This window comes from Elaeis guineensis, chromosome 3 (assembly GCF_000442705.2).
Source record: "Elaeis guineensis isolate ETL-2024a chromosome 3, EG11, whole genome shotgun sequence".
NCBI classification, from domain to species: Eukaryota; Viridiplantae; Streptophyta; class Magnoliopsida; order Arecales; family Arecaceae; genus Elaeis; species Elaeis guineensis.
Genome location: NC_025995.2, coordinates 85,211,842 through 85,281,837, shown reverse-complemented (window position 1 = coordinate 85,281,837; position 69,996 = coordinate 85,211,842). Strand labels below are relative to the sequence as shown.

General features: G+C 35.5%; 3 protein-coding genes, 2 non-coding genes and 1 pseudogene across 9 annotated transcripts; 2 read left to right on the top strand and 4 right to left on the bottom strand.

The window, feature by feature from the left end:
• Positions 1-10,183: 10,183 nt before the first annotated feature.
• LOC109505637 (uncharacterized) lies at positions 10,184-11,827 on the bottom strand. Its single transcript, XM_019849210.3, has 3 exons — positions 11,652-11,827; positions 11,444-11,535; positions 10,184-10,437 (listed from the first exon to the last, which is right to left on the bottom strand). Exons 1-2 carry the CDS (start codon positions 11,811-11,813, stop codon positions 11,455-11,457), a joined length of 243 nt encoding a protein of 80 aa, XP_019704769.1. The 5' UTR covers positions 11,814-11,827; the 3' UTR covers positions 10,184-10,437; positions 11,444-11,454.
• A 1,264-nt stretch (positions 11,828-13,091) lies between these two features.
• Positions 13,092-33,674, top strand: LOC105041887 (replication factor C subunit 3-like). Of its 5 annotated transcripts, none has more exons than XM_073253885.1 (9): positions 13,092-13,688; positions 20,243-20,322; positions 20,411-20,570; positions 26,488-26,521; positions 28,404-28,533; positions 28,633-28,696; positions 28,785-28,840; positions 30,552-30,840; positions 30,971-33,669. In XM_073253885.1, the coding sequence occupies exons 1-8, from the start codon at positions 13,219-13,221 to the stop codon at positions 30,560-30,562; spliced, it is 1,005 nt and encodes a 334-aa protein (XP_073109986.1). In that variant the 5' UTR covers positions 13,092-13,218; the 3' UTR covers positions 30,563-30,840; positions 30,971-33,669. The 5 variants fall into 5 exon arrangements, with proteins under 5 accessions (XP_073109986.1, XP_073109987.1, XP_073109989.1 ...); XM_073253889.1 differs by lacking the exon at positions 28,785-28,840 and having other exon boundaries at positions 13,166-13,383; positions 13,472-13,688; positions 30,971-33,674; XM_073253886.1 differs by lacking the exon at positions 28,785-28,840 and having other exon boundaries at positions 13,094-13,688; positions 26,488-26,597; positions 30,713-30,840; positions 30,971-33,671.
• Positions 33,675-35,735: 2,061 nt separating this feature from the next.
• Positions 35,736-35,822, bottom strand: LOC114914064 (small nucleolar RNA snoR116). Its single transcript, XR_003800497.1, has one exon. It is a non-coding gene; the product is annotated as a small nucleolar RNA snoR116 (small nucleolar RNA).
• Positions 35,823-35,910: 88 nt separating this feature from the next.
• Positions 35,911-35,992, bottom strand: LOC114914065 (small nucleolar RNA snoR117). Its single transcript, XR_003800498.1, has one exon. It is a non-coding gene; the product is annotated as a small nucleolar RNA snoR117 (small nucleolar RNA).
• An 8,634-nt stretch (positions 35,993-44,626) lies between these two features.
• On the bottom strand, positions 44,627-69,272 carry LOC105041888 (metal tolerance protein 4). The gene is made up of 7 exons (XM_010918949.4): positions 68,992-69,272; positions 67,428-67,609; positions 67,075-67,273; positions 56,372-56,550; positions 56,110-56,260; positions 49,533-49,666; positions 44,627-45,030 (listed from the first exon to the last, which is right to left on the bottom strand). Exons 1-7 carry the CDS (start codon positions 69,167-69,169, stop codon positions 44,851-44,853), a joined length of 1,203 nt encoding a protein of 400 aa, XP_010917251.1. The 5' UTR covers positions 69,170-69,272; the 3' UTR covers positions 44,627-44,850.
• LOC140856094 (uncharacterized) lies at positions 61,334-62,612 on the top strand (annotated as a pseudogene).
• Positions 69,273-69,996: the final 724 nt, after the last annotated feature.

Genomic DNA, 69,996 nt, shown 5'->3' with positions numbered 1-69,996 from the left:
AGTGCAATCTGTAAAGATGAAGCGAAGACTGCCTTGTAGCACATGATATATATATTTTTATATTTTTTCATATTTGTAGGACATATAGATTTATGGATTTATAGTATCACACATATTTTACTTAATACATTTTGGCATGCCAAAGTAGATTATTTAAGCAAAAAAAAATTAACAAAAAAATTATGATCCTAATAATTTAACAAAAAAAATTTTAAAAAAAATACTTGAATTGATCCAATGGTCGATCGGCTAGATCCTGCGGTCGGCCGCATTGACACACTTTGTGAGCTGGCTTGACCGATCGGCTCAATGTACAGCAGTTGATTGAAATCATCGGACGGTTGATCACATGCAACAAAAAATTGCATTCTTGATCGATCGACCTGAGCTACTTGGCTTGACCGTTGGGCTCGATGGGCGATGTTCGATCGAAATTCTCAGACGGTCGACCGCAATGGCACGGCTTGCGTGCCACAGTGGTCGAATGGCCTGAGGTTTCAGGCTCAACTGATCGGCTTGATGGGCCTCAATCGATCGGTTTCCTCAGGTGGTCGATCAGCCTGACCAATTTTTAATATATTTTTCAAATTATAAAATTTTTTACTCAATTTTTTTATAATTATTGATGGAACACTAATACATTCTTGGTTTAGGGTATTCTTGGATACTAATTATTGATTAACCACTTTGTTGCCAAAATCATATCTTAAATTTCACATTATTTTGATTAGAATACAAGATTTTTCATCTAAAACGACAGGAACAAAAAAAAGCTACATATGCTTACATCAAATCGAAGTACATTTATCTAAAAATAAATAAAAAAGATGACAGATCTTCGTGTAAAGCCTCACATACTGCCATCAATTACTAAAGTTTAATCATCCAGAGCAGGATCCTATGGTGGTGGCGGAAATTGATGATAAAAATACTGTACGAACTGATCAAATCGTCCAAATTTCTCATCCAGTCAGACACTCATCTATGCAAATCCCTCATCCAGTCGGGCATCCATATGTGCAAATCTCGCTAACAGATATTTCCAATGCATCTATGCGAGTAGACAATGCATGCTGATCGGATGACTGCTGATTGGACTGTGTAGCATGTGTAGGTTGCTCTCTATCAGTAGGCTGACCATCTCTTTCACCGTCATATTCTTCTAGACGTACGCATCCATACCCCATCATGAAATGTATACCCCATACGTCTAAGAGATGCATGATTGTAAATGTCACTATGTTTAACCTTGATAACTTCATCATCAGCCGTGATACGAACATCAAATGCCTCAAATATAGCAGTCAGAATAGCTCCATATGGCAAGATGATTTTTGAACTTTGAAAATATTCATTCATATAAAATATCATTAAATAGGGTAAATTAACCCTATCACCTGAAAGAACCATTCTGAGGAGATAAACATCTAAACACGATACATGTTCTATATGACCTCCTCTGGGCAGAAAATTAAACATAAAAATGTGATGGATTAATCTAGTTTCGAGTGGTAATATATTTGCATCAGGTTTAGCAGTCGCACTTATATTGTTCTCAAAAATAGTTCTAACACAGGAAGCATAGTCTAACACTGGATGATTCCTGAAAAATCTATCACCATCTGATGGAATATCCAAAATTTGATCTAAAACTTCACAATCAAATTCGATTACTTATCCTTTAATATACGATAAAATAGAACAAGACTTACTATTAAAATTAAAATTACTATAAAAATAATGAATCAGAGTAGGATATGTTAACTTATTGAGCATAATCATAGATAGCCAACCCATCATTTCAAACAAAAATCTAATACGAAAATCACTAAAACTATTTAAATCGACTATTCTACCTTCTATAACTTTTCTTTTGAGAAAAATTTGATTGTAATTTTCCAGTACACTCACTATTTAGAGAAAAGATCTTTTTATACCTATGAGATGGTTGCTTTTCTTTCTCTATTCAAACCCTCTTTCTTTTCAACAAAATTCTACCTTTTTTTTTTTGAAGCCATAATCGATTGGGGGATCAGAATTTATGGACTAAATGTACCAATACAAGAAAATTTTTGAAAAAATCTCAATGGAGAGTAGGAAAGGCTTGGGGTGGATTTAAAAAGAATGAAATCATTGATTCAACTCACGATTTTTCGAATTCGTGGGTTGAACTCACGAATTTCTGCAACGATCACAATGATAAAAGTTTCAAACAAAAATTGTAAGTTTAACTCACAAATTCAATAATATCTGGCTTCAACCCACAAATTTTTGATTCAAATTTGAAAAAATTCATTGACGATTTCGTGAGCCGAACCCACGAATTCTTGAATTCATGGGTTGAACTCACGAATCCATTTAGATTAATTCATGACTCTAACTCATGAATTCAAATATCAAAATTTGTGCAAAAATCCATGTGGACTCAGAATTCGTGGGTTCAACCCACAAATTTATCCATTTGAGCTCAAATTCGTGGGTTGAACTCACGAATTTATCCAACGTGCTCTCCCAACAATAGTTTCGAAAATAGTTTGTGAACAACAGTATTTTGAAAATATTTTATTAAAAATATATTATTTTAAAAAAAATTCCATAAAACCAGCATATTTATGGATATATTGGGCACACCCCCCACCTCCCCAACCTTTCATTTGCTTGATTGCTTATCCATATCTATCTATATTCCAAAAGGTTGATAATATCATATAAGGGTATATTGATATTTATCTGGCAAAATGCTGTCTTAAAATATTTTTTCTGAAATATTCCTATGTAATTTAGCATATAGCTGACAAGTTGATTACATTTCCTGAGAAAATGCACGTTAAAAATCAATATGCTATGCTCTTTGTCATTAGATTTGATAGATATAGAAACATGCTTGATTTTTTATCTATTTGGCATTGAGTTTGTTAAATATTCCCCATTCAATCTTATACAGGTACGCATGTATTGTGTAGAGCAGTATGTTTATGATGCATTTTTTGGTTTCTCTTCATGTAAGGAAAATCTGGGACTAGTGATAGAGATGATTCTCAGTAGCATATAGTACAGATTAAGGTTTAAAGTATCAGTAACAATGCCGGTACAGATACCTTATCTATATAATACAGACCAGGTCTCATACCGTGCTATACTAATTTACGGTATACTTCCAGATGCCAGCACATTAAAAATGAGGGTGCTACATAACAGTATGGCACCAGTATAAGAGAAATACATGTATTGTTACCTTATTGATATATTCTATTTTATCCAGCAGAAAGTATTAAACCTTGGTGCAAATAATATATCTCATCAGTGAGCATGTTATCATCTATAATTGCAATATTATCATTTTACGTAGCTTACTCGATTTACACGTGCTTGGGTACCTTAACCAAGAACCCAATTCTATGTTATATGCCATTGGCCAAATAAAACTGACATCAGAAGTCATTCCATTGTCCTTTTACAGTTTTACATGTCCAAGGCCATAACAAAACAAGGGAGAAACATTATATATATATATATAAGTTGAGCTATTATAGAAATATCGGCGGCATTGACATGAGGGCAGAGTGGCCTGAATGGTTGTTATAGCCCCCACCAAAATCCAAAAAAAAAAAAAAAAAAAAAAAAAAAAAAAATCGGGAAGAAGACTCCTGATAGGAGTCTTCTTCTCTGGCGAGACCCAGGCGAGATCGGAATCCTAGGACCCCTCGGAGTCCTAAGGTCCCCTATAAGAAGACCTTCTCCTTCCTAGAAACCCAACATCGGCCCTTTTCCCCTCTTTTCCTCTCCGATTTTTTCGAAGTAGAGCCACGATTTCTTGCCTTGTTCTCACCGTGACTGCTCTCCGACGAGGTCACCGGAGATCAAGGTAAGTTTTCCTCCTTTTCCTCTCTTCCTTCCCCTTCCTTCCGTGCTCTTGTGCGCGGCTGCCGGCGACGAGAGTCGCCGATTTCCGGTCAGAGAAAGAGACCTCTGTTTTGATCTCTTTTCCGTGAATTTTTCGGCACCGACGATCGCAACTGATCGCCGGCCATGCTCCTCCGTGACCGGGGGAGTGGCCCCCCTCTGCCGCCGGCCTCCGCCGCGGCGGCCGTGGCCCGAACGGTCGGTCAAGGCCGGAGGATCACCGTCCCCTGTTCGGCCTGGAAGGAACCAAGAAAAAGAAGAAAAAGAGAAAAAGAAAAGAAAAGAAAAAAATAAAAATAAAAATAAATAAATAAATAAATATATAAATAAATAAATAAATAATAATAATAATAAAATGATGAGAGAGAAAGTTTCTCTCTCTTCTTTCAGTCTGAACCCTGACTTTCTTTCTCTGGAATTGAACTTTCTCTCTTTAGAATTTTCTCTCTCTAGATTGTTTCTCTCTCTTGATGGATTTCTCTCTCTAAAGTTATTTCTCTAGGATTAGCGTAGTGGAAGGCTTCATCTGATGATTTTGATCGAGTTTAGGGAAGAGTCTGATTTTAAGTGGGATTTTGATTTGGGATCTGTTTAGATTGAATTTTGAATTAAAATTAATGTAAAAATATAATTTTGAATAATAGGCACAGAAGAATCTCCTAGAAGTTAGTCGATCTGTTCATTCAGTGCTCCATGAAAGGTAAGTAATGAATCATCTTCTCGAGATATTCCATATTTATTCTGAAAATAAATAATTATTCTCTGAAATTATGCATGATTTATGAAATTATGTTTTGAAAGAAAAGTGCTTTTGAAATGTTATGGTACGTCGATTTATGCACATGTTCAGTGAAAAATTATGATATATTATGATACTAAGTGTATTGATACAGATCGGATTTATGCTCTCAACCTAACTATGTTTCAGTGGGCTCCGCCAATGGGGATTATACGTTGGTACTCAGTGGACCCTGCCAGTGGAGGTTGTGCATTGGTATTTGTGGACCCTACCAGTGGGGGTTGTGCGCTGGTATTCTGTGGACCCCACCAATGGGGATTAAACGTTGGTCATAGTCGAGGCTGTTGAGTTACGAGTGTTTTGAATTCGAATCGAATTTATGATTATATTATATGTGAATATTTGAAAATATTGAATTTGTATTAAATCAGCATGAAATATTTTTTATGTTTATTTACAGCATTATTCTTGAAAATTATATAATATCTGAAATATCTGGTAGAGATACTTATTACTTACTGGGCTGTCTAGCTCATTACCTTTCTTTCTATTTTTCAGATTCAGATAATTAATTTCGAACGTGGGACGAAATATTGGGACAGAGCTTTTAGAAGCGAGATTAGCATTGTCAACTTCATTGAACTTAGACCTATTGTTTTATTGTTAGCAAAAATTTTATTGGATGTAAGACATTTGATTTAATTATTTGAATTACAGTTGAATAATAATTATTTGAATTTATTCTGCTGTGATGCATTGATATCGTAATGAGATGCCTTGCATGCTTATGGAGAGAGTTCTTCATGAGTATACGGCGGTTGCCGCGACCCTCGATTCACAATCTCGGGTCGGGGGCGTGACAATTAATATGGTATCAGAGCATAAGTGGATAAATTATGACACATAGAATTTGACATAGTATGAGTGTAGGTGGGTAAACATTAGGAATATTGGGACGTTAAAGTATGAGCATCATAATAAACCCATCCTAACAAATAGATAAATGAATCTAATAAGGTTTTACTACTACAAGGTTATCATGCCTCTCCGTAGAATGACAAGAACTACTCAAGAAATTGCAAGAGAGACATCACAACCACGGGATGGTAGCACTCCCCATCTGACCAGTGGCACCCCTCAGGAGGAGAGAGTCGTAGATCCTAATGGGAGTGTCTCGAGAGCACGTCAAGAACCAGATATGGCTCAGTTAATGCAGACTCTAATCAGGATGGTACAAGCGCAACAGCAAATACAGCAGCAAATGTTTGAACAACAGCAGATACAACGAGATACACAACAACATCAGCATCCACCACCACAACATGGAGAGCAACCAGTACAACGGAACAACATTTCAGAATTTAAAAAGCTTGCTCCTCCAACTTTCAAGGGGACTACTGAACCTTTGGAGGCTGACAACTGGATAATGGAGATGGAGAAGGCCTTCGCTGTCCAAGAGTGTCTTGATGAAGAAAAGATTCGATATACAGCTTATTTACTACAAGGAGAAGCATACAACTGGTGTCAGCGACTACAGCGCAAGCATGAACAAGACGGCGAAATACTTACCTCGGAAAGATTTCGGATTGCATTCTATGATCAGTATTTTCCCCGGAGTATAAGGATCCAGAAGGAGCAAGAGTTTATTTATTTGAAGCAAAATGGTATGAGTGTGACTGAATATGAAGCAAAATTTACAGAGTTAGCAAAATTTGCCCCGAGATTAGTGGATGGTGAGCAAGAACGTGTTCATAAGTTTGAGATGGGACTGAGAACTGAGATTCGAAAACAAGTGGTTCCATATGAATTGACAACTTATGCAGATGTGGTAAACAAAGCACTGATAATTGAAAGAGAAGTCAATGAAGAACGCATGGAAAGAGAACGAAAGCAAAGAAAGAGAGCGAAAGCAAAGAAAGAGAGGAAAATCAAATGACACACAAGGGCAGAATAATAAAAACATCAAAAGATTAGCTAAGGGAGCAATAGATAATAAGACTCAACAGATTGATGGTGAGCAGTGCTCCAGATGTGGCAAAAATCATGCAGACAAGAATTGCTATTGGAATACAGGTGCTTGTTTCAAATGTGGTCAGATGGATCATAAAATTGCTAGCTGCCTGCTAAATACTGAAAATCAAGTTGGCCAAAAAACTTATGAAGGACAACATAAGGGTGGTGGACAGATTTCTAAAACTCAGGGAAGAGTTTATGCGCTTACTCAACAGAATGCACAGGCTTCCAATACAATGGTGACAGGTATGAAAAATTTCGAGGACGAAATTTCTTTTTAGAGGTGAAGAATGTTATAGCCCAAAACCCAATTCAGCCCACCAAAGCCCAAAAAAAAAAAAAAAAAACAGAGAAAAATCGGAAAGAAGACTCCCGATAGGAGTCTTCTTCTCCGACGAGACCCAGGCGAGATCGGAATCCTAGGACCCCTCGGAGTCCTAGGGTCCCCTATAAGAAGACCTCCTCCTTCCTAGAAACCCAACATCGGCCCTTTTCCCCTCTTTTCCTCTCCGATTTTTCCGAAGTAGAGCCACGATTCCTTGCCTTGTTCTTGCCGTGACTGCTCTCCGACGAGGTCACCGGAGGTCAAGGTAAGTTTCCCTCCTTTTCCTCTCTTCCTTCCCCTTCCTTCCGTGCTCTTGTGCGCGGCTGCCGGCGACGAGAGTCGTCGATTTCCGGTCGGAGAAAGGGACCTCTGTTTTGGTCTCTTTCCCGTGAATTCTTCGGCATCAGCGATCGCAACTGATCGCCGGCCATGCTCCTCCGTGACCAGGGGAGTGGCCCCCCTCTGTCGCCGGCCTCCACCGCGGCGGCCATGGCCCGAACGGCCGGTCAAGGCCGGAGGACCGCCGTCCCCTGTTCGGCCGGGAAGGAACCAAGAAAAAGAAGAAAAAGAGAAAAAGAAAAAAAAAAGAAAAGAAAAAAAAATAAAAATAAATAAATAAATAAATAAATATATATATATATAAATATAAATAAATAAATAAATAAATAAATAAGAAAATAATAATAATAAAAAAATGATGAGAGAGAAAGTTTCTCTCTCTTCTTTCAGTCTGAACCTTGACTTTCTCTCTCTGGAATTGGACTTTCTATCTCTACTTTCTCTCTTTAAAATTTTCTCTCTCTAGATTGTTTCTCTCTCTTGATGGATTTCTCTCTCTCTAAAGTTATTCCTCTAGGATTAGCGTAGTGGAAGGCTTCGTCTGATGATTTTGATCGAGTTTAGGGAAGAGTCTGATTTTAAGTGAGGTTTTGATTTGGGATCTATTTAGATTGAATTTTGAATTAAAATTAATATAAAAATATAATTTTGGATAATAGGCACAGAAGAATCTCTTAGAAGTTAGTCGATCTGTTCATTCAGTGCTCCGAGAAAGGTAAGTAATGAATCATCTTCTCGAGATATTCCATATTTATTCTGAAAATAAATAATTATTCTCTGAAATTATGCATGATTTATGAAATTATGTTTTGAAAGAAAAGTGCTTTTGAAATGTTATGGTACGTCGATTTATGCACATGTTCAGTGAAAAATTATGATATATTATGATACTAAGTGTATTGATACAGATCGGATTTATGCTCTCAGCCTAACTATATTTCAGTGGGCCCCGCCAATGGAGATTATACGTTGGTACTCAGTGGATCCTGCCAGTGGGAGTTGTGCGCTGGTATTTGTGGACCCTGCCAGTGAAGGTTGTGCGCTGGTATTTTGTAGACCCCGCCAGTGGGGGTTAAACGTTGGTCATAGTCGAGACTGTTGAATTACGAGTGTTTTGAATTCGAATCGGATTTATGATTATATTATATGTGAATATTTAAAAATATTGAATTTGTATTAAATCAGCATGAAATATATTTTTATATTTATTTGCAGTATTATTCTTGAAAATTATATAATATCTGAAATATCTGGTAGAGATATTTGTTACTTACTGGGCTGTCTAGCTCATTACCTTTCTTTTTATTTTTCAGATTCAGATAATTAATTTCGAGCGTGGGACGAAATATTGGGACAGAGCTTTTAGAAGCGAGATTAGCATTGTTAACTTCATTGAACTTAGACCTATTGTTTTATTGTTAGCAAAAATTTTATTGGATGTGAGACATTTGATTTAATTACTTGAATTACAGTTGAATAATAATTATTTGAATTTATTCCGCTGTGATGCATTTATATCGTGATGAGATGCCTTGCATGCTTATGGAGAGAGTTCTTCATGAGTATGCGGCGGTTGCTGCGACCCTCGATTCACAATCTCGGGTCGGGGGCGTGACAATGGTGGTGTCAGAATAAAATTAACCCATGATTGCAACACATTGAGGCAACTTTGGATGAAGCATGAGATATATTGATAAGGCATAGGAAGCACGGATGAAAAAAAAATGAACATGAAACAAAAGAAATGAAGAGAAAAAGAATTGTAAGAACAGACAGATTGGCAGAAGAATCCCATCTTCTTGGTTGTGCATGTTGTTGTGTTCCTTTTTTTATGCACAAGGCTTCTTGCGCTACATGATGAAGACATCTTGGAACGTTCTGGGATCTAGGTAGCAGAAGCTAAAGGAGCTTGTATGTGGATAACCAAGCACACGAGCTTCTGGCGGAAGTGTAAAATAGAGGTTGAGGAAAAAGCATAGGCAAATGCTTGTCTAACATAGGCAGAAAGTGGTTCAGTTATACCTTTTTCCTTGAAGCAAACTTGGAGACCATGTGTCTGAAAGGGAAAACATATCTGGAATTAAACTGCCAGAATAAAACCAACATGACTCTTCATGAACATTTCAGGCCCCTTCATTTACTTGATGGCATATCCATAGCTTTCTATATTTTAAAAGTTGATAATATCACATAACAGTGTCTGTATTTACATTTATCTGGCAAAATGCTGACTTAAATATTTTATTCTGAAATATTCCTCTTCGTTGACTAGTTGGTTACCTTTTCTAAGCAAATGCTTGTTAAAAATTAATGTGATACTGTAGCAAAGAAAAGAAAAAATTAATGTGCTATGCACTTTTTCATTTTAGAGTTGAGAGATATGGGCACATCCTTGATGCTTTTCTTTTATATACTTGCTTTGATATTTATTAAATATTGTTCCCCATTCAGTCTCATATAGGGAACATAGCTTTGTTTCATCTGCACAATACTCAACCAGATTTTCCTCTGTTTGCCTATCCCCTTTCAGGCTTTCTACAAAATGCAGTCCACTAGCTCATCAAGGTTGCTAAGAGCTTTCATGCAATACCTGTGGTGATCCCAACTAATGTAATCAAATATAAAACCCTAAACACCTAAGCAGCCATTTAAATGACTATGCAGAGTTTAACCGCTTAGCAACCAACTAAACATTATATGAAAGTGTAAGCATACACTAAAAAGCCGAAGTGGTCATTTAGTCTTATAAGCCATTATAGTAATAATCCAGCAGTTGATTCAAACACTTAGTATGTGCTCCATTTACTTTGTATGACTATTAAGTTGATGATTTAAAATGTAAAATATGCAAGCTTCCATGCATCTTCACCAGACATCCATGATATGCCTTGATTTTATATAATACTGCTTTATTTCATAGTCCACAATATATAATCTATTAAATGTAAGTAGAAATGTGGTCTTCTGCCTTACCAACACTAAACACCAGCCTTGTTCTATATGATACATAACATATACAAATTGTCTCAATGCTCGAAGTAGTCTATAGAGAGAGTTCAACAACCATCCAACCATTCTGGCAACTATACTTCGAAATTTTGATGAAAAAGCTAGAACCCTGTAACAAGTTAATAATCCTTTCAATTAAATACACACAAGATTGTCAAAATTATGAGAAAAAAATCCATCTTTCATATGTCATAAAATTCCTCATAAGAGTTCTAGCTATATGCAAGCTGCATATTTAGGCAGCTTAATATCAATTCTCTTGTTCAATAAAATTGTATTTTATTTTGTCAATGGTCAGACTATCAAAACTTTGATCAAGAAAAAAGAAAAAAAGAAACTGATTTTCAAAATTAGAGGAAAACATAAGCAATCACTGTGTTCAGATATTGAGTGAAGTTAATCTTCCATAAAGTTGATGACAAGTGAAGGTTGTGTTTCTTTTTTGAGAGCTAGGATAGTAAGAAGCCTGCTCAAAATTGAGTACATGATTCGAACCCAGGTGACTGGTATCAACGCTCAGTGACTTTACTGACTGAAGTAATTAGCACCCTCAGGTGAAGGTTGTGTTTCAGTTCACCATTCTTTTATTTAATCCAACTTTTCAAAGTTGCAAATGGTTCAATTGTTTAAATAGGAAATTGAGAATGAGATCATACACAAAGCAGGTGAAAATTTTGTTATCTTTGGTTTTCTTCTCACAACATAGGTTTCCATTTCTGTTTCTACAAGATTTTTGCGGTCTACATTGCATAAAAACACACCTTACATGTCCCATTTAACTATATTTTGCCAAAGCTGAAAAGGCTTGAATTACAGAACTACCAGCCCTCACATTGCATCGGTAAAATCTTCTATCCACAAACCAAGCAAGATCTTATGCGCAGTTTTGAATAAGACACAATGAATAATATCAGAAAAAAATAAAAAGAAGAAAAACAACTCATAACATGAGATTAATCAGAACGAAGTCTAGAAAAATTTTATGAATTTTTTGAGCAAATAGAAAATGTGAAGAATTTTGAAGCCCGCAGTACGACTATCAAATCTAAAATTTAGACTACTCAATCGTTCACTCCACAATTATTACAGAAATAACTAAACTGACAGAGAATTACCAGCAGGCCAATCAGAACTGGGAGTTGGTGCGTGGAAACGGGGGAAGACGAAGCACGGCTTGCTCGGTCTCGATGGGGTCCGACCTCAGTATCTATGCCCCCCCACCCCAAAAAAAAAAGAAATCACACACATATTAGATCAAAGTAAGAGATAAAATCAGATCAAGACAGAAGGAAGAGAGTGGAGAGAGAATGTTTTTAGACGGACGGGGTCGCGAAGGAGTGGCTTGGTGTCATCTTTCGCGGGCCTAAATGGGGGCTTCTGCTTCGTGTTTCGCCCGGCAGCAGCGGTGCCTTCGCCTCCGGCCGCGTCGCCTTCTCCAGCCTTCCTGACTTCCATTGGGGTCCCACCGCCGAAGCCTTTCTGCATTACTATGAAGAGAATGGAGCAGCTGCGCGCTGCGCAGGGGGATTTTAAGGGGATTTCCAGATCACTTCACCTGGTGAAAACCGAGTTGACTCATTGACTCACCGATCCCTGAGTCGGAAAGATTAAATCTGCGTGACCGGTTTTAGGCCGCTTCCATGGAAGTCAAGATTTGGTTTCATGAACCTTGGTTGTCAGTTTGGGGTATGGATCCGAGCTTGTCGCTGAAACTTGGGTCTGAGTGCATGCATCACAATATGTTGAGACCTGAATAAAAGTAAAATCTGATCCAATCGAAACAAAGACTGAGGCTTGAGATTGTCAATTTGATAGTCCTAATTGTTGTCATTAAAGTTAATAAAGCTCTATGGTGTGAATATCAAAATTTAGTCACTTGCATCTGGTTAATTTTAATTGTAAGGTTGGGGTATAGCAGCATACACCAAAGTACGTCTCTGGTTGAATTAGTGCTCGAACCGAGCATTGGTCTAATCATATAACAACTCTTGCTTGTGTTCATGAATTTAGGCTATTGGATCTTATATAGACAGATTTTTCATGGACTAAATTACGTCAACTCATGATTATTGTTAGATTTTGAGTGGGATCATTTGAAGTTTTTATACAAGAAAGAACTATGTTGCTCTAAGGACTCAAGCATACTTGTTTTAGATTATCAGATGATAGTTGCTAAATTTTTTATTTGTTTAATATGATATAACTCTAAGAAAGAAATATGTTGTTGTAAGGATTCAATAATACTTGCTTTAGATTATCAGATGATAGTTGCTAAATTTTTTATTTATTTAATGTGGTATAACTAATAGATTTTTCCTATTTAATCATGCATTATGAATTAGGAGTATGATCAAGCTCATCTTGAAATTATTTTGGAACACGAAATTAGATATAAGAATTGATTTATTTAGTAAGCTTGATGTAAGCTTCAAGCTTGAATAAAGGATAGTTAGAGCTTGAGTTAAAGTTTACCATGATTATATTCATTTATTAAAGTTTAACATGATTACAATAATTTAAACAACCATTATAACATTTTATTAAATATGTGCTTCCATGCTTGGATATGTTACGCATCCAATCTGGGAACTTGTCGTATGATATTAGATATATTTCTAAAGGTCTAGTTTAGCACTAGAAGCAGATTTTAGCTGGGCTCTCTTTTATAAATTACGACTTATAGTTCCCGAGTTGACTCACCCGAGTTACATTGGCACCGTGAAGGTCTCGGTCCAATGAACCCCCGGTGAGCGTATCCACGGCCCTTGAGTACCCTAACACTGGAAGGGGTTTTGGCGCCATAGACGCGACTAGTGGGAGCACTACACGAAATCAGAGAAATAGAGCGCTAGCGAGGGAGAGAAGGGCTTCAGCGAACCCCGAGCTTCCGATGGCGGAGGCGGCCGCTCCCATGGAGATTGACTGCGACACCCCGCCGGCGAGGCCCAACAAGGGTGCCCCCTCGGCCCCGACGGCAAGTCCGCCCCCTGGGTTGAGAAGTACCGCCCCCGATCTCTCTCCGACGTTGCAGCCCACCATGATATCGTCGACACCAGTAACCCCGTTGCGTTCCTTCTGCTTCTTTCTTGGTTCCGTTTTGTGGTTAATGGATTTTTTTTTTTTTTTTTTGCTTTTACTGCAAGTTGATCGGCTGACGAACGAGAACAGGCTGCCCCATTTGCTTCTATATGGGCCGCCGGGGAGCGGGAAGACGTCGACGATCTTGGCCGTGGCAAGGAAGTTGTATGGCGAGCAGTATCATAACATGATTTTGGTGCTCAATGCATCTGACGATAGGGGAATTGATGTTGTTCGACAGCAGATCCAGGATTTTGCTAGTCCACGGAGCCCCTCCTTTGGGTATAAAGAAATTGTATTAATTCCTATGCATTCTTGTGTTAGGATTCTTTAAAAGCAATTGATTCTTCTTGGATAATTTTGTTTTGTTCATGTTAAAGTTTCATCTATTATTTCTAATAGTTAAAATGTGCACAGTGATGGGAATTATTTGAGCGTTCTTGTGGGTTCTTGTGGTCCGTATGCTTGAAGATAGACATGCACTGCTTCAAAATTGATATATGGAGACCGACAAGCATTGAGAGACCTGACAGAAAAAAATGTAGTAGTTGATGAGAAAGCTACGATGAATTAAACATTTTTGGATAAGGGGGTGGATATTAAGTATCCTTTAAGCAACTTGGGATATTTACTTAGCTAAGTGATGGATGAAGTCCTCTTTCTATTTTTGACTTGGCACTTTTATGGTTTTGATAGGAGAAAAGTTTGATATGCAGCAGAATGTGGACATAATGGTCATGTATTAGTATGGTGCATTCTGTGGTATGTGCTTGTATCTACTCACTGATTTGCTGATATGGGGTGGCACTGCATGGTATAAACCATTCTGCAAGACTGTACATACTGTAGTATAATTGGCGTTAAACCTTGGATAAGTGAAGATTTTTGTTGTACAATTGAAGTTAAGACGGAATGGAGTTTGTGTCAGGGTTCTTAATCTTAGGAGAGAAATCTCAGGTAAAAGTGAATTTATGTGAAATTGTGAATAGATTTTGGATTTTTAGGTGCATAAATGAGTAACATTACTAGGTATGGGGAGGTGGAGATTGTGCCTAAATTAAGATCTTCTTTGGATTTATCTTGTATTATACTTGAAGCTCAAATCTGTGTATTTGTTTGCGCGAACATGTGCCTAGAGCCACTTGTCTTTGTGTGTCGTTTTCACATATCTTAACCATCAAGCCTTGTTACCTCTATTGGGGACAACTCTATGGACCAATGTGATTTATCAATGCCTGAAAACTTTCCTTATGGTGGTTTCAACTGATAGCATTTTTTGTGATTTCCCACTGAAATTATCCACAAAATTCTGGACGCAGCATTTGGATCGATACGTTAGACCTAATAAAGAAGGGAAACAAATCTCTACACAATTTATCATTTCGAGAAGCTTCTGATAATAAGAATTAAGGGATCTCTACGTGATGCCCCAATTGGGTAGAGTCATGTCCATATTTATCTTCTCTTTCTTAAGGTTCTTGACATTATTACACTCTTAAATAAATATAGCTAGTTCAAGCATGCATGGACATCTTAAACTAAGTGCCTTAATGTAATTAGAGAATGCAAGGGAAGCATAAGTCAGACTTCTGTTTTTAGACAGCTGAAACTGAATGTATAAAAAAATGAAAAAAAAAATTATCTCATCAACATATCATATAAAAAAATGATAAAGATTTATTAAAAATGCTCAGCAAGAAAGGGCCATCATTTTCATTTTTAGGGACAGGAAAATCTCATATATCAGTTCATTATGCATATAATTTTAGTTAGGAATTCTATGTAAGGTTAAAAAAACAATACAAATGATCTTGAACTACAATATTTGACTATACATATATGCATTACAATAAAGGAGGAGGATTTTCAATGCAAGATATAGCAACATCTCTCTCTTTGAAAGGAAGAGACAAAAATTGGATTGCATGTCTCAGTAAGCATCTTGATGGTTGGAAGCAAAGCATCATCCGTCCATCACATTGATCATATATGACATGTATAAATGATTCATTTAACTGAAGCAAAGAAGTGGAGATTCAGTTGCAAAAAGTTTTAAATAGTAAACACTCGGTATCTTGCGAGTCTAGCTCTAATATATCTCTGAACATTAAAACTGATATCTATCATATGTTTCGATGAGAAAATATGAAACTTCATAGGATGGAAATCCTATACAAGAATTCTCTTAATCATTTCACCTTAAGTATTGAAAGCAAGGTTTTGAAAACTGGTATCGGTGACTGTTTCGATCACCAGTCGGTTCCAGTACCGTACCAACACACGATACGGCGGGCATATCGGCTGAACCGGCATGCCATTTTTTTTTGTTTTTTTCTTTTTTTTGGGAGGGGAGTGTCCACTCAAGTTTTTATGGATTATTTAATATTTTAAAGTCCAAATTGATATTTAGTAGTATTTATTAGCTTGTCATATATCCTCCTTCTTATCTTTCCTTAGCATAGTATCAATCCTTTATTGCTTGGAATCTTGCTAGAAAATGTATGTGTATGCAAATTGTGGATAGTGGCTCCTGTTGGAATCTCTCTAAAAGATTTTTTCTACTACCAAATGCTTCCAATATGGATGCAAGACAGTTGGTGCTTCTACTAGCGGGCTCTCTAATCGAGTATGTCCTCCTAAACTTGCAGTGCTTTCTAAGCCTGACCCGTCCTCATAAGTTGACGGTTCAAATCGAGCTCTATGCCTGGCTATCTCCTCTAGCTACCACTGATCATCTAAGCTCATCTGAATAGCAGTCTCAATCTGTACTTGCTCATCATCTGGAACAGATCCTTTCTCTGACTCTCTGGAGTGATGAAAAGGTGGCTCTGCTACTTGACGGTCCACTTCTGCCTTCTTCATCAAATTTTTTTCCTTTGTTGCTTTAAAATCAGTAAAGTATTTCTTCATTAACTGAAGGACCTCTTATGGATGCTTACAGCACATAGCTACATCTGGATAGCTGCCAGCTATATGTTGCTTCAATCGTGTAACTCCTTCATTGAATTCTATGCTACATCATTTACGTCTCCAATGATGTCGATTTGAGAGCATCTTCCCATGCTCTCAATTAATGTCACGTTCTGAATCCTTTTTCTTCCTTAGTGGATCCATTCTTGAAAATTGATAAGCACATCACTTCAATGATTACGTAAAAATGATATATTTTGTTTACCTAATTTTTTTATATTTTTAAATTATTTATTTATTATTTATTATTTTTTAAAATAAAATACATTAAAAATTTAAAAAATTATGAAAAAATAATTGATTTTAGATCCATATAAAATCTTACCATGGATACTACATATAATTTTTTTAGATAGGGGACATGCATGAAATACTTTTTTTTTTCAAATTTAGGCCTAGGCTACTATGCGCAAGATGCATTGAAACATTGATAAATAGGCATCAAATTTATGTCAAAAGTAGCTTGCAAGTCCCTAAACAATAATTTGATTTTATAGTTATTTTTTAAATAATTTTTTATTTTAAAATATATTTTTAATTTAAAAAATTATATACTTAACAAAAATTAATGATTTTAGTGTCATTATGTAAATCATCCATAAATGTATAACATATATTAAAATCATGTCAAAAAAAAAAATTGACATGATTTTTCCTTGTTTTTTCATTTGTCCTGAATTTTTCAAAAAAAAGAGAGAAAGAGAGGAAAGAGAGATAGGAAGGAGAAACATACCTTAAAAGGCTTTAATCCACATATTCCTAGAGTCTTCCTGCCGCTCTCAGTGTTAGGGAGTGAGAAAGAGAGAGAGAGAGATTGAGAAACAGAGAAGAAGTCGAAATGAAGCCGAATCGGATGGTTCGGCTCGGTAAAGCTACATACCATCTGGTTCAAACCGAAACCATTCAGTTCGGGGCCGAACTGGGCGGTTCCTTTTTTTTTTTTTTTGTCGGCTGTCGAAAAGCGGGGCTGAATCGATCCAGTTCTGCGTCGATCCGGCTCGATACGCCCTGAACCGAACGGTTTGGTCCGGTTTTCAAAACCATGATTGGAAGACTGATAAAGAACTTTTTTACCTTCTTTAGTTATGTTAAATATTTTTTGCATGAGGCTTGATAAATGTTGGGGCTCAGACAAAAATATTCATTTTACATTGCCCATAACTGGAAATCCTGTACAAGAATTTTTTTAAAAAATTATTTCACCTTAAGTGTCTGAAGAGTGATAAAGAACTTTTTTACCTTCTTTAGTTATGTTAAATATTTTTTGCATGGGGCTTGATATATGTTGGAACTCAGACAATAATATTCATTTTACTTGCCCATAACTGTCAATTACTATTTACTAACAGATCCTTGTGTCCGCATGTGCCAGTCTGTGCTGTTTGGCATCTACTATGCCAGGCTAGACGGGCAAATGGCACAGGTGTGTGTGCAAGTGCCCTGCATGCCGGGGGGAGCTGCCTTGGTCTGCTCATATTGAACCGTGCCAGTTTTGTGCAGTTTACCTTGTCTTGTTACTGTGCTAAACTGCTTCAAAAGCCTTTTTTCTTTTGTTTGTTCTCATTGATCCACAAGGGCAGGATGTGAAGCTTTGTTCTCAGTTGCAAAGACACTGCAGTAACCTTGTTTCCATTTGATGCTATTTTTGCAATATCGAGCAGGATCAACATAGAATCCTTGCTCTGGACTTGGTATAAACAATTTTCAATGCATTTTCTTTTTCTTTTTGGTGTCCACAATTGAACCATGACTATTTGTTTGTCAGGGTCAGTAGAATGATGTATCTGCTCATACTAATATTCAAGATTTTAATTACTTTAAACTGGCTGTGAAATTAGTGATTTTTGTGAAGGAATGACTTTCACACAAAAGTCCCCTCTCCCCACCAAAAAAAAACCCATAATCTGGAAAGCAAAGCAAATGACATCTCTTTGGTCAATTTTCAGAAATATTATGTGTCTGATGTCATTGGTGTCATTGAGGGGTCACTTGGTATTTTGTGACATAATGCATTGATAGTCAAGCATGAATTGTCCAATTCTTATTATGTCATTTTTTAGTAGTTATTGATGTGTATTTTAAGCATCCAATGCCATTTTTTGGTAGCATACTGTTAGGGTGTGATACTATGCCATAATACCTTAGATAACACCTTCTAGTAATTGCCCATCATACACATCTTTATTTTTGATTGTAGGATATTGTTTCTTGATTTTAGTTCTTCCTTTTTCTCCAAAGAACAACATTTTTGAGCATTACAAAGAAGCTGTTGATGGTTTTGATTTTAAAAACCCAAAATGTATATCCTCCCTTGCCCATGCATGCTAAGCATTGGTGCATGAGAACATACCATGCTAAAGCTAGGCAAGACACTGGTATGCAGCATTAATTCCTTGGTTACAGGCAGATGTGATGCGGATGCACTCTACATATAACTTTCCATGTAATAGATCCAACTCTCTCTCTCTCTCTCTCTATCTCTCTCTCTCTCTCAGGTGAAGGTGTTTTCAGGAGCATGTGCTAAGATCACTAGCTACAAAAAGAAAAAGATGTTTACAATATAGTAGATGTTACCAGTATTATGTTCTATTTTTGTTATTGTTCCCTAGCAGCAAGAGGAAATTTTTGAGCTTTCTATGGAAATCTTCACAATGCATTTTGTAAGGTAGGTGCATTACTTTAAATGTAAATTTCATTGTAAGGTTTAAACACAAAAATTTTACTTGCCAACCATGTTAACAACTGAAGCACATCAAGGACATTTGTAGATTGATTTACAGGTCAAATGACAATGCTATGCGATTTTGAAGAAAAGCTAAGAAGGTTAAAGAGAAAATGGTTAGCAGAACTTTGGCAATATGTAACAAATTATGCAGTTAAAGCTGATATCTTGGATTAATTGGTCATCCTAGCTTTGTCATGTATCTGATTCTTGATGAGAAGTATTCTAGGTGTCAATTGGATTTGTTTCCTTTGCATTTGACGATATGTCAACAGTAGAGATGACTGTAGCAGAGTTAATGTTGTTTTGATGGGTTTTGGTGAAATTACAAATGCCAAAGTTTTAAAATGTGTATGTTGGAGGAAGTTGACAAATTAGCAGAGGTTGAAAGAAATAATGGATTAAAAATAAATAACATTTTGGTCATGTCCTTTGATGTCCAAATAGGACCTTGGTAAAGAGAGAAGTTCAGATTTGTGCAGAAATATTAATCAAGAAGATTTGATGGAAAAAAGTCTAATGTCTCACATTGTTGCCAATTTTTATTTCCTTTGCTTATGTGTTTGTAGATAGAAGATGACACCTCTCTAAGAAGATACAGCAAATTAGGATTTACAAGCTAACACTAGATAAACAGAATAGTGTTCCTTGGGAAAGACTGCTTGTCGAAAGTTTATGCTAAGTAATTTTTTCCTCTTGCTGACAAAATATGAACATGGCATGTGGAGGATTCAGTGCCTAGGATAGGAACCATGTGGTTGTGGGAATGAAGATATTTTACCCATCAAATCACATAGCATAAAGGTCATTCAATGGGGGAAATTTTGTCATGATAAGCTTGTAACAGCTGTTGAATCCTGTTATTGCTCATGGGGCATGGTTTCTGAATACCTGGGTATTTAAAAAATAGCATAACATGCATGTATGCATGCAAAATACGACTAACATATATACAATGTACACATTGCTCAATAGCTGGATATTTAGAAGTAGCATGACAAGCATGTATGCAAGCACAAACACCACTAGCATATATACAATGAACACATATCCATGTACACACACATGCAGATGTGTGACTTTATATCATTTGCATACCTGGTGGATGCTGCAATACTTCATTAATTATTAATGTTTCATGCAGTGCAAAGTCTTCTGTGAAATTGGTCCTTCTGGATGAGGCAGATGCTATGACCAAGGATGCACAGTTTGCATTGCGTAGAGGTCTGCCTGTAAAATCATTCACTTTTCTTGTTCATAGGTTTATGTATTCTCACCATCTTTATTCTTGTGATTTTATCTTTTTCTGCAGTGATTGAGAAACATGCAAAGAGCACTAGGTTTGCACTTATCTGTAATCATGTCAACAAAATTATTCCAGCATTACAGTCAAGATGCACCCGGTTTCGGTTTGCTCCACTTGATGCTACTCATATCAGAGAACGCCTTGAATATGTGATAAAGGTTGACGGGTAAGTTTTTCTTTTTCATTTTTGATTTAGTGTAGATGTTTGACATGAAATAAGTTTTGTATGGTGTTACTCCATGCTGCATCTCATTTTGAGGTTCTACCTTGCTTTCATAATTTGGTATTATATATCATTGCACTGTTTCGAATTTCCTTGACCATCTACCACAGGATAATTTACATTCTTTTCACATATAGTAGCTAATCATTTTTTTATGGTTTGATAAGATTCTAATAGTTTATATTCTAATAGATAATTTAGCTTTGTATATTGTCACATTCCTTATTAGATTTTGTTTGCCAACTTTTCAGACAAAAATGCCCTTAGTTTTTTTTTTTATAACAAAATCAACAACTTCTCTGCAATCATATCTTAGCTAAAATGGAAACTCTAGTCAATCAGTAAATGCCTCTCTCTTTCCTCTATTCTTCTTTCTTATCTTGATCGCTTGATTCATTCATCTTTCTTTAACCACAAAGCAATTAAACCATTAATGATCAAGGAATTTTTAAAATTTATTTTTTAATTGTTTAGTGTTACAGTTTGAAGCATTCCATGCCAATATGTTAGCATTTCCCTTTTAAGTTTATTTTTCTCATAATAATCTGTTTTGTATAACATCCCTTCTTATTTAGATAAAATCCCTTGTTAATTTGTATATAATCTAATATATATATATATATATATATATATATATATTAAAATGAAGGCCTCTACATTGGCAAGGCCTCCGTCTGCCACGTGGCTCCAATGCAGAGGCCTCCGCCTGCCACGTCGCAACTCTTGCATTGCCAGCGGTAGAAAACCCCACAACCACAGTGATTGGAGGGGTTTCTTAGGTTCTCACGTGTAGGAGACTGGATGCTTGATGTGGTTAGTGAGGTAGAGGCAATCGACAACGTGGATTTCTTCATGGCGGGGGTAGTGTCAATGATCGAGCAGTGGAGGGAGGGGGCGGCAGTGGTGGAAGAGGGGCTGGGGATGATGATGGCGGAGGCCGGCACAAGGGTGCTGTGTGCGGGGACCTGACTCGACCGTGGAGTTCTGCAACGGCGATGGTGGTGACCTCTTCCCTTTCGACCCCCAACCCCTCCTCTCCTCCGACGACGTCGCTGCCTCCTCCATCGCCACCGGCACCGCCACCGCCACAACCTTCTCCCCCCTCTCCTCCATCGACGCCACCGCCCTTTCCGTGGAGGACTGCATCGTTAACCCTAGCCATCTCCGCCTCTCTCTCGCCCTCGCATGGGCCATGGGGTTGCTCTTGTGATGGAAGGGAAAGGGTGCACCGCCACTAGCGGAGGCAAAGGGCAACATGCAAGTCTCCAACAGCGGGAAGTCGGGGGAGGCCTTCGGGATGAACACGGTAGTGGAATTAAGTTTATGTAAATGGTACTTAGGGACATCTTGCCTGGCCTAGGGACCGAACACATGGTTCCCAAGGAAATAGATTTTGGGTGGAAATGAACAGCTCAGATTACCCCACTTAATTTCTCCAAGTATATATTAAGCTTCTCACTCAAAATAGTGCAAGAAAAAAACCCACTCTGTTTCTTATTCCCTAGTTGGAGGAAGCCATCGAAGGGGAGTAATGGCGAGCGGCGCCATGGAGGATATGGCGGTCGAGCTCTGTAAAGAAATCCAAGAAATACACTACAACAATTGGAAAATGTGTTTTAGTCGAGGATCCTTAGCCTCGACTCGTGGAGTGAGGTTGGAGCAGGATAGGAGTGGATGGTTTTTTTGTGCGTCGAAAGCCACGAAATGTATGAGAACCACATCCGGGTCTGGAAAATTTCTGCCTCCATTGCGTTAAAATTCTCTACAAAATTGGCAATCATATCTGGAACACTTGATTTTATGACATTTGAAAATCTCTCTTTCCCTTCCATCAAAAAAAAAAAAATCTTCTTTCTAGAAAGACCATGAGATATCTGCCATTAATACATGAAATGCTGGCTCAGTATCCTTAGGAATATCAATTTGTTTCCTCCATTCAAACCTGAAGTTTCTAGGAGAGTTGAATGAGGGTACTTTGAATTTTTGTGCATAAGATTTTGATAGACCCAACACCTGACAAATAAGTAATCAATGGATCCATTCATTTCTCCACGCAGTGCATCCTCCTAAATCTTTCCAGGTTTTCTTTTTCAAATTTGCCGTGGATTTAAATGATTTTTAAGGCATAACCAATTTTGATCCTCTGAGGGACTGGCAGCATATATAACGTATTGGAAATTGGACATCTAAGGCCACCTTTATAGCATTAGCGGCATTCCCCATGACTTGGTCAACTCTATTCTGATACAACTTTCTCATGTCATTATATGCCATGGGATGCGATATTTTCTTAAAAAAATATATTTTATGTATCTAATGTTAAAAAATTTATAGATTAAAAACTCAATAAAATATAAAAGACATCAAAGATGATATCAAGTGTTCTAAATGGAGACATAAAGTCAGATTATTTAAGTAGCATGATAGTAAAAGGTAACGTAATCATTTTTTGAAACAATATTTTCAGCATCAGTGGTTTCAGAATGTTCATCATTAAGCAGATCGCAACCACTTATTTGCTTTCCGTGCACATCTCTTTTCTTTATAGTCTTATCAATAAAAGGATTTTCATCTTCATTTGCTTCAATCTACAAAAAAAGGTTTAGTTATCAATTATCAGAATAGGATATACAAAAGTATTCTACTTCAATTTTTACCCATGCATTGCATGGGGTTATAAGCAAGTAGAGTTTTAAAATTTACATTCATATTTTTCCCCTTAGACATGCATTACATATGCCTGGTTTATCTTCTTGTAAAAAGGCTGAAGATATTTAATGGTTTTTGTTTAACATGCAAATAGGTCAATAAGAACTGTGCTTGAACCACTTAAGATATATATTTCTTTTCCTTATATGTTTAATTGGTGTGCAGAATGTGTTTTGAAAATTATTATTAGTCAAGATAAATTTTATATTACATGCTGTAATGGTGCAACATTAAAGCTAAACAATGTGAAGTTTTTTTTTTAAAACAAGTTCCTTGTTGAATTGTCACTTATAACTCCATCAGTTTCTAGACTTATAGTAGTCAGTACATATGTACTAATGCCATTGTTAGGATAGCATTGCTGAACTAACCTATTCATGGTACATAACAATTCAAATTTTGAAAAGGATATTATTATTAGACTCAAGTCTGTTGAGGGGGATGTTTTCATGCATGTCACACCCAAATCCTATTACCTAGCATATCATTCAAATTTTATATACCTCAGAGCTCAGTGCCTGACTTACACACATCTTATTGTGCATGTTATATTTTAATTTAGTCGGTGTATTTCTAATGGAAAAGCCATGGAGGCCAGCATGCATTTTAGACTCTGTGGCTTTCTATGATGTCATATTAAAAAAAAAATAAATGCTTGGAGTCCAGCACCTATTCCAAAGTCACCTGTTCTTTTATGTGCATCTCTGTCCTTTCTTCACACATAAGTCAGTTGGAATTAGTTTTGATGTCTTTTGTCTGAGTTTTCTAGAACTTCCCTAGACAACTTTGTTATTGTTGTATATCTTGTACCATAGGAAGTTAATTTTGATGTCAATGCAACCTGTCTTTTCTAGAAAAAACTCAACTATTAGTTCTTTCTTGTTCTTGTATGTTTGTTTTGGTAGTCTTGATTATTATATAATTAACTATCATGATGACAAATTACCTAGTCAACTCCTGCAAATGATATAAATTAGGCTATCCCAGAATTTCATCCAAGGTCTCTACCTTTGCATGATAAAGTTGGTGGAGGGGCAAATTGACTTGTAAATTTGTCAAAGTTGAATCAAATACTCTTAGAGTTGAATTATCAACTATCTTTTGAACTAGTAAAGTAGATGGATCTATCAAAGTTTCGTAAACAATAAGATATGGTCTGGCATCCTATCAATATTACATGCATTGCAACATGAAATCATGGTGCTACATGAGGAGGCTATCAGTTTCATTTGATATTACAAGATATCTGGGTAAAATTGCATTTAGTAGTAGACATAAACACATAAGCATATTTAACTATTGACTTGTCCCTAGCTCCCATCTCTTCTCACTTGTTAGCTTGCTTACTTGCTGTATACCATGTTTTAAATACTAGGATGCAAGCAGAATGGGTCTAGCATGACCCAGTCCTAAGCAAGTTTTGTTTTTTTCATGTCATGACTTTAGCTAACCAGGTCAGGTCGCGTAGAGTCCATGCAAATATTTTAGACCCATTGGATTAGGTTTTGGATAGTCTAAGCGAATCATGACCTTAACCCAGCCCAATGCATTTGAGTCTGGGTTGGATCAGGTCTAGTTTTGGCTTCAACGAGTGTACATCTAGAAGGAAAACTAGTAATAATATGGATCAAGGTTTACAATCTTGGTATCGGATCTTATATCGATATCATGCTGTTACAGCATCGGTATGCTCCATATAGGGTCACTTCAGCATATGGAGGCTTGGTACGTGCCCTCCCCCCCCCCCCCCCCCCCCCCCCCACCAGTTGGCAAACCTTGTGGATAATAATTTGAGATGAATAAAAAAAAGGGAATTGGTGCAAAATATGACCGTCAATGTTCTCTACTAAAACCAATTCAACCTTAATTGAGCCTTGCACCTAAAATAAGTACCCATAGTACCCAACCTCCTAGGATCTTGGCTTGAGTTGGCTTGGGCTAAGCTAGATTTAGTTAGGTCATCAAATGTTTGACCCATTTTAGATCTGATTGGTCCACATCTTGGATAGGGTAGGAAAATATGTGAACCAGATGCAACCTGCTTATTCAAAGGGTCATATTTTAGGCTTAGATTGGGCATATGTTTTGGAATTATCGGTGGTTCTGGGTGTTTGGGAATCTTGGGTGGTGCTGGGCCCACCCAGGTCGAGATTGTGTTGGGTCATGAACCCATTTGCAGCCCTAATGCTAGCTTAAATCACTTTACCCGGCTCTAAGGGTCAGGCATCTGTTTATGGGTCTGTGTTCTTTTAATGCTGCTGCTAAATTTTTTCTTTTTTTTTGTGTGGAATTTTATAGTTGAATTTCTTTTCTCTTTCTTATATAGGTTATCCCATTTCAAAAGATATTTTTGGTATTCTGTTACTTTGACCCTTCTACCTAGTTTTATTATTGCCTTTTCCCAACCTATGTTTTTTTATAAAAAATTCTGTCGTTGGGATTGGAATGCTTCAAAGTGATTGAAACACCAACATGAGTCTTCAGTAAGCACCTGCTTTAGTGGATTTAGGTATCTGAAATTGATGATTGCAAAGTAAAGAGTGACATGATAATGAAGACAAAAGTTCAATGAAATATTCTGGAAAAATAACTTTCTCTGGAATCTACGAACATAGAGTCTATTTTAGCAAATCTTTGGTTAAAATTCAGGTTTATGTACAAAAGTCTTCTTTGAAGCTCTAATTTCATCTTTGTGTAAGGGATGCTTTCAACAAGTACAGCAGACAGCTTCCCAAAATTTGCCACTATTTTGTAAAGTCTGTTCGTTCCTCATTCTTTTCTTTTCTTTTTTTATTTGATTTTGTTGGTCAAGTCTAAAAGTAGAACAGCACTTCTTGATTGTAAGGATTCAAGTGATGTCCCATGAGACATCGGGATCGGATATCTTCCCATGTGTCGGGACAAGACTATCCTGCCATTGTCCTAGCATCCCGATCAGCACATCTTGGAACATCTCTTGTCTCAAGTTACAAGACGGGGTGGGATAGCAGCATGTCCTGTTCTATGGGAAAACTAGGACAGTCCTGTCCCACTGGATTTAAAATCTTGGTTGATTGTACTAAGTAGTAATAATTTTCAGTTGCTAACATGCTACCAATGTATTAATTGCAGCTGGTTATTGAATTAGTAACTTATGATCTTCTCATTCCAGGCTTGATGTGGCTGAGAGTGGCTTAACTGCCTTGGTACGGCTGAGCAACGGTGACATGAGAAAGGCTCTGAAGTCTGAACATATTGCAGATTATTTTCCCTTAGTTCCAAGTATTAAAAATGCTCTTGTCTTAGTCAGATAGGTTATCTTCTAATGGCTGACTTGGCATTTTATACTTGAAATCTTACTAATTTTCCTTGAATAACAAAGTCGATACAATTCAAATTTTCTTGTACCAAGTCAGCTTATCAACATTTTCTTGTTTATTTGACTAGGCTGACTAATATTTGCATGTTATATCAGCAAATGGTGTATAACAGTCCTAGCAAACTGCTGACAGTCTTAGACCAGAAAGAATCCTTATTGACCAAGATTATTCTAATTAATATCCCAAATGGATGTTAATTGGTCTTCACCAACCTTACTTGTAGAGCATGTCTTATTCTTCATTGAAATCAATTAGCTAATCAGGTGCATTCAGCAATGTTTTTCCCAGAAAAATGTGACATACATCTAGCATTTTAGCCAGAGTGTCAGAATTGGTGAAGGGACTTCTGCTGAAGTAGGGACCAATGAATTTGCATCAAATTAAAAGTGTCAAATAATCACATAAAAAACTTGAAATAGAAAATTATTGAGAACATTGAAGGAAATGAAAATATCCTTAATGGTTTCTACTTTCTACAACTTCAACAAGAAAGGGGAAAGAGGTCTCCACACCAATATGCCCCCTACAGAGAGGAAGCCAAAAAGAGGCAGAGTGCTGGGATTCAATGGTTTCAAGAGGTGCAAAATACACATCACATTTATGTAAAAGTTGAAGACAAGAAAGTTGCATTCCCATAATCTAATCATTGGCATTATCTTAAGTAAAAAGACGTACTTCAGGGATGGTGAGTTTTTCATGTTTTACCAACACAAAATTGGGAACAGACGTACATCAAAAAAAATCATAGGCTCCTCATTGGATCGGGAACAAAAGGAAACTTTCTTTGAAGTCTAATAAGGGAATTTAATTTCTAGAGAGTAAGAGGCCAGGGCCCTTGTCACCCTCCTTTCCTACTAGTTTGTCCTTATTACCGTATGGAACTATCCTTGTCCTGTCAAGAAAAAAAATTAGTTCATGGATCTTCAAATAATTAAAGTCAGGCTTAGAAATTAAATAATTTTTGTTCTTTAGAATTTTATGTCACATACTTCAGTTTATCAGCTAACCAGACTATGATATGTGAATTCAAGAACTATGGACATGGGTTTTTTTACCTCTTCCCAGTAAGTGCTAAAATGATTTTTAGTAGTAAATATATAAGGCATCCATGTTGTACGAAAAAATTGACAAAAATTTTTATGCAAAACATGATCTCCAATCATTTGGATCAAACATTAAAACATGTCCATCAATATTCCAATTTGTTTCCAAGCTTAACATGTTTTCATCCATTACAAGTGCTGAAATGGTTTTCATCTTTTACACCTCTATGTGACATTTTATAAGATGGTCATGTATCAAATGAATTACTTTGTACACTATATTATGAAAAAGTATTATATGAATTATAGAGCTCTGCTCATGGGAATGCGTATGTCACTACCAGTTTGCTTGCATGTTTTCTCCACCCAAATGGACCCATGATGCAAAAAGAAAAGCTTAAAAGTCTTGACTACTGATCTACTGAATTTCCAAATCTCCAGATAAGCATTGCATCGCGAGATGATTAAGTTTATTCTTGTATATGATGAAAAAGTTCCTGGGACTACAAGTAACTCATATTTTATTTGGTCACCTTTCGATTAAGTATTTATATTTGTTGTTGGATTGGCTTTCACTTTTCTTTCTGATGTGTTTGTCTTTTTTACATCAGTATTCCTTTTTCTGAATTTGACAATGAGGTAGTTTATCCCTTTAATGTGGACAGTCAACACATATGGCTTCTCAACATGTGACAGAAGAAGCTGTCTACCTCTGCACTGGAAACCCAATGTCCAAAGATATTGAGCAGATAGCCTATTGGCTACTTAATGAATCATTTGCAGCCAGTTTCAGATGTATCCTACCTCATGCACTGCTACTTTTTGATGCATAAGATTAATTTGAGTGGTGAACCTATTGTTCTGTACAAGAATTGCAACCTTAGCTTTGTTTAGATATATCTGATATTAAAATGAGGAAAGGACTGGCCTTGGTTGATATTGTGAGGGAGGTTACAACGTAAGTTACTCATGATTTTCACCTTACCTTTTCTTTGTTGTGTTAGCTAAATCATGTTTGATAAATGGTGCTCCGGTTTGTTTTCAAGATCCAAATGCCATCAGATGTCCGAGTTAAGCGAATCAATGATTTGGCTGATATTGAGTATGTACCTCCTTTATCTGAGTTAAGCTTATCAGTTTTGTGGCTAATATTATGTAATTCCTACAATTGTGGATTTTTCATCTTCTGGTCATAAGGTGTGAGTTCTTAAGTGGTCTCAATCCAGTCAGAGGTCTAGCATTAGCCGTTTTTTTTTTCAATTAGGATTTGTACCCTGTACTGACCAGTATAGTTGATGGATCAGATTGGACCCAATACTTAATCCAGATAGTGACTTAATCCGATTTTTTTTGATTGAGTCTTTTTTAAATGAGTTGGCTCATGTTACATCCAGTGTATGAGATCCATGCTCAACCAGTTTTCATTATGTCTATGTTTCAGACCAAAATTCCCTGGAAAAATGTATTTGGTTAAATGATGATGTTACCAAAAAAAAAAAAGAAGAATTTTTATTGGAAAAGGCCAGAAAAAAAGAAGCTGCCAAGTTTCTATAGGTGATAGCAATCTGCATGTGGACCATGGATTAGTTGAACCTGTGAAATGCCCAAGCACCTGCCTATATGCATAAATTGGATCTTGATGATCAGGCAAGTTGAAAGAATTAGTATGGACTTCCCTGATTACCCCCCAAAAAGGACTGAATATGCTCTAGAAGTCTAGATACAGTTCTCTTATATCCTCATATTTGTTTAATAATTTTTTGAAGTTGGATGTAATATGGTGTAGCAGTATCAACAATGAGGGAACACTGAGCTAGTTCTTTTTAACCTGATGACCATATGTTATTTCAGCTTACCCTTTCTAAACTGTAACAAGGACCATTAAGCAAATATCTCTGCAACTAAACTGTAAAATCACATATAAGATCCAGAGATAGTAAGCACATTTAGTTCAAGAAGCTGAATACAGAGATAAATGCAGAGGTCTAATTATATTTCATCTAAAGACAATTTAGTAAATCTCTACTGCGAATTCCAATCAACAAGACAAGGGAGGACATCTCTGTATATAGATTGAAAGTATACAAGATAGATGCATGAACCCATACTTCATTTTGTTTTTATTTTTTAAATTTCATCTAATGCTCATCTTTTCCTATTACTGCTGCGTTCCTTTTTACTGATATTTCTTTTAATAACCATGTTCCCCGGTAGTGTCTACATATAAAACTTCTTGAGATATCCCTAGTAAAACTTGTATTGCAGTAAATAGTTACCATTGGTTGCTTTATATCAGTTTCAACAAAAGGTCACAACATTTCCCAGATAACCAGTATGTATGAAATTTGTGGATAAGAAGTAACTGTGAAATCTGAAGCCAAATATGTGTGTTGGTATATTTCAAATTACCGGCGGGCTTTATGGATTGAAAGAACTAATGTTTGAACAGGTTTATTGGGCAATCTTGTCAATTAAGTTTTGCCGTCAGCCTATTCCTGCTTGTCCTGCCAATTCCTTAGGCCATACAAGGATGGTCACAACTTATAGTGCAGTAATTAAGTGCTCAAGGCTTCAAGCCTTTCAGTTTGGCTTGTCATGGGTTATGTGTACCGTATCTACCATCACAACCAATAGAAAGGGAATATCTCTGCTTCTGGGACCATAGAATCTGAAGTTTCATGTTGTGCACTTTTTATGGGTTTCAGAAACTTCATTTAGCTCGAGACTATACACTTTCTTATTCCTTTAGCTGATTTGACAAGCTTTGTGGCTATTGTCTGTTGTTTAAATCTTTCTACTATGTTTGTTTGCAGGTATAGGTTGAGTCTTGCATGCAATGATAAATTACAGCTTGGATCACTTATCTCTATGCTCACAAGTGCTCGTTCTGCTCTGGTTGCTGCTGCCCAGTGAACTTGCATTCTGATGTTGGTTTTGTTTCCTTGAACATCTTTTGTCACATGGTATGCTATAGTTGAAGGCATGATGACCCTCAGTCCCTCCTACCGACTACGTTGGGCTGAGCGAGTGTGATCAATATAGTTTGTGTGCAAAGGCTGACTGATAATGCAAGGCAATGTAGTTTTTAGCTAGACTGCAAATGTAAGCTATTTTATATGTGGTTCACCTAAATAGAACACAATCATTTGGTGTAACTTGTACTTTATTTAAAACATTTTTTTTCTTGCACTGTTGAAGATTAATATAATTACCCTTTTTTTGGCATGGGCAGGCATATTACACAGGTAGATTTAAGAAAACAAGAAATCCATTATGTCTCATATCTGCTAACCTACCCCAGAGAGGTGGAGCTGCATCACTGCTTCGAGGCCATGTTAGGGTAACAATACAATGTCTGAGTTTGACTGAGTTGGCCTTGCAAATCTACTGCTAAGGCTTGGTTTTTTTTTTTGTGGGGCTGGGGGGAGGGGGGTACAATACTTTGCTTAATTTAATTCTCAAGTAGTGATGAGAAGAATGTAGAATTTATTGAATACCTATTTAGTTTTTTGTTAATACAAAAAGTGGTCGAGAAAAGTCATAACAGAATGTATGAAAAGTTATAACAGAATTTATCGAGTACCTCATAATACTTTTTACAATGTTCTTTCTGTCTCTTTTTGCTGCTAGTAGGAGTCATTGCTTGGAAGTCATTGAAAAATTTGTATCTGTTTAATCCAATAGAGTCTCAATATTTATATGAATACAGGTTATAGTTATCCTAATTTATTTTAGCTCAAAATATCTTAGTTTCTCTTAATAAGGCCATAATCTTGGGTGTATGTTAACAGTTAAGAAAATATGACCTAAGATAACTTAGGTTGAACTCATGAAAATAAATTATCTTAATCTTGCAATGAATTTATTTTTCATCAGAGATGAAAGAAGTTATAGAACAGTCTCAAGAGGAATAAGCCTTCATGGACTACAGATGTAAGCATGTTGTGCATGTTCAACTGCACTTGTGGTAGTATATTCTGAATTAAAAAAAGTGTCAAGTCGTATTTTGCTTTGAGGCTTTTCTTTGTAAATGATGGGAGATTCTTCAAGTACTATGATGTTGTATTATAGAGAAGGTTAGGAGCATAAAATGACTGTTGCAAATATAAGTTTTGCGGTGAACTTTTTGTTGCTGCAGGAGTGTGGGTTAGGAATTTAACCAAAAAAGTAGAAGTGCTGGAGAACTTGATAGGTACGTGGATGTGTAATGTAACGTCAATAAGGCCCTAAGGTTTGTATTGAAGGATTGGGAAGGAGGTGAGAAAGGCATATGGTTATCTGCATGAATTCGATGGGAGAGAGCATTTACAACTAATGTGGCTTTCAATAAATACTAATCATATGGAAGCAACCGTCAATTCTATATTCTTGGATTACGGCAGTTAGATTGCAGTTATGTTTATAAGTGCTTTTGCTTTTCTCTCTATGCATGTCGTAGTTTAAACACTGTACTTTGGAAATTTCTGTCGTTGCAATTAGCTATTTTCCATGCAAAGGTTGCAAATGTAAATCAGAAAATCCTAATAATATTATTAGTACTTCCAAATAATATACTAAATATGATCAGTATTTGTATGCTTGAGGTTCATTGCTTAGTGTTAAATCAAGGCATCAGGGCTGTTTTTATGCATGTCAGTTCAAAGACATCAGTTGTCTGCTCGTGTTTGTCAATGCATGTCTAGAACGTGAAAGCTAATAGATTCACAAAATCTTTTGATCAAGATGCCTCATCAATTTATATTGTAGAACCTATAATTTTTAGATGTCCACCTTAAATGTTCAAATTTTTGATCAAGGTGCCTGAAGGTGATGTTTTGATATTTGAGACACTACTTAAGTAATTTACTTATCGGAGCATGTTGCATATTTCAGAGGGATATCCATCTGGTGGATTAATATGCTTAGGTATTATTGTATTAACTTCGGGCACTTTTTTTAATGAGTACCCTGTTGCAAAACAAAGTTCCTATTTACTTGTCACCTTGCATCATGTCACTTGTTTAATATTAACCTAGACTCGTTCGGAACTTAAATATTCTAGATATACATGATGATGTCATAGCAGAAACATTACTGAAACTTGGAAGTCAGACGATAGAACCAGTTAATGCTTCCACTCCTATACCCGAGCTTTACCACCATTTACCACCATCTATTAGCAATTGGTAACACATGCTTCTTTTCATTTTTCTATGATTTAAATCCAGATTTTCAAAAGTTATCAAACAACATTAAGATGAGTTTGCAGTCATCAACATGGCTTTTCCTGTTTCAGAGTTCCATACAGATTGTTGCTGAACGAGGAATAAACTTGCAAGCTGTTATTGAAAGCATACATTTATTCAGGAAATGGTATGCACTGCCTTTTTTTCACTCTTAGAATTTTAATGGAAACTTTTGAAGAAATGTTACCATTCTGCTTTTAGTGGAAGTGGAAGCTTTTGAGTTTTTCTTTTTAAAAAAAAAAAATCTTATGTGTTTCTATAAGCATTACATGGATGTATGCCATAGATTATTAGTAATAAACTATATGGTTGGAAATATTCTGAAGAGATAACTTAAGTGATTGCAACTTTTACTGCTTTTATTTGTAACTCACTGCCTCATTGCAATCATGTCAGACCATGCTGCACCTACAGGTAGGAATTTGAACTTGGCCTAAAGATGATGTCTAAAGGTAGGAATTTGAACTTGGCCTAAAGATGATGTCTAACCATTCTTGTGGCTTGTATTTGAGGATTGAATTCCAAAAAACAGAACGTCTCTTCATCAGGCAGAGTACAATAAACAGATACCTACTACATAAATCTTAAAGTAAATAAGAAATAACATTTTTAAATTCATAAAATCCTATAAATTAATTTATAACAAGATTTGAAACAATTCAATTTCCATGTCACCCACCCAAATATTTTCGATCTTGTCATCTTTTATCCAATCTAATCAAACCCCAAGACTATTTGGATTAAGCCCTAAGAAAAGATTAACATTTTAAATACGGATAAAGTATACTGAGGTGATCCAAAACAAATGATATTACATATAACATAACGAAAAAATTAATAAAAAATATTTAATTAAGTTTAAAATTAAAAATAACTGACAACTTAAATTTCAAATAAAAAATTTTTTTTATTAAAAATATGATTTAAAAACAACTACTCAAATAAGATAAAATGACTCAATTACTCTTATAATTATAAAGTAATACTATATTATTATAAAATAATACTATACTATTATAAAAATAATATTACACTATTATAAAGTTATACTACATTATTATAAAGTAATATTGCATTATTGTAAAGTAATATTATAATAAAAAAATACTACGTATAATATTATTTGTAAAAAAATACTACATCAATATAATATAATAAAGCAGTACTGTATTATTATAAAAAAATACTACACAAATATAATGTAATATTATTTTATTATAAAATAATACTATACTAATATAATACAATAAAGTAATATCGTATTATTATAAAAGAATAGTATATTAATATAATATAATATTATCTTATTATAAAAAAATATTATATTATGATAATATAATACTACAGTATTTAAAAAAATAAAATATAAAGATAATTTCAATCAAAATGAATAATTATTTTTAACTTATATTTGAAATAAATAGATATTTTTACATAAAATTTATTTGAGAAGCTACTTTTAAGTTGAAAATAAAACTGAAAATTTATCTCTAACTTTTTATAACATAATTTTTTCTAATTTAAAATTATCATTTTCAACAATAAATTTAATGCAACTGGCCTTTTTCTTTTTATTGTCAATCATAATATATGTGTAACTTAATCAAATATGAAATTGGCCCATAGCAAAAAAAAATATGTTTGTCATATGAACAAATAACTAATCAAAGAAATATGAACTTGTCTTAATTATTCATGAAAAAGAAAAGGATGGGTTGTTGAACAAACAACAAACTAAAGCCAATCCTATCCTATCCCGAATTCCGGATGGAATTAGATTAGACTTTAAATTTTTTTCACTCCATTTAAATTTGAATTTATCAAAGATCAAAACTGCAACGAGCTAAATTAAAGATAAATTAGATGTATGGTGTGCCAACCCCACAAATCCAAGCAAATAGAAACTGTTATTTCTTGCTGGAAGGGAGTCTACAAACGGGCAAACGGTTCTGATCACGAAGGAACAACAAAGCCAGCTCAAACAACACTGATCAAATGCTAATTTCGTCTCCAAAAAGGAAAATAAAAACGAGTGCTAATTTAAGTTACACAGAACACACCGAATCAAAATCAATCAAAATCATAACGGAGTGAAAGGCCAATATCTAGTTGTGTGATCAATCGAAAAGAAACCTCGACTCATAAAAAATAAATGAGTTCTTAACTAACAATTTTTATATACTCCAAACAAGAAAAAAATTATTACAACTAATAAAAGAAAAATAATGCTTGGATGCTGAAGAACAATCTTCTAGATCTAAAACAATACCTGCTTATCACTTGTTAAAAAACACAACCATTCTACTTCAAAAATCAAATAACTTTTATTGAGATAACCAATTCTTTGCTAACGATTTTTATAAATACCAAACAAGAAAAAATATTTTAAAAAATAAAAAAAAGGAATTACTGCGTTCTAAATCTAAAATAATAGTCACTTCTCACTTGTAAGAAACAATTATCCTAATTCAAAAAACAATAACTTTTACTGAAATCTTAAAGAAATAAAAAAAAAAGTGTCCGGACATCTGAATGCAGATGCCACATAGAGAGATAGCAAATGCCAGAATCTCAGCCCGGACTCGATCTCGGCAACGTACAGCGCTGAAGACGCTATGGAAAATAAGCGCATCAGAGACTCTAATTTATTGCCTTGCTTCCTTATTCCCTAATATTTTCTTTGGAAAAAAATATTACATCTAAAACAAAAATTAAAAGCCGACAATTCTAACTAAAATAATAAGATCATAAAATTGTAACAAATAAGGGAAATAGCTCAGAGACTGAATAGAAGTTATCAACAAAGCTTTTCTTAATTCTTCAGCGTTTGATGGTATCTTTGCATGCTCATCACTGCTAATACAAATATAAACCAAAATATATGATAAAAAACCTGAAAAGAAAAGAAAAAAAAAATGGAAGTTAAAAGGAGTAGAGAGAAGACAAGGGGCCTCAGAATCTAGAGGTAGAGATTTGCATCAGAGAGACAGATCTCAGATGGTACGGACAATGATCTCAAATCACTGGCCCAGAAGAAGAAGATAGATCTCTAAGGCCATTTTTTCTGACAAAAAGAAAGAAGAAAAGAAAAGAACTGGGCTTTGGAGAACTGTAGGCGCAGCGAGAGGAGAAAGGAAACGATGGAGATACTGCGGTTGCGGTTCGGGAGGAGGTCTTGCGGAGTTTATATAAAGAGATTGGGAGGAGAGAAGAAACCCTAATTGGGCTTCGGAGTTGACATATTCGCCCTCGATATCGTGGACGTCCAATAAAAGGTGGTCCGTGGCTCACGGATAGAGTTGTCAATTGATGCAAGCACCTAGGTTCGACATGAGCTTGGCTTGGTTCAGAATTTTTTAGCCAAATTATAATCTGGTTTGAAGGCTTGAAAATGTTAATCTACCATAAAATTTTTTTTTCAGAAAAAAATTGATTCAATATAGGTTGAGGATGATGTTAATAGGGTTCTGTTATAATTAATTTTTGGATCAAATCAAGGGTTGATCATTAGTTCGATTATTAGCTTCTAATGGATCACTGTTAAAATTTTGAATTGAGCTTTATTCAAGTTTGAATCAGTTTTACAAATTACTCAAATTTTTAGCTCTGTTTGGGTCTAAACTTGATTGAATAACAAACAATCTAACCATGATCTGAATTTTGAGGGTCATCTAACTCCATCAAGCTCAACATATTATTCGCCGGCTTCCAAAACTCATTTGATTTGTGGGTTTTGAAAACTTGTTGGCTCGATCATGTAGCACTAGCAAGAGATCTACGCTATGCGGTGGGTTTTAATAAAAGATGTGCGGTTTTAGTTGGAGGAAAAAAATATAATTTCAATTAAAAAATATAGAATATATAATTTCATGAAGAAAATTAGAAAGAAACAAGTTTTCTTCCACTTTTTTTCTCCTAAGTTGTGCTGCTAATCAAGAAATAGATGTGGCATTAGTATTTTGAAAAAATGTTGCAACATTGTTGCAAAATGCAGCAAGAAATATTTAAAAAGTAAATTAGTTAGATGATATTAGATTATCTGGTGCAAACTTTTTTCTCAGGAGGCGGTGTTGCCGGTTCTCTATAAAAGAGAAGAATTTTTTTATATTACCTGATGTTCATTCTTCTCACTCTATTTTGCCTAAATGTTTGGAAGGTTTCGTTACACTTCCTAACTAATAGAATATAAAGTATATACAAAGCAAAGAGAAAAAATTAAAAATTTCAATAATTAAATATTATAGCTATAACAAGTACCGATATGAAAAAAATGATATATAAAGCAAGCTTTAAAATCAATAAGTATCACAGCCATAATTATATGACTATGTATTTGCTTGATATCTGAAATAGAATGGCACACACAATATCGTAGTTTCAGTCCCCACAATAATCTGAAAAAAAATTCAGTAGTTCATATTAAGATATATTCAACCAATATCCTTTTCGATCAGATAAATAAACAATTATAAGCATAAGACATTAGAAAAATGATTACCGCAGACATTTTACCTTGGATATGATTCACAAAAATTAATAACTTTTCAAGGATGCCCATGTACCAAAGAAGTTGTACATAGTTCATATCAATTATCTGAATATGTGCTCATATTACGAATGCTATATATTTAACTAAAAATTATAATTAAATTATATAAGTAGTTACTTACAATATCTATTTCCAAGTATCTTTCGAACATCAATGACAGAGATGTTTGTAAATGAAGGGTTTTTTTTTGTTTGGTTGCATTTCTTGTTGTCTTAAAATATATCCTAATTATGGCTGATGTGGCACAAATGGAAAGAGGAAACTCAAAAGCATGCACACCATAGAATATTTGATAAAAAACATGTACTTTATATTATACTCCATTTTTTGTTTTACATCATTATATAAGTATACTGTTATATATTATTACAGCCCCAAAAGGTATGCCACAGTATTACAAAATCAGGCCAATAAAATTCAAAGATGGACTAATACATTTAGGACCATACAATACAACGGCACAATAAATACTAAATGGAGTTTTTTCCAATAGATAACCAAGCATCCGGATGATATATTCTTTTATACCTAGCGATCTCTTCCTGCAAGGCATTGTAGTTGGATTCAAGTCGCCCATACCTCTCCATCACTAAATTGTAATAGCATTGAAAATTTCTATGTTGTGCCTACAAGTCATCATGAGCAGCATTGATAATCTCATACAAATATTTATAATATTTTTTATCCAAATAATTTATATCTTCAACTTTAAAATGAAAATGATTATTCAGTGTGGTTATAGCAAACTAGCAGTTATTTCTTTAGACTTGATCTATATACTTATTGTTCATCCTCATATCCTGTTGTACCTGAGAGGCTCGTTCCTTGTTCCTACTTCCACTCAAAAGTAATGTCAACATAGGCCTTGAATAAATGGTCACCTCATAATTCTAAGCCATATATAGATGGTATGAGGCTTAATTTTGTGATGATCTCTGTAACAAATTTTTGGAAGATATTTTTATTAAATCCATGTCTGTAATTACAAAGAATATTAAAATTAGTAATTCGTAAGAAAATATTAAAAAAATTTTGCATGATCAAAATTTTTTTATCTGCTAAAAAAATATATGTGTAATATTTTTAATATTACATAAAATAGCGATTGTGTGCTTGAATTATAAACATTCATCAAATAATTGAAAAATATCTTTTTTAATTGATATTCCCTAATCTGAATACATGCTCGAAAGAATAGAAGGTTAAATAATAGATAAAAGAGCTATAGTTCTTTTACTTCATAAGCACCACGATTAGTTAATTTAGAAAATATTTTTTTATAAAAAAATATAAATAAGAGGGCTAAAAAATGATTGATCCATAATTTTTATCACAATTTTACGTTCATTAAAAAAAATTTGGAACAAAAGAAATAAAATTTTTATACCTTATGCGAGAAATCAAACAACAAAAAATTTAAAAAGGGAGAAAAAAATCATTTAAACAAAAGAAAAGAACAATGCAAATTCAATTATTGAAATGTAAGAAACCAAATCATATACATTTCTTTTTTTAAAAAAAATTGAGTAAAAAAGAAATGTTTAAAGAGAAAAAATCAGAAATATAGTTAGTTCACTTATAAAAAAATTATAGGACTATTTGTATAGAGATACCTAAAAAAAAAAATTTACTGCCGCTCCCATAAAATTTCTACGCACCCTATTAATTTAAAAACAGCTTTCCTATATAATTTTTATTAGGATGTTCTCATATATTTATTTTTTTTCTTCCCATGCATCAGAAACCCATAAAACTGTTAAGGTGCCTATTTTTTTTGTTTTAACCCTAACACTTTCTCCCCTACCCACGGCCACCGTCGCTTCCAAAACCCTCTTCTACTTCTCCACTTTCCCTGACCACCACTGCCGGCCTTTCTTTGCCAGATTTTCTCTACCAACGGCTGTTCCATTGTCAGGGAGGATGAAGGAGAGGATGGTACAGGTCGTCTTGTATTTTTTCAATCTTTTTTAATCAAATTTTCTCTATTAGAGGCTGTTCCATGCTTGGAGAAGATGAATTAGAGAGCGGTAGGTCATGTTGCATTTTTTTTGGTCCCAACGCCGGTTTTGAATTTCTTTTTCCTTTCCGCCTTTCGTGTTCGAAGATGATGCAATAGAGGATAGTGTCCCCGAAGTCGACCTTACGGCGAGCGGTGAAGGTGCCCTACACCTTTTTTTTGACCCATCTCGATGTTCTCATCTCCGAGCAAACCAAGATAAATCTCATTTCTAAGATCTATTATTTCTAACCATCTTTGGATTTTGTTACTTATAAATTTTTCTTTTCTTTTTTTTTCCCTCTTTATTCCAAATCCAAACCCTATTCCTCTCTTCGTTTCTCCACTACTTCTATTTTTTTTTTCTATTCTCTTCTTCAAACATTCTCTGCCGCCCTATCCTAACCCTAATCCCTTGTTATTTTTTCTTTTCTGTTATTTTCCTCTTCATTCGATCCAAACCGTATTCCTCCCTTCCTATTTTTGACTATTTATTTCTATATTTTTTTTTTTTTTGGGTTCTCTTCTCCGATCTAGCCTTCTGTACATCCCTACCCTAACTCTAACCCTAACCCTAACCCTAACTCGAGCACCAACCCTAACCCAACCCCTAACCCTAATCCTAACCCTAACCCTTAGTAGAACGTAAACCTAAACCTAACTCTAACCAGTCTCCTAAGCTTAATCCTAACCCTAGTCAGATAGCTAACCTTAACCAAGTCCTTGATCGTAATCCCAACCCTAACTGGATCTATGGCCCTAACCCTAACCCTAACAGGACTTCAATAACCCACAGACCAAATTATCCAAAACTTGATTTATCACACCGCTAACCCGACAACCCGATTCTGGACGGTTCAGATCCGCTAACTTATTGACCAATAATCCATGACTCATTTGGCTCGCCCATTAATCGGTTTGTGTGGATCCAATCGTGGTCCATCTCTAAATCCATTAACTCGTATCTTTTTTTTTTCTCTCTCTTAATCCACCCACTTCCTATTCACTAAAACCTAACCCAATCTGCCAAAACACATGTTTTTTTTCTCTTCACTGGGAGATTGTTGAAGCTCAGTAGCAACCATGACCCTTTTTTCCTTTTACATGGATATTAAGGAAGGCAACCACAGTATGGCGGCAACCCTTTATTCTTTTTTTTTTCTTTTCACTAGCATTGGAATCTCGGCATCAATCATGGTATTTTTTTTTCTTTTATGTGGACGCTGAGGAAGGCTACTATAACATGGCAGCAATCCTGTGTTCCTTTTTTTCCTCATATGATGTTTATAAATAAAGGAATGGAAGGCTATCAAAATATAGACCGCAACCATCCCGTGTTCTTAATAAGAAACAGAATGTTGTTTCTGATATTATGGTGAAAGAAAAATTTAATCGATGAAGAAACAAAAATTATAAACATTTGGTAAAAGTAAACCCAAAAAAATAAATAAAAGTCTTGGAATTCACTTTCTCTAGCTCCCTTTCCTCGATTTCTTATATGTTGTTAACCTCTTCGATCTTTCTTATAGGTGGCAATTGGGTTGGGTCGAGTCATAAATGGGTCGGGTCAATACGGATCGGGTCAGAAAATCGTCAATTCAAATCTGACCTATTTATTAAAAACATCAAACATTCAAATCTGAATCCAACCTATTTATTAAATAGATAATCCGATCCGATCCGTTTAATCTATTTATTAAATAAGTTAAATTAAGTTAAATAGGTTAAACATGTTAAACAGATCCGGTTAAATAGGTTAGAAACAGGTTAAACAGATTTTAAACAGGTTAAATGGGACTTAAATGAGTTAAACAGGTTGGATTAAATGGGTCAGAAATATGTTAAACAGGTTAAATAGGTTATCTGACTCAATTCAATCTAAATATTAAATGGATTAAATGGATCAGATATCTAAAACCCAAATCCGACCCACTTATTAAACAGATTAAATAGGTTGATCCATTTATGATCCAAATCCATTTAGCCTAAATCCAAACTTGTTTATTGTGAATCGAACATAGATCGGATTGGCAGGTCAGGTCATATTTTGCCAATCTTAATCTTTCTAATCCCCGATAAGCTCGATGAAAAATGAAAGAAATAACAATGAAACAGACCTATAAAAAAAAAATACTCTCCATCTTATTTTTTCAATACAATTATTTTTTATGCTTGAACGATGCTTTGAACCTTCTCAGATATATATATACTTAAGTACAAAAGGAAATCGATAAAACAATCCTTGCTTTTGGCAACAATGCTTTCTTATTTTTTTCTAAAAATCTTCTCCCTCCAACTAAAGCATCTGAGATTTTTTTTTTTAACCCTCTAAGACGCGCCAGTGCTACGTCCCTTCCAAATACACGTGCTTTTTTTTTTTCTTCTCCGTGATAGATAGGCTACGGCTTCAATGTGGATGCTGATTTGGCACTAAAAGAAGTATTTTTTTTATTTTCTCTCTCTTATATCATCAATCGATATGTTTTTTTTTTTTTTTTTTCCTCCCTCGCAAGATTTGTGTTTGACTCTCCACCATTTTGTTCCCCTTCCTCTTGACTTCTCTGCCGCACCCACCCTTTGTCAGTATAAACATGATGAAAGGGGTTCAGAAGCCAGGTGCTGACAGTATCGTCTAGGAGGCAACACAAGGCGTGCTTGGACCGGAGCTCTGAACTCTTTTTTTTTTATGTATTGTATAGATATAGCAATAAAAGGTTCAAGCAAACTTGATTTGGCCGCCTTTGTAATTAATAGTAGTGTCTCTCAAATAATTGACGTAGATAATCCCAATCTAATCAGAGGTAATAATAAAAGGCCTACCATACACTTGATTTGGCAACGAGGTTTGGTTCGATCCTTTTGAAGTACTTCTCAAATGACTAACATAGATTATTCCAATCAATTGTGCTCATACCATCATTATTATTATTTTTTTTAATTCAGAGTTTAACTCAAAATGTGAACTTGTAAGCCGAAACCATAATTCGAAGAAATAAGATTAATCATATAATAAGAAACAGTTTCCATCAACCACCCTTGCAATTGTAATTTAGCATATATTGGGGATGGGCAAGTCAAACTAACAAACCCAAAATATTTAGAAATTAAGCCACCTGTCTCTTCTATACACTTTTCACCTATTATTATCTACTAGTTGGCATTATCTTTCTAATATGGCATACAATGCGAATTGGGATCACTTTGTGACTGCATTAAACATAAAATGGTTTTGACAGTAGAGTGAGGCTATTGCATTTGGGTGCAAGATGACGCTTTGGGATCCAAAGTATCAAATGTTCCTTTCATCTATTCTTTCTTTTGTTGGTTCATGCTAATACGTCTTCAAAGATTTAGCCATAATTCAAACTTTTCTATGGTAAGACTTTGCTCATGGATCTATTTTTATAATACAATAAAGGCTATGACGTCATTAAATTTGAATGAAGAATATAATTTATTACAGAATTGATTGAAGCAAGAACTTGAAGAATATATAAGTTACTATTGATTAGAGAAATTTTCGATTATAGACTTCATGAAGATTATTATTCTTGGTTAAGGCTCAACATAACCTCATATCAAAACCTCATCGAGCCATTGTTGATGTGTCATGATGAAACAATATGAGATAAGCTAGTGGTATAAGTGGTTTTAGGCTCTCTAACCATTATATGATAAAAACCATCCATATTTTAGATTGAATCAAATTTTAGAATCATTTCTCAAAACAAACACTAAGGGCTGGACTTACAAAGTACACACATCTAGTGCGACTCCCACCAATCCGTCATTTTCTTTCCCCCCAATTCCTCAATATTGTCAATCTTTTTTCCCACGGCTCCAAGTTGCATATTCATACATATTGTACCTGTTTATTAGATATGTACTTTGCAACCATTTATTGAACAAGTGAATTGCTGTGAAAATAGTTATAATTTCAACTGGTTGAACAAAATATGCAACTAAAGTGACCAGGGAATATATCAGCCTTGAGGATATTAACAAGAAAACAAAAAAGAAGACATTGATATGCACTCTTAATAAATAATCCATGAATATTTCCGACATTGTAAGCTAGAAGAACTAAAATAAAGTCATGAATAACATTTTTAAGCTAAAACACCAGAATAAGGTGTATATTTTAATTCTTGAAAAAAAGAGTAACATGAAGATTGGCAACATGAAACCAAAAGTGGCCTATAAATAGAGTGGAATGAAGACAATATGTTAGATGTATGTGGGATTAATGGAAGAAAAACACTTCTCATTTCTTATTATTTTTTGTTTTTATTTAAAAATGAAAAAACAAGTAACTCCTATCGATGTTTAATATCTGACTTTTGGAATATCGTGCAGATTCAAAAATTGTTGCATTCGAATCTAAATGATCTTCAAGTACGTACTTTGTTCTATGAATACAACAGGGATTTAGTTGTTTTCTAAAGGGCCACTATCTATTTTTCAACCAATTAAAAAGAAAAATAGAAGGGACTAAGTAAATGCATATCACACTTGATCATGCCAAAAATACATATGAAATTCCTTTTGCTTAATGTGAATATGTATCTTATAATCTATACGAAACAATAGGTTTTTCACTTGCATTCCACTAATATTTGCCAAAGTTGATACTCAATAAGTCTGATGACCAAAGAAGTCAGAATTTAGTGGTTATTTTGAGACAACTTCAAAGCATGTTTGGCCTTAATTATAAGGGAAATTCCAGAGACTTTTCTAAGAACTAGTATGGGAGCAAGCCCAACCAAATTCTTAAGTGACTGTGACCCCTTTGCAACATGATTAGCTGATCTGTTGTTTTCCTCTAACACATGTTGCACACATAATTAAGCATCCATAACAATTTTTTTTCTTAATCTACAGCAAATTTTATAAATAATTGTTTCATCTGGTCGGTAGTTGGACAAATGAACTGACTACTCTCAGGTCACATGACCAACAGAATGTACACCAGAACCAATGTCTTTCCTTGCAAACATATTTCCTTGGGATTCTTTCCCCCAATTACTCTAGTGATACAAATCCACAGATCCTGAAAATACATCAACAGCTAGACAATTTAAACCATGCTATAGAAATCCTCCCATGTTTACATACTCCTTGGTTCAAAACTTTGTGATCATATTTATTCTAGAATATTGATATGTGATACCAAAAGTAATTCGGTGCACTGAACAACCTTACGTGGTTGAAATCGAAGATGTTTAGCTAGCAATCATCTGCATTGTCATCTTATGTAATCATCTTGGATATATCAGCAGCTTACTAAAACAACATGCATACAAAACAAAATCTTATGATTGGGTGGAATCCATGCATGGAGATCAAGGGTCACTGTTGGGGAGCCTGCTAAGAATTGAATGTTCTGGCTTATGATCACATTCAAAATCAAGATGCACAAATGCTCGTTCAACTTCTGGGAGTTCCTCAATCTTTATCTGCAGTGATTCCCCAATGGCATGTGCCTCTTTCAGAGGCAGATCCTCCGGTAGTTCAATATCAACCTGTATCAAAGTTGAATTTGCGTTCCTTACTTTGGACAAAGATATGAAAATGATGGAGGTACAAGATAACATTACTTCATTTTATATCAAATTGAAGATAGCTATAACAAAGCGAAAGAAGCAATAACAATTGTTTGTCATGGTGGTTGAAACCAATAAAGCACCATCATACATTGAAGAAAAACCATATATGGAAATGCCAGACATCAATGAAGCAAATTGAACCATCCTCAACTCAATATAAAAGCATTTTCTTCTTATGGATTTATTGCAGCCATATTTGCTTTCTTAGAAACATTTTTTTGACTCATATTTACTAAAAATCTAAAAATATTTCGACAAAAATCTTTTTCTATTGGTCTTTAAAAAAATTCGACAATCCTAACATTTTTTGTGGCTCTGCAATCAGATACAAGTAACTATTCCAACATTCAAAAGGGGTATGGCAGTATGATGATTGAGCAGGATCCCCAGATCTATTGTAGACCACCCTGGCCACTCCAAATAGGTTTGGATGGGGTTTTGGAGCAAGAACCATCACATCCAGAATCAATTATACGCCGCAACTTTTAGAGTCTATAAATTTCTTGTATGTTGTCCATTTTGAATGTGCCAAGTGCCAAAACTCTCGAGGAGCAATATATGAGTTCAACAGCCCTCCAAAGGTTTGTTACATCTACGTAACATGGTGTTACAATGATGTCTAGACCTTAAATGGACTAGTTAAAGTAAAAGTTTATTAAGGTGTATCTCCTGATCCAGGAGGAATTAGGTAGGATGACAGAAGATAAAGTTGATATACAAGTTGAGATCTAGCCCTAGGAATATTTTAGCATTTTTGTGATTGTTTTTTCTATTAGTCTTGGCTGTTTAGAGAAAGGGCAACATTTTCTAACTAGAAAAAGAATCCGACTTGGATTCTATAAAGTTTGACCTTGATAGTACAAATAGAGGACCCATGTGACAATTTTATTCATCTTTCATGCTTTTTCTTTTTTTTTTGATTGGAAACAAAGTCAGGCACTTCCTTCATCTTTAATGAAAGTAAAGGATCTAAAACCCTGCTTCTATAGATTTTCTTTATCTTCTATTATTTTATTATTGAGATTCGAGTTGAGCAGGCTGCAGAAAGGTTTCTTTTTTGCTCTCCAATTGGATTGTACGCATATCATGTGGTAAATATTTTGGAATACAACTTAGGAAAGATACATGGATTTTAGGAACAAGATTGTGCGTTGCAACAACTAGATGGTTGCGGTAATTATTATGTTGTGAATGCCTAGGTGGGGTAGAACACTAATAGCTCTCAATGCCTTTATATGAACTTCAGCTACATCAATTTCAAAACCATAACAAGCATAATAACAATGAAAATCTAAGTTCTCAGGAAATTCTTGAATTAATCTTTATTTTTTCCTTGACCAAATGATTCTACAAACTATTCTTGGTTAACCAAACAATAAGGAATAATTCAACAAATCATGAATTTTACAATTTATTCATGAATATTATAGTGAATTCAAGAGGCATTTACGCATTACAAAAATAATAATAGCTAAATTTTGCTGCTGATGATGATGCTTTAATTTTTCATAGGAATAACATATATATATAAATATATAAAAACCATTCTTGAACACAAGATAAATATTAATCATCTTCTTTTTCTAAGATTTTGTTATCCAAATTTTTTATGAAATTTTGGTGAATTATATACATTAATTTGGAACTCCGGATCTTTTCTTCTAGCCATAATGTAAAGATGCCAAATTATGACTATGATTGAAAGTAATGGTTTTTCAAGATTCTGGCATGTGGGGACACAAACACATGTTTCAGAATTTTGCAAACTGTAGCATGTTAAGACTTAGCAAGCTTAAAAAGGGGAAAAAACCTCCCCCACTAAAGGTTGGTAAATGTTGCTTTCAAATAATTATCATATCAAATTATTGACTAATAGTGCGAAACTTTGTATTTTTACATGGTATTGTTGGATTTTTGCATGCACGGCTGGATGTGATGAATGACTGAAATGACCCTTTTATCTTTTTGTTACATGCAATAAATACACAGATGATGTGTTGGATATATAATAAAAAGAGTCCAAATTATCAATGCACTGTATCTGAACTACGCATACAGCTGTGCATGATTACATCCATACAATGTGCATACTATTAATACACCAGTTTTGTGAATAAATGACAAGAACTAATATTTTTATTGATCTCTGCAACAAAAAAAACAAATCTGAATTTCTCAATTTAACCATTCAATAAATGAGTTCAAAATGTCACTCACTGGATGCTAACACACAACTTGATTACATAAATAACATAAATCAATAAATTACAACTATCCACTAACAGGTATTCAGGCATGCATGCAAAGCATTTGTTTAAAGCTAGTGCTGTCAACATATTATATCTGTCACGTAAGTATGCAGGCTGTGCATGGTTTAGGAGACTCTCACACAAGTTGTGTCAACGAATCTGTAGAATAATTCTTTTTTTAAATTGGTCTCATGAATTAGAAATCAAATATCTGTTTGGTGATTTATCCATATAATACATGAACTTAACATACATTACTCGGATGATCAATATAAACTATTTTTTTTTGAAACAAATCATGAAAAAAATCATGCATACATGCATGAGATTAAACTAAGCATACAGATATATTCATGTTGCCATATCCAAATTTGATAACCTAATCCAATATGTTCATTATTTATCTTTTTATTCCCATAGAAAGCTGCATTGTTCATCAAGCATATGTTTTCCAAACATGTTTCTAACCATGTGTGTACCTTCTCTTTTGTGCGCTCCCCCATTTCCTACACAGTTAGGGCCACTCTCTTATAGAACAACATTTTCACTGCACATTCGTGCACCGTCCTGTTCGTTTTTCCTCTCCTTATGCTCTATTGATGAAACTCCTGTAATCAATTATGAAACTCAATTTCATTCTTCTGAATCTGATGTCTACATCTCATTTGCATTATTATTCTTATTTCTTGGATGTTCATATTGTATGCTTGGACCTCTCATTTTTCGGGCTTATGACCATAACATAGACTTGATAGAAGTGGTAACACTCTATCAAGTCCCAAAGACGTGCCATCAAGGTTGGCGGAATCGGTACCGGTGGCCGGATCAGCCGGCCGGCAGTACGGTATGGCACCCCTCCGTTTCGAACCGAGGCGAACCGACGAAGGAAAACACGAACGAACCAGGGAAGAAAAAAAGAGAAAGAGAGAGAAATAGAGAGAGAGAGAGGGAGGAAGAAAAAGAGGAAGGAGAATCCATCGGAGGGCAGCCGTGGCTGTCGGACGGCGGAAAGGGCTCCCACGGCTCCGCACGGGGAACAGGGGCGATCCGCCCCCGTTTCTCGGGGTTTTTTTTTAAAAAAATCTTTTCAAAGTGAAGTCGGCATGGGGTTTGCCGGCTCCTCATGCCGACTTCACTTAAATGAAGCCGGCAAACCCCATACCGACTTCACTTTGAAAAGGTTTTTAAAAAAAAAAAAATCCCAAGAAACAGGGGCGGATCACCCCTATTCCCTGCGCGGAGCCGCGGAAGCCTTTTCCACCGCCCGACGGCCACGGCTGCCCTCCAGCGGCCCTCCGACGGATTCCTCTCCCTCTTTTTCTTCCTCCCTCCCTCTCTCTCTATTTCTCTCTTTCTCTCTTTTTCTTCCCCGGCACCGGCATGTGCCGTTTTGCATGCCAGAACCGTCTCAATTCCCCACCGGGACGGTTTGGCACGCCCCGTACCGGGTGGTTCGGCCCGGTACGGCATTCCATGCGTGCCACCATTCTAATATACCCCACAAGCATCTTTGCAGCAAACCACCCAATTGCAATTCTACTAGATATGATTGCCCATCCCCATATTCCCCGGTATGACAGGTCTAAAACAGTGAATTTATCTTAAACTCAGAGTTTGAACCTCTCATAAACACTCATCAATTGACTTCAATCATTGAACATAGGGCTAATAGCCTAATGCAGGTTACCCATAGATATTGCATGCTTGGATCTTCTTGTGCAATCAAGTTAGCAACCATTTCTTTCTATACAAACTACCACCGAACAACTTTGTAAAACTGTCAAATAAATTAGGTGTTTATTTTTTTTGAATTCAATGATATGTGGCAAAAGTCAACATTAGGGTGATCAATGACTGCAGCATGATTATTATTTTATTAGTGCATCTTTAGAAGAAATCAAAAGCATCGCAACAATTAGATATATTTACTATCTAGCAGGGTATTGTGCACAGATAGAGGACTGAAAGTTCAATGGCTAGTGATTCACAGTTTAATCACATAATCTGCCAATTGCTGCAATATAATTTGCGGGAGGTTTTTTAAATGGAAAATCTATATATTTCAGATGAACAATCTCTCTTGAACAATTAACAAATGGTGACAAAGAAAATGGCATCTCTACACACAAAAAAACTGTCATCAAACAATTTTCATCACATAAAACTAACCTCCACAAAGTAAAGTACTCCAAAGGTGTAAGCTCGCACTGTGTCAACACGCTTAATTTGAGGATTGTGCCTAATAACAAGATAAGTCAATTTCTGCAACATTTCAGGAGGAGCTGATTGACCCACCAGTGAAACTGCACAATCAAGCAGAATGCTACCACAGTCAAAGAAACTCTTAATAGATGAGAAAATGTGAGAATTTTCAATTATAGATCTTGAATACTGAGTGCAGGTTAATAGCTATCATAAAACTGGTATTATGTCAGGCAATCAAAAAAAAAAGAGAGAGAGAGAGAGAGAGAGAGAGAGAGAGAGAGAGAACTCCTGATTTCTGCTAATCATATAACATAACATGGATCTTCCTTTTAACTTGATATTGTGATGAGCACAACTTTTTAAAAAGTTATACATAAATTTGTGATAACAATCATAGTCAACCAAAAAAAAAAAAAAACTATACTCGCTCTGATGGATCATAAAATATTCTGAAATTTTAATGGATCATGACATGATTGAAAAAGCAGACCACAAATAAATGTGATACAGCTTGTCCTTTAAGATCTTCACATAAAGGTACCTCCTAAAATTGCCTAAAAAGCAAACAACTCACAGTTGTTAAAATTATAAACCCAAAAGAAAGATGAAAGGAATGGTGGGATGGCAAACTCCACAATGTCACTAGACTGGGCAGAAGTTAGCCTCTTGTGAAATTTTTGACCCAAGATTACTTTAGAACAGCACCATTAAATATCAAAGTATCAATGCTCTTCAAGAGATAAGAAACGCATCTGAAATTTTATTTACAGAAAGATACCGAACTTCTTTTTGCTACTCAACACATAACCTTTTTGTAACCAAACAGACACCTTAAATTACAGAACAATCAAATTCCAATTTATATGAAGTCTATGTAGAAGAACATCTCAAACACTAGCAACGATTTTTGAAAACAAAGTCAAAACATCACGCATTTTAGGTCCTTTGCTCATGCATCGAATTGATAAAAAAAAGGACAACTTTAGAGCGCAACCATGTTCTCTTTTGATCTACAGTTTCGAAGTATCCAAATCAGCTGAAATTTAACCTATATATGCTTTAAAGTTTTCAAAACAGGAATAGTGGTCGGGATTTGCAAATTATATACTTTATGATGCACTTTTGCTCACTGGCTATATTGTTAGCATTCATTTTGTGGTTGCCCGATGCATAGACAAAAGACCTGCAAAACAAATGATTTTAGTGTCTAAGATTTTATGCATAATACATTATAATCAACAATGTTCATCACTGATTTTCAGTGGGAAGGATTTAGCGACAATTACACTCAAGAGCATTCTAGCCTAACCCCCTTTCTTTCTCTCTCTCTATCAACATATACTCACACACACATATGAATAACCTTCTCACACTATTTCTGTATTAAAAGTTTCTAAATATTTCCAACACCTTTATAATAACTCAAGACCTTACCCAAAAAGACTAGCCAAGAATGTGTAAGTTGTTTCCTTGGTCCTATACAAGTACCCAAGATCGACCTAATACATAGTTGATGTGGGATTAAACATGCCGACACAAGTCCTCACCTACCCCCCTCCCTTTTAAGTTCTAGCATCATCCGAGGCTAAAGGTCCAAAATTCCAAATTCATTCAAATCCAATTATAGATGCCACAAATTCAATCACAAACACCACGATCAACCCATGATCAACCTAAATAGGCATGTGCTGTAGTGTCCCCTAGTCTATATGGGTCATAGGCCGAATCCACTATGATACCATTTGCAATTTTTAGAGATCTCATCCAAAAAAGCTAGTGAGGTGTTATTTGGGCTCCTTAACTTTGTATAAGTATCCAAGATCTACTGAATGCATACCAAATTAAACATAGGCTGACATGAATTGCATTACATGATGATATTAGTTTCGTATCATTCCAAATGTTATAATTGTTGTAAAGTTACCGACAACTGTTAATCTATTTATGTTGGTGTATGCACATGCATAGGGATTCTTAATAAGCTGTTAGCTCATGCCATTATTTGTCTTTCTTTTCACAGCCATAGGATGCTTAGCACCAAGGTTTGAGGTTTGCTAAAGAAATGTAGAAGGAAAATAAATATCTTTAATACCACTGGATGAGAAAATGTATTTGGATTGCTCTTGTTACTTAATAATATTGAAACTATTTTTTTATTCTGAAAATGATGAATTATTGTGAAATTTATTAATCTAGCAGGCCTTGCATATTTCATAGAGTTATGTCTCGTGGAATGTATGGTCATGTCATGTGGTAGTCCAAGTAGCACATTTAGGACATGAAAGTAATAGCATTAAAGTGGACCCACCCCATGACCCATATGGACTAAGGGGCTCTATAGCATAAGTCCATTTGAGCTGATCACTAAGTGATCATGGTCTTTGTGATTGGATTTGGGATACTTATGATTATATTTGAATGGATTTAGACCTTTAACCTGGCGAGGATGTCAAGACTTAAAATCGGAGAGTATGTGATGACCTTTGTAGGTTAATCCCACATCGGCTATACACTTGAGTATTTATACAGAGCCAATGAACCCAAAGAATACCTTTAGGCTAGCTGTATTGGGTGAGATCTTGGTTCGTTACAACCTTCTCATGATTGGAGGAACCCTAAACTTCCTACAAACCATCCTAATCTCACTCAAGCTCATTCAAAGGAATAATGTAAAAAGAAAGAAGCATAATATCTAACTTCTCTCTCCTAAAAACTCCATTTTAAGGACTTCACTGTTCAACATTAGATAGCCTTTGACTTGAATATCTACCCATGAAAACATCTTGAAAAACAATCTAAGACCTCCATTAGCCGTCCCATGATCAAAAAGTCCTTATTGGTACCAAAATTTTTCAATTCATAGCCTACAAGTCATCTTTCAATTTCTTAAACTCACAAAGATGAACTCTTAGATCAATGGAACCATCAATATGAGATCATTTTTTCCCCTCCTCCCATCACCTCCGTCTTTTGGATATTCTACTTTTAATGCAATCTTGGATCAGGATCATAAAGGCATCATCATAAACCAAAGGCAATAGTTCATATCAAAAAGGGAGAAGTCAAATATACATCAGGCTTCTAATGACTTCAATCATAACATAAAAAACATAAACACAACTTTGTGGTTGTTTTAGTGAAACTATGTAAATCAGCACATGCATTGAACGTGTATTTTAAAGTTTGATAAAGTAAGAAATATCATAGGAAAAAAATGTATTAATATAAATTCTACAACACAGATTTTTGTATAAATATTTCATGATATTAGTTTATGTTATCATGAGCGATTGTAGTTTTAACATTTATCGCACAATCATGATTTTTTTGATAACTAAGTGCATCACAAGAAGTAAATGTGGAGCATATCATGGTTCTATATGATGCCTTTTTATCATAGCTTCAAGCGCACCTCAAAAAAAAGTATACAGCAATTGCAACATATGTGTTACAACAATAATAACAATGTTAAATATAAACATGATGACTATCAACTATTTAACCTAATAAAATTCATGAAACATAATTTTTCTATATTATATAAATAAAATTATATATGAAGATGATATAAACTATAAAATTATATAATTTATGTATAATATTCATATAATGCATGGAAAGAAAAATTGGAAAAAAAGCCAAATAGAAAGATGATGATGACAAGAACAACCATATTGATGTAAACAACTAGTTTGTCTCTTTCTACAACTCTTTCAAAATTTTACCCATTTATTAGTAGTAGCTATGGAAAAGTCAGCTAAAATCTCATAGCAGTAAGTTTGAATTTCTTGATACAAATATACACTCCAATGTCGTGATGTTACGTATATCAATAATAACCATGTTGGCCACCTAAGCATAATTTAGAACAACAAATGTTATAATTGAGATACATGTTTCAGATGCTCATTTTGTATTATACCTTTACAACACATTCTTATAATAACAACATTTGATTATCTCCTATCACTGCATAACAGCCATAACAATAATGATGGCTGTAATTCAATATTATCCATTCCATTATAAAAATATATCACTCAAACTTGAATCTTAGTTCTATTTCTAAAAATATACTTTTTAAAAGTAAAGTATGGTTATTATATAATGGATTAACAAAGACTATTATAATAATAGGACTATAGCGAAACATATTATTTTAGTACCTATTAAAGTATATTACAAAAATTATATTAGACAAAAAGAGCATTGCTTGATGTCCATTGTGAAGACCTAATAAAGATACACTAAGAGGAGATGGAAATCCAATTTATTTTTGATGTCACTAATTCCAGATGTTAGTTTATTATTGATCTCCAAGAAATTTTGGAAACAAAAAGACTTCACAAGTTCACATGGTACTTTGCATGGAATGGAGATCCAAGTTTTTAAATAACACAATATAGTATCATAATGGAACCCTCCTCCCCAGGTGATACAGTTGGTTGCTATAATGATTATAATGGCCATAATTTCCTTAAAAAGTAGCGCTTTAAAATAGTTCAAACTTTTAGCATGCATTAATGCAATAACAATTATTATGACAGCTGTTCGATTGATATTATAATGAAAAATCATATGCAATAGCAGTAAAATAACAACATGATCTTTTCCTTCACTTCTCATTGGATAAAAATATTATTTTTTGGACCCTACCATCAATCCTAGAGGGGAATTCAATGTAAAAAATTTGAATCTATATGGTTACAACAGATCCCCCCCACCCATTAATATTGTTATTGACTGTTATAATGATTATAATGTCTATTATTTGCTTTAAACTTTAAAAACCAGCATTTCAAACTTTTAGTATGTAATAGTAATTTTATAACCATCAATATCATGACATTGTAATAGAAAATAACAAGCAATAACAGAAAAACAACAGCATTGTCTTTCCCCTCACTTTCCATTGAATATAGAACACTTTCTTGGACCCTACCATCAATTCAGGAGAGAAATTTAATGCAAACAATTTGAATTTTGAAAGAATAATGTTTTTTTTAGAGATGGGTACAAGTGAAAAAAACGGCTATTATTTATATTATAACAGACCATGGTAATGATAAATAATGTATTGTAGTAGTATCATTTTTTTAACCCATTATCTTATATAGATAATATGATCATAGGCGACCAAAACTGTTATAATAGCTGTTATAATAGTTATAATACGATTATAGAAAACCTTATGGAGCACAAAATCGGGAAAAAATTAGTAACACAAAAGTGTTACTCAAAAGGTCACTCAGCTAGCTTGTTGTATCCTCACTGCTCTCTTGAATTGATACCATGAACTGCACCACAAAATGAAGCACAGAGAACGATGCAAGACAGCTGAGTGATTCTTTTATTTTTCTGTGTTACCATAGAAGTTGCTGAAAGATAAAATAAAATTTAACACCCGGGCAGACCAAATGCTTGGAGGAGGATGAGAGTATCAGGAAGGGAATATTCCCTTCCCACTTTTATACATGGGCATAAGAGAAAGAAAACATTAATAGAGAGTAAAGCATCTCAAAGAATCCTGATCTATCATGATGAAAGAAGAGAGAGGTTAAGTGCATGATATTTTTTCAAAAAAAAAAAAAAAAAAAAAAAAACATATCTTATCACTATATTATCCTTTCTTTTCTAAAAATTTTTCAATGAAGTTTATAAGATTTTTTTCTAACTGAAGTCTTTGCTCAGTTCACATAGTGTCTATGTAAAGATTTATGTGGTTGGTCTATCAGGCCATTAGTATGATTTACTATTTGGTCCTTACCTAGTAGATTCAAGGCAACACATAGGATGTAAACAGTATCAATGGATACAACCCAAGCTTAGCTGCATTCTTGGAAGTTTAGTAGATAGCTGGTTGTCCTGGTCTTTTTTTATTTATAAAAGACTTGACACAACCTCATGAGGCAAACCATGCATACCCACTATTGCACGTTATCTCTTCTTCTCTTTTCCACTTTTCCTTCTTTTCCTCTTTCACATCTTTCTTTGTTTATGCTACTAAAATTATCATCCATCAAAAGCTCATTCATTGAATTGATTTCTTATAGATAGCAGGCATATTTTGGAAAATTCACTCCCTTTGAGAAGTCTAATATATTGCCAATGTTGAGAGAAGAAAGCAGGTAACAAAGAGGGAAATGTTTCTCAATAATGATTTCAATTTCAAAGGGAATCCATAGCATACAGCATGAAGTTGAAAGCAAGTTTTCAAAACTGCTAGAACGAGATGGTATACCAGTATTATATTGTTCTGGTGCAGAATGGGCACCAGTTGGGTGCTGGGACAGGAAACGACAGCACTAGTATGTATCGGCCACACCAATGTGTATCTGCAGTACCATATCAGCTATACCAGTCGGTACTGATGGTTTTTTTTTCCATTTTTGGAAATTGTCAATTTCAATACATATTGTCGGGACCAGTACAATACCAGTGCTACACTTTCTATGTAAAAATGATACAAGGTTTGATACCAATATTTAAAACCTTGATTGAAAGTTTAATATCAGTTAGGGAAAAAAGTTAGGAAAGAAACCTGCATTTTCCCAGACAGTTGCAGACCAATTTGATATTGTATACACTGCAAGAATGATGGCCCCAGCAGGATCAATCCACCAATAAAATTCATCACCAAGAACAGCAGCAGCCAAGCCCACAACATTGGTTACAACATCAAAATAATGATCCTATATGTCATGAATGTATTCAATTTTTTAGCATGCAAATGACACAATAGACCCAAGAAAACCATCGGACAAAAAATCAAAAATATTTTAATTTAAAATTTACAATATTACCTTAGCATAGGCTCGGACAATCTTGTCTCCTGAGCTTCTACAATAAAGCCATAGCGCAAGCTTTACCACAGTAGCAGTCAGCATGATTGCATATAACCAAATCAGTTGTGTTGAGGACATCTTTTCCGTAGGCTCATCAGCTATCAATTGTTCAAGTGCTTGAAGTAGGACCTGAAAGCCTGACAAGACAAGAATACCAATTCTGTAATTTAATTTTGCTTTGGCCTCAAAGATAACCATTGTCAGCCAGGGAATCATCATGGCAGGATCCATATTGAGCTTAAGGCAAGGGAAAACATATTGTCTGTGGCATTTAGAGACTATATGCATATGGAACAATCAATTTACCTTTTTGATTTCAAGGTTGTTCATCATTTCAAGCAAGAAAAATAATTCTTGTATAACATCAATCATGTAGGTATTTATGAGCCTGACACTGTATGTGCATGCACATAAATTGCCTTTGTGTGCAGACCAGTTTGTTCAAGGGATTGGAATTACTACAAGAGGATTACAAATCTCAGGGTTTTTCTCTAGTTAGCTTACATGTACAAATTCCAATCATGGAAATAGAACTTATTCCTGCTAAAGCATTAGAAAATATTTTATTGTCATAATTTATTTTGGAATTTGGTCTTTAATCTTCCCTATTTGTGGAGACTCCTTCCAAATATAAGGAGATTTGAGGTCACTCCTCGGCTGCATGAGCTTAAACGATGAACAGTAAGGTGGGTATTTTGGCAACCAACTTGATTGTTAACATCCAACTAAGCAGCTAGCTGCAATTATCTTCTCAATCTTCCTTTACATCCAGCCATGTTGATGGGAAAAGACTTGGATGACCACAATTACAACAACCACTTAAAAAATGTTACGTTACAAATGTTCATAATTTTTGACCATAACCAATGAAACTTTCTCATCTATTTACAGTTGTCTTTTTGATCCTTGCTTTGAAAATGTATTTCCATCCAACTGCATGTCTGCATCTTAAATGATTGGAGTTTCATCAACTTCTTATTCACCATTTCATCCATTCTGATCAATATATGGAGCTAACAACCAAATTTATGTGTGTGACTTTATACGCACAATACACAATGTCCCACTCCTAACCTCTTAATCCATATGGATCCATATATGAAGCAAACAATAAATGCATTTCCATTCATATTGATCAATATATACAATATACAATGTGCAACACATATACACAAGCACATATACATAAAGATGGACTCATGCATGGACATGTGTGCATACATATGCAAACATAGATACAGATGTCTATACAAATAAAGGAGTACAAAATTTTGGAAAGCATCATGTCACCTCCAAAGGATATATTGGCAAAGCCGTGTGTGTGCAATCTTGTGCTTATCAATAACATATATTGAATTGTATGGATTTCTATGGAAAGGACTACAATCTACATCTAAAGCAGTTTAAACAGATCACAGCACTCATACCTGGATCAGTCTAACTGGGGTAATAACTTGCTAAATTAAGAGATGGGAGTCTGATCTGGGCAAAAGTAGCATGATAGGGGTTCTCAGAGGTGGGTTCAATGATGCGCGATGAAGGCCGGTGTGGAGATTGGCACAATGGGGGGTCACTAGATTAGTTTAGGTCTGTTGGGGTTGACTGGGAACATATTGAGAGAGAGAGAGACACACACACATAGGGATCTGCTAGGATCTACCCAAAACATAAAGAAAGGAGAGAGAAAATGTGTGGGACAGAAAATGAAGAGGGAAAGGGCATTCGTGGTCTTCTTAGAATAGAGGAAGAGGAGGAGGAATGATAGTGGCATGGAAGTCAAAAAAAAAAAAAAAAAAAAGGCAGAAGACAGATGGTTAGCAGCAACAGCAAGCATTGGTGATGGCTAGCAAAGAAAGAAAGAAAAATAGGGGACGGGGGAAGGGAAAGAAAGAGGGAGACCGAGAGCATAGAGGGGCTACACTCAACACTAGTGAGCAGGGTTTGCCGTACCGGGCCGAACAGTCCGGTACGGGGCGTACCGAGCCGGACCGGTCCCTTACCGGTCCGGTTCGGGCCTATTTTTCGGAAAACGACTCTGAACCGCACCGAACTGCCCAGTTCGGTGCCGTTCGGGCCCATACTGCCCGGAACCGGGCGGTATAGCTCGGTTCGTCGCCGGTTCGGGATGAACCGAATCGTACCGCCTGGGAGACCATTTCATATGGGGGAGGGGGGGAAGGTGGGGGCCTTTTCACGTGGTTGAGAGGGGAGAGAAATGGGCGTGGCCCACTTCACATGGGGGGAGGGCCTGATGCTTTAATAAGCACCAAGCCTTCGGTGTTTTCTGAGAGTTCTCAGAGAACACCCGTGACCGTGGGCAACCTTGGTCTCAACGGTTTCGTTGAGACCTCCAAAAAATTAAAAAAGAAGGCAAAATTCCGTGAAATTGGAGGAGTGATTTGAGAAGAGGCTGATCTTTGGCCGGAGATAAGATAATCTGTTATTTTGTTAGTAAATATTTTTTTTTTTATTTTTGTTGTTAGAAATAGGATAAAAATGAGGTAAAATGAAAATAGGAGAAAATCATGCCAAAATCTTATGATTTTGGTATGATTTAATTATATGTGATAGATTTTTGGAAGATTTACACGATGACACAAAAATTATTAATTTTTATTAATTATATATTTTTAAATATTTTTATATATTTATTCATTTAAAAATTAATAAAAAATTAAATTTAAGGAAAAAAATCAGAGTTTGGGAATCATGTTTAGAATGATTCAAGCTACTTAATAATCTCGAAATTTTTTTAAAATATTTGAAATTAAAAAAATATTTTTTTAATTATTTAAATAAAAAAATTAATTATAAAGTAAAAAATATATAAAAATAGTGTTATATTTTAGTTAATTTAAAAATATTATTTGAAGCATATAACATATTTATTTTAAATTTATAAATTTTAAAATAATTATTAAAATTATTTTAAAATTATATATAATTATCATTAAACTATTATGTTTTGTTATACTTGCATATATTTATAAGAAAAAAATTTAGAGCATGACGTTCGTTCACTTTAATTAATCAGCTATTTTATAGTATATATTTATTTATATAAAAATTATTAAAAAAATAAAAAAATAAAAAATCAGAGTTAGTTTTGAAATTGAGAATAATATTTAGAATGATTCAAAACAATTGAAATATTTGAATCTAACTTGAGATTTTTTTAAAATTTTTTTTTTAAATATTTAAATAGTAAAAAATATTATTAAATAAAAAATATATGCAATTAGTATTATATTACAGTTAATTCAAAATAATTAGTATTTTGTTATACCTACAGAAATGAGTAAGAAGAAAGATCCAGAGCGTAACATCGGTTGGGATCATAGCGAGATGCTCTCGGCTCGGCATCATTGAAGATGCAAATGGTGCAACATAGAGTTCAAGGGAAGAAGGGTGACTAGGTTGAAGCAGCACCTGATTAGTGGTTATCCTGATGTGTCCATATGTCGAAAATGTCCGCAAGAGGTCCGATAATTGATGAAAAAGCACTTTACTGATTCGAAAGCAGCGAAGGAAAGGACAAAGCAGAAAAGGACCGAAATAGACCGTCGAGCTGCAGAGTCACTTTCTTATCACTCTAGAGAGTCAGAGGAGGCTTCTGCTCTAGATGATAAGAAGGTACAGATTGAGGCTGCCATTCAGGCGAGCTTGGCGGATCAGTACCAACAGGAAGAGATGGTCCGATACAGAGAGCGATTCGGACCATCATGCTACGAATCAGAGTCTGAATCAGCGACTGGTGGAGGAGAATTCAAGTTAAGGAGGACTATCTCAGTCAAAGAGCCTGGTGGTAGAGGGAGTAGACGCAGCATGTCTTCTTTGTTGAAAGCTTTTGGCAGTAGGAGGAGATCCTCCAGAGATATTCCAGCAGGAGCCAGCATTTAGGATTTGGATCCACATGCTTTGTCCAGCAAGGATTCAAAGCAGTAGAGAATTGACAGTATGCTGAAAAAAGATAAGAAGAAAGATATATGGCAAGCTATTGGATCATGATTTCATTTCAGTCATATTCCAGCAAATGCAGCAGCCAATCCTTACTATCGATCTGCTATTTCAGCCATAAAGACAGCCGGCCAGGGTGTAGATCCTCCAGAACCTAAGGATATCTATGGTCAGCTTCTTGACAGTAACAAGGAGAATCTGCAGAGATGGATTGCTTCTTACAAAAATAAATAGCCTACATGCGGTCTAACAGTGATGTGTGATGGTTGGACAGGTCCTACTAGACGGAGCATCATTAATTTTTTGACATACTGTGATGAAAAAATATTTTTTCACAAATCAATTGATGCTTCAGATAAGATGCACGATGCCATATATATCCTTGATCTGATGGAGGAGGTGATTGATACAGTGAGTGAGCAGCGTGTCGTGCAGATCATCACAGATAATGGACCACAATATAAGACTGTCGGAGAGTTGCTGATGGAGCAGTGACCACAGATATACTAGACCCCATGTGCTGTACATTGCATTGATCTTATATTGATGGATATTAGGAAGATTCGCAGGGTGTAGCAGGTAGTGAAGATTGCCCCGACCATTACTAGATTTATCTACAACCACACATGGATTCTTTCATTGATGCGGATGTATACTGGGGGGAGATTTTACGATCAGGTATCACACGGTTTGCTACCAACTACATAGCACTTGATAGTCTTCTTCAGAAGAAAGCAGCCCTACGTCAGATGTTTGTCAGTGCCGAATGGTAGGAGAGCAGATATGCAAGGACCAGCACTGATGGAAGTCATGTGAAGAACTTGGTGACGAGTCAGTCATTTTGGCAACGGGCTGAGAAGGTAGTGAAGGCTATCAAACCTTTATATGAGGTGCTTCGCACTGTGGACAGCGAGAGATACCCCCAGATGGATTTTCTATATTACATGATGGAGAGGGCAAAGAAACAGATCAGTGAGAATGATCCCCAGCATGCTCAAGAATTCATTAACATCATTGAGCACCGTTGGGATTATCAGATGGGTAGAGATTTGCATCTAGCTGGTAAGTTTGGATTCAAGAATATTTTAAAATATTTTTTCGAAGCATGAAAATAAAAATATGCTTAATCAGTCTTAAAATTTATCTGCAGTTTATTACTTGAATTCGAGATTTCAGTATAACATTTCGTGGATAGATATGGACAGCGAGCTTCTTGCTGCTCTTCGCAATATCATATATAAGATGGTGTCCAATCTAGAAATCGCATCGTTGTGTCCGCAAGAGGTATGCTAGTTTAAAACAGATGTAATTATTCAACTGAATTCGATCTGATATATTTATAAATAATAAATATATTTTGTTTCAGATGAAACAGTTTAGAGAGGGATCAGACAGTTTTGAAGTTCCATTACTGTCGTAAGCAAAAAGCAGATGAATCCAAGTAAATTATATGTCAATAATGAACAACATAGATTGATATGTAATTTTGCTTAATAATATCATCAAATTTGATATGTAATTTTGCTTTTGCAGCTGAATGGTGAATTCATTTTGGAATGTCAGCAGAAAATTTGAGACATATGGCTGTCCGTATTCTTTCTCAGACGGTCTCTGCTAGTGGCTGTGAGTGTAATTGGTCCACTTTTGTCCTTATTTATAGCAAACAGAGAAATCGTCTGACACAAAAATACCTCGACGATCTTGTATATGTTCACTACAATCTGAGGTTGAGGCTAAAATGCATTCAGGAGAAAGTTCAGTTGAAGTACACTGATCCGACACTGGATGATTATGCCGACGAGAATGATGATCCAATCATCGGATGGCTTGCAGGTCAGCAGCAGGAGCCAGAACTTGATGAGCCGGAGTCCCCTCCACGACCAGCCAGTATGGTGGCAAGGGAGATCAGGGTGGATCCAAGGCAATGGGCAGAAGAAAATATTCCACATAGGGTTCCAGCTGATCAACCACAGCCTGAAGGGACACAAGGGACTCATTCATCACATGACTCGCTGTCCGATACATCTTCCCAAAGATTCGAGCAAGAGATTTATAGACGATCCTCCCGATAGCCAGCAAGAAGGCATCCATCCTCCCAATCACAGGAAACTCAGTCACAGAGGGGCACAAGGGGGAAAAGAAAAAGACAGTTATACATGCACCACTCTTGAGAGTACAGAAGCTATCTGGCTCAGATACGGATATCAGGGAGAGTGATGATACTGGTAATAGTAGCCATGGATCTGATGATCAAGGAGGAACTGGAGGACAGGAGACAACCGTTTATGAGACACAGCCACAGGGTGATATTCGATTCACTGGTGAGTCTCAGTTTACACATGTTACACAGGATAGGAATTATGATGGACAAGTCGGTAGAGACCATGGGGAGCCGATTTCATATAAACGACGGGCTCCTAGAGGTCGTCCAGTACATGATGCAGCTACGGACGATCTTGCACATGGAGTAGGATCCATGGATGTATCTACATCATCACACATTATAAATCCTATTATCCACAGCCACCTTATGATCCATATGCATATGGTACATCCGAGGCACCGTCTTCTAGTGGTTACTACCCTATGCAGTCTGGAGCATCTTACGAATCAGATTTTGCTACTGACATATTTGGATGGGCTCCTCCACAACCGTACCATCATCCCGAGGATACTTCTCAGAGTCAGAGTTTTAGTAAGAGGTCTGAGATGTCTTATAATCCAGAGAGGATGCCTTATAGGATGAATATTCGAGAGTACGGTGTAGCTTGACTAGAGGGTTGGACTGATATCCCTCCAGACTATGTTAATGATCCAGACATCTACGAGCATCACAGACACTTGACAAGAAATTAAATGAAGAGTACATCTTGAGGTTCGAATATCAGTTATTGCATTTTGTACTTAAATATTTAGATACATTTTAATGCATATTTTATATATTTTTTCTTTAGTTTTAAGATGACATGGTTGAAATATAATGTAAATAAATATATGTTTGAAATTTTGGATCAAGAGTCTTTGTACCGCTATCTAACTCCAAATTGAACCCAAATATGTCAATAATATGCAATATAATGCTATTTTGAGGTTGTATTTATCAATTATTAACTTCAACATCCAAAAAAATAAAAAATAAAAACCGAAAAAAAAATTTGTGTACCGGTATCGAACCGATACGCTTTGGCATACCATGTGTCGGTACGGTACGGTACCGATACTGTACTGTACCGGGCTGGCACCGGCACGCTGTCTGATACCAGTACAGGGAACCTTGCTAGTGAAGTGTCACTGGTGCAGCCCGAGAGCCGGCAATACATGGTAACAGCAACAATAGACCCCAGCAGCCGGAAGAAAAGAAAAAATAAAAACAAAAGATTAAAGGACTTGACCAATAGCTGAGCTCCGACATGTGGTCAAGAGGCGTTAGGGGGAGGCACAGCTGAATAGTCAAGTGGTGATTTGGCCTTAGAATAGGGGCGCGAATGACAGAAAAAAAGAGAGCAATTGCAGCAAAACATAGGAGTATCAGTCATGGTTTCCAGTAGGAACCATGCCAATAGTGGTGACCAAGGTTTGTCATAGCATACCAAATCGGATGATATGGCACATACTGTATTATATCAATTCAATATCGGTATGCGGTATGAGAGGTGTACTGACACTCTGTATACTAAATCGACTCTGTATCGACATAGTAACAGATTAACACTGATATAGGTTGTAGTACTAAGACCACGAACCTTGACGGTGACCCTAAATAGAGAAAAGCAAGGAAAGGGTAAACTAAGAGAGCGGTCTAGCACCTCGGCTCCTACAAGGTTGAAGCCACAGCATGGTTAGGAAATCTTTGAGAGAAGAAGAGAAAGAGAGAGGTAGAGGTTCCAATTAGCTGTGATGGTGCCTCAAGGAGAAGGGGATGGCTTTAAATAGAGAAAACCTAGGTTTTCCCCTAATTCTGGTGGCTCTGAGACTCCAACTCCCATAAGGAGTCTTCTATAGGACTTCATGCATTGAGCACATGCCCAGACTTTGGGTTGGGTTGGGTTGAGCTAGTCCAAACTGATCTAGATGGATCGAGCCTCCTCTTATATGTGAGAAATTCATGCAAGTGTGTTTGTTCCCGCATTGATTATTTACTGGAAAGATCTCAGATACTTATACGGGACCAAGAATCCAAATAACACCTTCTTGGCTATCCTTTTGGGTGAGATCTCGGGGTGTCACAAATGGCATCGAAGTAGGCCCAACTTAAAGCCTATATAGACTAGAGGATATTGCAACATGAGTCTATTTGGGCAGGCCATAGGCTAATCATAGTATTTATGATTGGACTTAAATGGATTCGGACCCTTAGCCTGACAAAGATGTGAGGGCTTAAAAAAGAAAAATACGCAAGGATCTGTGCATATGTTTAGTGCTACATTGGCTATGCACTAAGTTAAGCTTAGATACTTATACATGACCAAGAAACCTAAATAATATCTTTTAGCTAGTCTTTTTGGATTAGATCATATATTGTTACAAATAGTATCTAAGCGAATCTGGCCTACTATAGCCTACATGGATTAGGTAACACTATAACATCGCCGGTTAGGATTGACCATGGGCTGGTTGTGGTGCTTGTGATTGGATTTGAGCCCTTGGCATGGCAAGGATGCCAGAATTTCAATAACGGGAGTAAGGGACCTACGTGAGCATGTATTTAGTCCCATATTGAAGTATTTGCCAAAGAGATCTTCAGTATCTATACAAGACCAAAGAACCCAAATAACATCTTCTAACTAACTTTTTTGGATTAGTTCTTGGGTTGTTATAAGGTGACTCTTCAATGTTGTCCAAGTATCATTGCTATTGCACTTGATATTCCATAATAGTGGAATCGGATCCATATGAGTCAAATGGCAATGATTTGGCTATGTAATATCAAATTAAAATCTTTAATAGTTATTAATAGTTGGTTATATATATACTTAGTCCTACGTCGATGCATCATCAACTTGATGGTTAAGATTGCGGGGATTGTTTCAGTTGCAATCAAGATTCGCCATCTCGATACTAGATCCTATACCGGTACCATCCTATTACCTATTGGTATATCTGATAGCCATTACAAAAAGCGATTCTACATACCAACACTCGGTATGCCTCTCGTACCATGTATTGGTTCAATGCCGATATGATACGATATGATCTATATGCACCTTTATCGATCGATACAGCAAACCATGGTTGCAACCAATACTTGAACAAAACAACTCCTCTAGCAACAAGGTTTTTCCTTTGCGAGAAAGCCTGAACTCATGCTGACTTGCTAGGAGTGGTAAGGATCAATGAGGCAATAAAGGGTCCAGCAAGGTCTGGAGTATATTAGGGATACTCTCTACCTGCACCTTGTTGGTATGATACATAACAGTCAGTACAGAATTGGTGTACAAGGCCTTATAGTAATGCAGCGATTAGAATTTACCTTGGCTTACATGTTTTGAGCATTGCGTTTAACACTTTTCTCAAAAACAACATAAGTTTGGTTCATCTATTGTAATTGCTCATTCCTTGGATTGATTCATCAAAACCATCATCCTTTTGTTTCAAGCTCACCAAATGCAATAGGTTGCCCTGTGTTAGTGCTTAGCAACTCATTCATGTAGGACATTTTTTGAAACGAGGATTCTTTTCTGATAAAAAATATTTAGGACACTAGTAAGTTAACATCTTTTATGAATGAAATAGGATGCATAAATACCAGTCAGATTTCAACTGAAACAAATTGTTCCATTCAATTCATCTTAAACCAAGGCAATGCATGTTGCATGGTAGATCCCAAAAAATGATGGGGTTAAATTCTCTGATTTTTAGGATAAGCATTTTAACATAATCACCTTTGAGAGGCTCTTAATGCATCTTTTTACGAATTATATCGCTGAAATCTTAGTTGGTTTTCAGTGCAAGAAAAATAAGATTTCTTAACACAAATTTCTCATGTTTAAGCAACCATATCGAACTATTTCTTATCTTTTTAAAAAATGATATATCATAATGATGCAATGATTTCATGAATTGCTTCTTTTTGCACAGAGAAAAGAATACCAAAGGGGGAAAAAGAGGCATGTGGAGTGCTGAGAGGCATAATATGCATTTATAGAGGACTAACCATCTATTATACAATTTTCTTAAATGCAATGTTGCAGACATATTGATTTTTCACCAGGTCATTATATATTATTATTATTCCATATGCAACTAGAAATTGTCACTGCAAACTTCTGAAGGGCTCTTTTTTATCTCAACTCTAAACTTACTAGGCAGACTATTTTAAAATAGAAATATGTTTATGAAGGATAGGATAAATATACAGGGCATAGCATCTTTAAAAAAACAGGATGAAGCTGGGAAGAATGAGAAATAAAGAACAAAAAAACTAGGCCAAGGTAAGAGATAGAGTTACAGATATGACCTTAACGAAAAAAGCCATTAAAGCAACAGCAACCATGTGACCAGGAAAATGCCTCAATGGTCTGACTTAATGCGTAAATATAGTATGTTCAAGACTGCCCCATAAATTTCAAAAGTATAACCTCTTTCAATAATATAGCAATTTTCACTCGCTAACAACTTGCTTCTGTAATCTGATATATGGATGTGAGGTCCAAATGACTACCAATACATCATTATAAAAACCAGATAGAAGAACAAAGGAATACCTAGAGTAGCCATTACTGCAGCAAATATGATGATGCCAACCGGCTGCACACGTAACTTGCCAATAGGGTACTTGTAGATGTTTATGTTCTTCATTGACAAATGAGTAAACCAGAGAATGCCACCTGCCATGAGATCCAACAAGGAATCCAGTGTTGATGCAGCAATCGCAATAGATCCACTTCTTATAGTAGCATAAATCTGCAAGTTATAAAAAGATTTAAATCAGCAACATACTTGGAATAACCTAAATTGAACTCAAGCAGCAAAACTTGTCACATATTTGAGAATGGAAATCCATTTCCATCTTTCTTTTTCAATTATAGGGCAGTCACTCAACTTTAGGAACCATTACCTTTAATGCCAAGAGAACAATATTAGCATAATTTGAGATCTGCATTGCAAATTCATTCTGTGCCAGCTCTGCCCTCTCTAAATCTTCTTGATCTTTATCAACTCCATCAGGCAGACAAATGGAGTCAACCTCCTCAAAAGATCTGAGAGTAGCAAATTGTCTTTCATAGTACTCTTTTACCCCTAAAGAAGATAAAAAGAATTTGACAGGTGATTCAATCAGTCTAAAGTTTAACAATGAGAATGGCATCAGTTCAACAATGATCTAAGATCTCATTGGTATATCTGACAAATTGCTACACACAGGAGTAAATATATGATTTCGTATTGAAGCATATATATATGGAATGAACATTGACTATAAAACGGATGACAATTATCACATTGCTAGCATGAAGTGCAGAGACCTGAGATAACTCCAACACCTTAGTAGGTGCCAATGGCAAATAAAGATTCATAAAGCCAACCCTGCATAGTTGCAATAGAGGTTGTGATTATGGCTTTCATACTAATGATAATGGTTTAGATTGCATGCGACCTTCTTCATCTTGGCAAAAGATGACGTAACCCATTAGCTTTCATTGAGAAAAAGAAGGAAAGATACCTCGGCAACAATGACTAAACTGTGGTAACAGAGAGAAGCAAAGTAAAATATTAATCCATGGGACATCAGCTTTCCAACTCACAATATAAGCATGGCAGCAATAATTCCATTGCTGAAACAGATGTCAATTCTTCCCCATGAAGAAATTTAACACCCGACATAGAGAGCAACAGGGAGATTTTCATTCGAATACCCACAAACCAAGCAAAATTCGAGGCTCTATGACCCAAAGTTTGGTATCTTTGCAATCCAAACCACACTAATCATTATCAGGAAACTGGAAAACAGAACACTAGAAAAATGTTCATTTAGCAACAAACCAAAATATGATATACGTTTTGCAAATAGAGGATTAAAAACGAAAAAGATATATCACAGATCACCAATAAAAACATACTAAGATCGATACCAAAGGCTACATCCTTCAGTTTAAGGATTCTTTTTTGGGAGAAAAGTTCAACAATTCTTGCGACTCCAACATATTTTTAATCTACCAAAAAAAACAATCCCAAATACCACGCAGTGAGACAATCTACAAATTCCTTGCGACCCCACGCCCCACCCCCCGCGCTCCCACCACAAAAAGAGAGAGCGGCCACAAAGAGAAACTACGAACACAAACTTAAAATAAAAAATTCATAAACTTGCAATATTGCATTAGATCGAAAAAAAAAGAAAGAAAGAAAAACAGTACTGAATGAGAGAATGCAAAAGCAAATTTATAATCATAAACTTAATTTTTTTAAAAATAGAGAAGGAAAAAAAAAAGAAAAGCGATAAGAAAGAGAATCAGCAGCAGGCCAACCGACAGCCAACAAAATCATATCTGGGGAACGCACGAATCTCAAGGGGCCGCTGGACCTGAGGTATCGGCAGATTCCTCAGAGTCAGATTCCAACTAGTACCAGCAAAATCCAAGCAAAAGAAGGAAGGAAAAGAAAAAGGTAGAATAAAATTATACCTTCGTCTATGCCTTTGGTTCTGGAACCATCCAGTTGGAAAGGCCTCTCCGGGTCAACGGCGGCCCGGACCTTCTCCGGCAGCATCGCCACGAACTCCCCACGCATCGTGTTCACCGAGTTCCTCCGCGTCACCCCCAGCAGCGGCGATCGCGCCTCCCCATCTCCAATTTCTCCCATCTCTCGCTCTCCCCCCCAACTCTAACGCAAGAGAGCTTAATTAGACAGAAAAAGAGGGCGGACAGAGGACGAGCGCTCGCCTCACGTCTCAACTGATCATTTTATTCCAAATATGGAAGGCCGTCCTGACAAGGAACGTGGACATGAACATTTCCCTTTTTTTTTTTTTTTTGGTAAACCCTACCTTTCTTTGTCTTCTTGTCGCTATAATCTTTTCATTGTTTGTCTGAGCCTCATAATTGTCAGACTAAACAAAAGTAATATAATAATAAGATTTCATAATTTCCTATTCTTGAGATGGTACGGTGAATGTCAGGAAGAGCCGTGTTTTTTTTTTCTTCCCCGGAAAGAGGTGCTGTCTCCCGGATCTTACGTAAGATTCTAGGGACATTTTCCATGCCGGCGATGGATCTTCTCGCATGGCTGTCCGGCTTCAGTTAACCAACCAACCGCACTGGTACCGGCGTGGACGTTAATGGCCTTGGGTTCAAGGATGTGAATGCATTCACGCCATTAGTTTTTACAGCTAGATTTTATTTTAATTTTTTATAAAAAAAGGGCAGATTTTTATTATTACAAAGGATTAGAAAATTAGCAACCTGCTGAAAACGAAACGAACGCTGTACAGGTCCAAACATTAAGAATGTGCTCTTTTATAGATAAATATGGTGAAGAAATTGATCAATTTTTTTTGATTAATTTATTTTTATTTTTATATTTTTTTAAATAAATAAATTATTTTTTTATGTATAATATTTATTTATTAAATAAAAAAAATTTATCCATCTAAAGAGTGGCTAAATCATTTTTCATCAATCGAAAAAATA

What these genes read in the sequence shown, in the direction of transcription:
- LOC109505637 (XM_019849210.3), bottom strand. Translation starts at nt 11,813, where the DNA reads ATGCAGAAAGGCTTCGGCGGTGGGACCCCAATGGAAGTCAGGAAGGCT. An exon ending in AGCCACTCCTTCGCGACCCC is followed by an intron (nt 11,536 to 11,651) that starts GTCCGTCTAAAA and finishes GGGGGGGCATAG; the next exon opens with ATACTGAGGTCGGACCCCAT.
- LOC105041887 (XM_073253885.1), top strand. Translation starts at nt 13,219, where the DNA reads ATGGCGGAGGCGGCCGCTCCCATGGAGATTGACTGCGACACCCCGCCG. An exon ending in TATGTGATAAAGGTTGACGG is followed by an intron (nt 20,571 to 26,487) that starts GTAAGTTTTTCT and finishes TTCTCATTCCAG; the next exon opens with GCTTGATGTGGCTGAGAGTG. An exon ending in AGAGTGGCTTAACTGCCTTG is followed by an intron (nt 26,522 to 28,403) that starts GTACGGCTGAGC and finishes TAATGTGGACAG; the next exon opens with TCAACACATATGGCTTCTCA.
- LOC105041888 (XM_010918949.4), bottom strand. Translation starts at nt 69,169, where the DNA reads ATGGGAGAAATTGGAGATGGGGAGGCGCGATCGCCGCTGCTGGGGGTG. An exon ending in AACCAAAGGCATAGACGAAG is followed by an intron (nt 67,610 to 68,991) that starts GTATAATTTTAT and finishes TATCTTCTTTAG; the next exon opens with GGGTAAAAGAGTACTATGAA. An exon ending in AACTGTCTGGGAAAATGCAG is followed by an intron (nt 49,667 to 56,109) that starts GTTTCTTTCCTA and finishes TTGATTGTGCAG; the next exon opens with TTTCACTGGTGGGTCAATCA.